This window comes from Triticum aestivum, chromosome 7B (genome assembly GCF_018294505.1).
Source record: "Triticum aestivum cultivar Chinese Spring chromosome 7B, IWGSC CS RefSeq v2.1, whole genome shotgun sequence".
Taxonomy (NCBI): Eukaryota; Viridiplantae; Streptophyta; class Magnoliopsida; order Poales; family Poaceae; genus Triticum; species Triticum aestivum.
Window position 1 is genome coordinate 183,045,051 of NC_057813.1, and position 72,089 is coordinate 183,117,139.

The 72,089-nt window shown below is 48.3% G+C and overlaps 2 protein-coding genes across 2 annotated transcripts; both read right to left on the reverse strand.

Annotated features, from left to right (window-relative positions):
• Positions 1–18,342: 18,342 nt before the first annotated feature.
• LOC123161532 (pre-mRNA-splicing factor CWC25 homolog) lies at positions 18,343–21,522 on the reverse strand. The gene is made up of 4 exons (XM_044579345.1): positions 21,166–21,522; positions 20,663–20,807; positions 20,132–20,293; positions 18,343–19,998 (listed from the first exon to the last, which is right to left on the reverse strand). Exons 1-4 carry the CDS (start codon positions 21,351–21,353, stop codon positions 18,805–18,807), a joined length of 1,689 nt encoding a protein of 562 aa, XP_044435280.1. The 5' UTR covers positions 21,354–21,522; the 3' UTR covers positions 18,343–18,804.
• Positions 21,523–23,592: 2,070 nt separating this feature from the next.
• LOC123161534 (probable protein phosphatase 2C 66) lies at positions 23,593–27,953 on the reverse strand. The gene is made up of 5 exons (XM_044579346.1): positions 27,545–27,953; positions 25,396–25,776; positions 25,156–25,273; positions 24,735–24,958; positions 23,593–24,596 (listed from the first exon to the last, which is right to left on the reverse strand). The coding sequence occupies exons 1-5, from the start codon at positions 27,833–27,835 to the stop codon at positions 24,036–24,038; spliced, it is 1,575 nt and encodes a 524-aa protein (XP_044435281.1). The 5' UTR covers positions 27,836–27,953; the 3' UTR covers positions 23,593–24,035.
• Positions 27,954–72,089: the final 44,136 nt, after the last annotated feature.

The window sequence follows — 72,089 nt, forward strand, 5'->3', positions numbered from 1 at the left end:
GTGGACGGCTTCCGGCTTACAAAGGTACTCATGGACAGTGGCAGCGGATTGAACCTCATCTATGAGGAAACCCTGCGTAAAATGGAAATAGACTGGAGCCGCATTGAGCGAAGCAACACAACCTTTAGAGGAATAATCCCCAGCCGGGTGTTGGAAATATGCCCTAGAGGCAATAATAAATTGATTATTATTATATTTCCTTGTTCATGATAATCGTTTATTATCCATGCTAGAATTGTATTGATAGGAAACTCAGATACATGTGTGGATACATAGACAACACCATGTCCCTAGTAAGCCTCTAGTTGACTAGCTCGTTAATCAATAGATGGTTAAGGTTTCCTGACCATGGACATTGGATGTCGTTGATAACGGGATCACATCATTAGGAGAATGATGTGATGGACAAGACCCAATCCTAAGCCTAGCACAAGATCATGTAGTTCGTATGCTAAAGCTTTTCTAATGTCAAGTATCATTTCCTTAGACCATGAGATTGTGCAACTCCCGGATACCGTAGGAGTGCTTTGGGTGTGCCAAACGTCACAACGTAACTGGGTGGCTATAAAGGTACACTACGGGTATCTCTGAAAGTGTCTGTTGGGTTGGCACGAATCGAGATTGGGATTTGTCACTCCGTGTAAACGGAGAGGTATCTCTGGGCCCACTCGGTAGGACATCATCATAATGTGCACAATGTGACCAAGGGGTTGATCACGGGATGATGTGTTACGGAACGAGTAAAGAGACTTGCCGGTAACGAGATTGAACAAGGTATCGGTATACCGACGATCGAATCTCGGGCAAGTACCATACCGCTAGACAAAGGGAATTGTATACGGGATCGATTGAGTCCTTGACATCGTGGTTCATCCGATGAGATCATCGTGGAACATGTGGGAGCCAACATGGGTATCCAGATCCCGCTGTTGGTTATTGACCGGAGAACGTCTCGGTCATGTCTGCATGTCTCCCGAACCCGTAGGGTCTACACACTTAAGGTTCGATGACGCTAGGGTTATAAAGGAAGCTTGTATGTGGTTACCGAATGTTGTTCGGAGTCCCGGATGAGATCCCGGACGTCACGAGGAGTTCCGGAATGGTCCGGAGGTAAAGATTTATATATAGGAAGTCCTGTTTCGGCCATCGGGACAAGTTTCGGGGTCATCGGTATTGTACCGGGACCACCGGAAGGGTCCCGGGGGCCCACCGGGTGGGGCCACCTGCCCCGGGGGGCCACATGGGCTGTAGGGGGTGCGCCTTGGCCTACATGGGCCAAGGGCACCAGCCCCTAGAGGCCCATGCGCCAAGATATAGGAAAAAGGGGAGAGTCCTAAAGGGGGAAGGCACCTCCGAGGTGCCTTGGGGAGGATGGACTCCTCCCCCCCTCTTAGCCGCACCCCTTCCTTGGAGGAAGGGGCAAGGCTGCGCCTCCCCCCTCTCCCCTGCCCCTATATATAGTGGAGGGGAGGGAGGGCATCCATACCTGAGCCCTTGGCGCCTCCCTCCCTCCCGTGACACCTCCTCCTCTCCCGTAGGTGCTTGGCGAAGCCCTGCAGGATTGCCACGCTCCTCCATCACCACCACGCCGTTGTGCTGCTGCTGGATGGAGTCTTCCTCAACCTCTCCCTCTCTCCTTGCTGGATCAAGGCGTGGGAGACATCGTCGAGCTGTACGTGTGTTGAACGCGGAGGTGCCGTCCGTTCGGCACTAGGATCATCGGTGATCTGAATCACGACGAGTACGACTCCATCAACCCCGTTCACTTGAACGCTTCCGCTTAGCGATCTACAAGGGTATGTAGATGCACTCTCCTTTCTACTCGTTGCTGGTCTCTCCATAGATAGATCTTGGTGATACGTAGGAAAATTTTGAATTTCTGCTACGTTCCCCAACAGTGGCATCATGAGCTAGGTCTATTGCGTAGATTCTTTGCACGAGTAGAACACAAAGTAGTTGTGGGCGTCGATATTGTTCAATATGCTTGCCGTTACTAGTCTTATCTTGATTCGGCGGCATCGTGGGATGAAGCGGCCCGGACCAACCTTACACGTACGCTTACGTGAGACCGGTTCCACCGACAAACATGCACTAGTTGCATAAGGTGGCTGGCGGGTGTCTGTCTCTCCCACTTTAGTCGGATCGGATTCGATGAAAAGGGTCCTTATGAAGGGTAAATAGCAATTGGCATATCACGTTGTGGTTCATGCGTAGGTAAGAAACGTTCTTGCTAGAAACCCATAGCAGCCACGTAAAACATGCAAACAACAATTAGAGGACGTCTAACTTGTTTTTGCAGGGTATGCTATGTGATGTGATATGGCCAAAAAGGATGTGATGAATGATATATGTGATGTATGAGATTGATCATGTTCTTGTAATAGGAATCACGACTTGCATGTCGATGAGTATGACAACCGGCAGGAGCCATAGGAGTTGTCTTTATTTATTTGTGACCTGCGTGTCAACTTAAACGTCATGTAATTACTTTACTTTATTGCTAACCGTTAGCCATAGTAGTAGAAGTAATAGTTGGCGAGGCAACTTCATGAAGACACGATGATGGAGATCATGATGATGGAGATCATGGTGTCATGCCGGTGACGATGATGATCATGGAGCCCCGAAGATGGAGATCAAAAGGAGCAAAGTGATGATGGCCATATCATGTCACTATTTGATTGCATGTGATGTTTATCATGTTTATACATCTTATTTGCTTAGAACGACGGTAGTAAATAAGATGATCCCTTACAACAATTTCAAGAAGTGTTCTCCCCTAACTGTGCACCGTTGCGACAGTTCGCTGTTTCAAAACATCACGTGATGATCGGGTGTTTTATTCAGACGTTCAAATACAACGGGTGTTGACGAGCCTAGCATGTACAGACATGGCCTCGGAACACACGCGAAACACTTAGGGTTAACTTGACGAGCCTAGCATGTACAGACATGGCCTCGGAACACGGAGACCGAAAGGTCGAACATGAGTCGTATAGAAGATACGATCAACATGAAGATGTTCACCGATGATGACTAGTCCGTCTCACGTGATGATCGGACACGGCCTAGTTTGACTCGGATCATGTAATCACTTAGATGACTAGAGGGATGTCTATCTGAGTGGGAGTTCATAAGATGAACTTAATTATCCTGAACATAGTCAAAAGGATTTTGCAAATTATGTCGTAGCTCACGCTATAGTTCTACTGTTTAGATATGTTCCTAGAGAAAAATTAGTTGAAAGTTGATAGTAGCAATTATGCGGACTAGGTCCGTAAACTGAGGATTGTCCTCATTGCTTCATAGAAGGCTTATGTCCTTAATGCACCGCTCAGTGTGCTGAACCTCGAACGTTGTCTGTGGTTGTTGCGAACATCTGACATACACGTTTTGATAACTACGTGATAGTTCAGTTAAACGGTTTAGAGTTGAGGCACCAAAGACGTTTTTGAAACATCGCGAAACATATGAGATGTTTTGAGGGCTGAAATTGGGATTTCAGGCTCGTGCCCATGTCAAGAGGTATAAGACCTCCGATGACTTTCTTAACCTGCAAACTAAGGAGAAAAGCTCAATTGTTGAGCTTGTGCTCAGATTGTCTGAGTACAACAATCATTTGAATCGAGTGGGAGTTGATCTTCCAGATAAGACAGTGATGGTTCTCCAAAGTCATTGCCACCAAGCTGTTAGAGCTTCGTGATGAACTATAACATATCAGGGATAGATATGATGATCCTTGAGGTATTCGCGATGTTTGACACCGCGAAAGTAGAAATCAAGAAGGAGCATCAATTGTTGATGGTTGGTGAAACCACTAGTTTCAAGAAGGGCAAGGGCAAGAAGGGATACTTCATGAAACGGCAAATCAGCTGCTGCTCTAGTGAAGAAACCCAAGGTAAAACCCAAACCCGAGACTAAGTGCTTCTGTAATAAGGGGAACAACCACTAGAGCAGAATTACCCTAGATACTTGGTAGATAAGAAGGCTGGCAAGGTCGATAGAAGTATATTGGATATACATTGTGTTAATGTGTACTTTGCTAGTACTCCTAGTAGCACCAGGGTATTAGATACCGGTTCGGTTGCTAAGTGTTAGTAACTCGAAATAAAAGCTACGGAATAAACGGAGACTAGCTAAAGGTGAGCTGACGATATATGTTGGAAGTGTTTCCAAGTTTGATGTAATCAACCATCGCACGTTCCCTCTACCATCAAGATTAGTATTAAACCTGAAGTGGTTTATTGAATCTCGATCGTAGTGATACACATTTTCATGCCAAAAGATAGTAATGATAGTACCACTTACTGGTGGCACTGCCATGTAAGTCATATCGGTATAAAACGCATGAAGAAGCTCCATATTGATGGATCTTTGGGCTCACTCGTTTTTGAAAAGTTTGAGACATGCGAACCATGTCTATTGGTGTATATGCATGAAGAAAATCCATGCAAATGGACCGTTTTGACTCACTTGATTTTGAATCACTTGGGACATGCAAATCATACCACATGGGCAAGATGACTGAAAAGCCTCGTTTTCAGTAAGATGGAAAAGGAAAGCAACTTGTTGGAAGTAACACATTTTGATGTGCGCAGTCCAATGAGTGCTGAGGCATGCAGTGAATATCGTTATGTTCTTACTTCACAGATAATTTAAGTGGATGTTGAGTACATTTACTTGATGAATCATGAGTCTGAATTATTGAAAGGTTCAAGTAATTTCAGGGTGAAGTTGAAAGATCGTCGTGACAAGAGGATAAAATATCTATGATATGATCATAGAGATGAATATCTGAATTACGAGTTTGGCACAGAATTAAGACATTGTGGAAATAGTTTCACAACTAATACAGCCTGGAACACCATAGTGTGATGGTGTGTCCGAACATCATAACTGCACCCTATTGGATATGATGCATACCATGATGTCTCTTATCAAAGTACCACTATAGTTTATGGGTTAGGCATTAGAGACAACCACATTCACTTTAAGTAGGGCACCACGTAATTCCGTTGAGATGACACCGTATGAATTATGGTTTAGAGAAACCTAAGCTGTCATTTCTTAAAAGTTTGGGGCTGCGACGCTTATGTGAGAAAGTTTCAGGCTGATAAGCTCAAACCCAAAGCGGATAAATGCATCTTCATAGGACACCCAAAACATTTGGGTATACCTCCTGTCTTAGATCCGAAAGCAATAAGGGATTGTTTCGAGAATCAGGTCCTTTCTCGAGGAAAAGTTTCTCTCGAAAGAATTGAGTGGGAGGATGGTGGAGACTTGATGAGGTTATTGAACCATCACTTCAACAAGTGTGTAGCAGGGCACAGGAAGTTGTTCCTGTGGCACCTACACCAATTGAAGTGGAAGCTTATGATAGTGATCATGAAGTTTCGGATCAAGTCACTACCGAACCTCGTAGGGTGACAAGGATACGTACTACTTCAGAGTGGTACAGTAATCCTGTCTTGGAAGTCATGTTGCTAGACAACAATGAACCTACGAGCTATGGAGAAGCGATGGTGGGCCCGGATTCCGATAAATGGCTCAAGGCCATAAAACCCGAGAGAGGATCCATGTATGAAAACAAAGTGTAGACTTTGGAAGAACTACTTGATGGTCGTAAGGCTGTTAGGTACATATGGATTTTGAAAGGAAGACAGACAATGATGGTAAGTGTCACCATTGAGAAAGCTCGACTTGTCGTTAAGATGTTTTTCGACAAGTTCAAGGAGTTGACTACGATGAGACTTTCTCACTCGTAGCGATGCTAAGAGTCTGTTGGAATTATATTAGCAATTACTGCATTATTTATGAAATCTTGCAGATAGGATGTCAAAACATTGTTTCCTCGACGATTCTTGAGGAAAGGTTGTATGTGATACAACCGGAAGGTTTTGTCTATCCTGAAATATGCTAATAAGTATGCAAAGCTCCAGCAATCCTTCTGAGGACTGGAGTGAGCATCTCGGAGTTGGAATGTATGCTTTGATGATGATCAAAGATTTTGGGTGTATACAAAGTTTATGAGAAACTTGTATTTCCAAAGAAGTGAGTGGGAGCACTATAGAATTTCTGATGAGTATATGTTGTTGACATATTAATGATCAGAAATGACGTAGAATTTCTGGAAAGCATATAGGGTTATTTGGAAAGTGTTTTCAATGGAAAACCTGGATTAAGCTACTTGAACATTGAGCATCAAGATCTATAAGGATAGATCAAAACGCTTAATAGTACTTTCAAATGAGCACATGCCTTGACGTGATCTTGAAGGTGTTCAAGATGGATCAGTCAAAGAAGGAGTTCTTGCCTGAGTTGTAAGGTATGAAGTTAAGACTTAAAGCTCGACCATGGCAGAATAGAGAGAAAGGAACGAAGGTCGTCCCCTATGCTTAAGACATAGGCTCTACAGTATGCTATGCTGTGTACCGCACCTGAAGTGTGCTTTACCATGAGTCAGTCAAGGGGTACAAGAGTGATCCAAGAATGGATCACAGGACAGCGGTCAAAGTTATCCTTAGTAACTAGTGGACTAAGGAATTTTCTCAATTATGGAGGTGGTAAAAGAGTTCGTCGTAAAGGGTTACGTCGATGCAAGCTTAACACCTATCCGGATAGCTCTGAGTAGAGATACCGGATACGTATAATGGAGCAACAATTTAGAATAGCTCCAAGTAGAACAGTTATTTGGAATAGCTCCAAATAGAACGTGGTAGCTGCATCTAGGAGATGACATAGAGATTTGTAAAGCACACACGGATCTGAAAGGTTCAGACCCGTTGACTATAACCTCTCTCACAAGCATAACATGATCAAACCCAGAACTCATCGAGTGTTAATCACATGGTAAATGTGAACTAGATTATTGACTCTAGTAAACTCTTTGGGTGTTAGTCACATGGGGATGTGACCTTGAGTGTTAATCACATATCGATGTGAACTAGATTATTGACTCTAGTGCAAGTGGGAGACTGTTGGAAATATGCCCTAGAGGCAATAATAAATTGATTATTATTATATTTCCTTGTTCATGATAATCGTTTATTATCCATGCTAGAATTGTATTGATAGGAAACTCAGATACATGTGTGGATACATAGACAACACCATGTCCCTAGTAAGCCTCTAGTTGACTAGCTCGTTAATCAATAGATGGTTACGGTTTCCTGACCATGGACATTGGATGTCGTTGATAACGGGATCACATCATTAGGAGAATGATGTGATGGACAAGACCCAATCCTAAGCCTAGCACAAGATCATGTAGTTCGTATGCTAAAGCTTTTCTAATGTCAAGTATCATTTCCTTAGACCATGAGATTGTGCAACTCCCGGATACCGTAGGAGTGCTTTGGGTGTGCCAAACGTCACAACGTAACTGGGTGGCTATAAAGGTACACTACGGGTATCTCTGAAAGTGTCTGTTGGGTTGGCACGAATCGAGATTGGGATTTGTCACTCCGTGTAAACGGAGAGGTATCTCTGGGCCCACTCGGTAGGACATCATCATAATGTGCACAATGTGACCAAGGGGTTGATCACGGGATGATGTGTTACGGAACGAGTAAAGAGACTTGCCGGTAACGAGATTGAACAAGGTATCGGTATACCGACGATCGAATCTCGGGCAAGTACCATACCGCTAGACAAAGGGAATTGTATACGGGATCGATTGAGTCCTTGACATCGTGGTTCATCCGATGAGATCATCGTGGAACATGTGGGAGCCAACATGGGTATCCAGATCCCGCTGTTGGTTATTGACCGGAGAACATCTCGGTCATGTCTGCATGTCTCCCGAACCCGTAGGGTCTACACACTTAAGGTTCGATGACGCTAGGGTTATAAAGGAAGCTTGTATGTGGTTACCGAATGTTGTTCGGAGTCCCGGATGAGATCCCGGACGTCACGAGGAGTTCCGGAATGGTCCGGAGGTAAAGATTTATATATAGGAAGTCCTGTTTCGGCCATCGGGACAAGTTTCGGGGTCATCGGTATTGTACCGGGACCACCGGAAGGGTCCCGGGGGCCCACCGGGTGGGGCCACCTGCCCCGGGGGGCCACATGGGCTGTAGGGGGTGCGCCTTGGCCTACATGGGCCAAGGGCACCAGCCCCTAGAGGCCCATGCGCCAAGATATAGGAAAAAGGGGAGAGTCCTAAAGGGGGAAGGCACCTCCGAGGTGCCTTGGGGAGGATGGACTCCTCCCCCCCTCTTAGCCGCACCCCTTCCTTGGAGGAAGGGGCAAGGCTGCGCCTCCCCCCTCTCCCCTGCCCCTATATATAGTGGAGGGGAGGGAGGGCATCCATACCTGAGCCCTTGGCGCCTCCCTCCCTCCCGTGACACCTCCTCCTCTCCCGTAGGTGCTTGGCGAAGCCCTGCAGGATTGCCACGCTCCTCCATCACCACCACGCCGTTGTGCTGCTGCTGGATGGAGTCTTCCTCAACCTCTCCCTCTCTCCTTGCTGGATCAAGGCGTGGGAGACATCGTCGAGCTGTACGTGTGTTGAACGCGGAGGTGCCGTCCGTTCGGCACTAGGATCATCGGTGATCTGAATCACGACGAGTACGACTCCATCAACCCCGTTCACTTGAACGCTTCCGCTTAGCGATCTACAAGGGTATGTAGATGCACTCTCCTTTCTACTCGTTGCTGGTCTCTCCATAGATAGATCTTGGTGATACGTAGGAAATTTTTTGAATTTCTGCTACGTTCCCCAACACCGGGAAGCGTGCTATTCAGGGAAAATCACACTGGATGTGGTGTTCGGCACGCCGGATAATTACAGATCCGAGGAGGTCACATTTCAAGTGGCCCCGTTTAGCAGCGGATATCACGCTCTGTTAGGGCGAGAAGCATTCACAATTTTTCAAGCTATACCCCATTACGGGTACATGAAGCTCAAAATGCCCGGACCCAACGGAATCATCACTCTTGCTAGTGATACGGACACAGCGCTCCGCGCCGAAAATAAGACAGCTGCACTGGCCCTCGAGGCATTATTCGAAGCCCTGGCGGCCGAGGAACTAACTGTGTTGCCCTCCACGGTGGACAGGGACGACGTGATACTCGACAAAAGATCCAAGTCCACCTCCTTCAAGCCGGCAGACGAAATAGTCAAGTTCCAAGTCCATCCAACGGACACTACAAAAACGGCCTCCATCGGGGCACAACTAAGCCCTGATGTAGACGCCGCACTCAGAGAATTCCTACGAGAAAATTGGGACATTTTTGCCTGGCACCCTTCAGACATGCCAGGAATCCCACGCAGGCTGGCCGAGCACAGCCTGAACATCCTAAAAGGATTCAAGCCCGTTAAGCAGACTCTTTGGCATTTCTCCGAACCTAAGAGACAAGCCATGGGAGAGGAGCTAGCCAAACTACTGGAAGCCGGACATCAGAGATATAAAACATCCGGACTGGCTAGCAAACCTGGTAATGGTACCAAAGAAGGACAAATCCTGGCGCCTATGCATCGATTTCAAAGACCTAAATAAGGCCTGCCCGAAGGATCCATTCCCCCTCCCCCGCATTGATCAAATCATCGATGCCACTGCAGGACACGATTCACTGTGTTTCCTCGATGCATACTCTGGCTACCACCAAATCAAGATGGCAGAGTCAGACCAAGCCGCAACAGCATTCATCACCCCATACGTCCCATTCTGCTTCGACACAATGCCCTTCGGGCTCAAAAACGCCGGCGCAACATATCAGCGCATGATTCAGACATGTCTGGGCAACCAGATCGGCAAAACGGTTGAAGCGTACGTGGATGACGTGGTCGTCAAAACCAAACACGTCGAAACTCTAATAGACGACTTGAGGCTCACGTTCGATAACCTCTGAACATATGACATTAGGCTTAACCCGGAAAAATGCGTCTTCGGCGTACCAGCCAGAAAGCTCTTGGGCTTCATCGTATCCGGTAGAGGAATTGAAGCAAACCCAGCCAAGATCCGAGCTCTGTGACAATTGGATATTCCAAAAGATCTCAAGCAAATACAAAAATTGACTGGATGCGTGGCGGCTCTAATCCGCTTCATCTCCCGCTTGGGGGAAAAGGCATTACCCCTTTACCGCCTCCTTCGGCGCACCGAACACTTCGAGTGGACGGATGCCGCCATGGCCGGACTCGAAGAAATAAAAGCCATACTGGCAACAAACCCTGTCCTGGTCGCGCCTAGCATCAGCTAACCAATGTTGTTATACATCGCGGCAACTCACCAAGTTGTAAGCGCAGTCCTCGTCGTCGAATGAGAAACGGAGGGACACAAATTCCCTGTCCAGAAACCAGTGTACTACGTGTCCACTGTCCTCACTCCATGCAAGTCCCGGTACCCGCATTACCAAAAAATAGCATACGCAGTGTTCATGGCATCCCGGAAGCTACGACACTACTTTCAAGAGTGTTCGATAACAGTAGCCTCCGAAGTACCTCTTAACGATATCATAAACAACCGCGATGCAACGGGCCGGATTGCCAAATGGGCCATTGAGCTCCTCCCGTTCGACATAACATATAAGCCATGGCGAGCCATCAAGTCGCAAACCATGGCCGACTTTGTCGCTGAATGGACTGAAGCCGAACTCCTTAAAGAGTACGGCACATATTCCAACTGGACCATGCACTTTGACGGCTCCAAAATGCTGGCGGGTCTGGGGCCTGGCGTCGTCTTGACATCCCCAACAGGAGATACAGTTCAATATGTACTCCAGATAATGTATACGGACTCCAACAATGCAGCCGAATACGAGGCCCTGCTACATGGCCTCCGGATGGCAGTCTCCTTGGGCATTCAACGCCTAGAGGTGCAGGGGGATTCGAACCTCGCGATATCCCAAATAAACGGGGACTTTGATGCCAAAGATCCGAAAATGGCAGCTTATCGCAACGCCGTCCTAAATATGTCAGCTTGGTTTGAAGGGCTGGAATTCCACCATATAGCCCGGGAAAATAATCAGGCAGCAGACGTCCTGGCACGCATCGGCGCAAAGCGCGATGCAATCCCCCCCCCCCCCAACATTTTCCTGGAAATGCTATTCAAGCCATCCGTACAGTGGGAAGGGGAATCCGGAAATCACAACCCGGACCTGGCCGCATCACCTGACCCCGACCACCCTGACACAACTGAAGACTCCGTCAATGAAGTCACACCCTCAGCCCATGTAATAATGGCAGTAATTGCCCCGTGGACAGAACCATTCTTAGCCTACTTAACTAGGCAGGAACTTCCCGAGGACCAAAATGAGGCACGCTGCATAGTGCGGTGATCTAAAGCCTATAAAGTCCACGAAGGAGAGCTTTATAAGAAAAGCACCACCGGAGTCCTTCAAAGATGTATCTCCAAAGAGGAAGGGTAGAACCTTCTGGCTGAAATTCACGCCGGACTCGGCGGGCACCACGCTGCAGCCCGAGCCCTTGTGAGCAAGGCCTTCCGTACCGGATTTTATTGGCCGACGGCCCGGGCAGACGCTCAGGACTTAGTCCAGCGATGCGTCGGTTGCCAATTATTCGCTAATCAAAGCCACATGCCGCCTACCGCCCTACAAACCATACCCATTACCTGGCCTTTTGCGGTCTAGGGGCTTGACATGGTTGGACCCCTTAAAGGAGGAACCCACAAGCAAAAATATCTACTGGTCATGGTGGACAAATTCACCAAATGGATAGAGGCCAAGCCTGTTAAGACGGCCGAATCCGGACCGGTGATAGACTTCATATCCGGGGTTGTACACCGTTACGGTGTCCCCCACAGCATCATCACTGACAACGGCACAAACTTTACGGCCGACGAAGTTAAACTCTGGTGCAAAAACATGGGCATTAAGCTCGACTACGCTTCAGTCTACCGCCCACAAACTAACGGTCAAGTCGAGCGAGCCAACGGTCTCATCATGAGCGGCATCAAACCCAGACTAGTGCGATCCCTCAAGGAATCTAACACGCACTGGGTAGAGGAGCTTGACTCCGTACTCTGGGGGCTGCGGACCACGCCGAATCGCACTACTGGATTCACACCATTTTTTATGGTATACGGTGCAGAGGCAGTCCTGCCCTGCGACATAATTCATGACTCACCTCGCATGCACATGTACAAAGAAAGAGAAGCCGATCTTGATCAGCAGGACAGCTTGGACACATTGGAGGAGGAGCGCGACGTGGCAAAAGCCCGTTCCGCATTCTATCAACAGCAGGCTCGAAGATATCACAACAAAGAAGTACGGGCCAAAACTTATAACGTTGGCGAACTAGTTCTACGCCTGCCGGACAAGAAAAAGGACAAACTAAAGCCCAAATGGGAGGGTCCCTTCATAATTGATCAAGTCCTGACTGGTGGAGCGTACCGTCTGCGAAACGCATCGGACAACCGACTCGAGCTGAACCCATGGAACGCAGCACGCCTACGAAGATTCTACGCCTAGCGCCGGACTCTGTGTTCGTCTCCTTCCTCTGTCCGTTTTTTTATTACTTATTTCAAATTAGCTGCCTGGTATTTCTCTCCTTCTCCCTCCCTTTTTCTCCCAAGCCTTTGGGGGCTTGCCTGCGCGTTGTTCGCACATACTTGACGCGCCACCCGCGCTCATTATACCTGGGGGCTTCTTTATCAGAAGCTTATATAAACGGGCCTCATGCCCAAAACATGTGTGACACTTCCGCATGAACCTTTTATGCACCATTATATGTATCGATATGACTTAAGTTTTGGCCAAGCTGGGTTGCCTGGCTCCTGTGCTTACCCTACGTTCCCGTTTGTTCGGCTAGGTGGTAAAGGGAGCACCTCTGTGATTGTTACTGCCGGGTCAGCCGAATGTGTACCTCAGACTAGGTGAAGCCGAAAGCTAGCGTTCTTAAGGGAATATTCGGTCGGTGAACTAAAAGATGATTTTTCATTTGTCTATTTATCTGCCCCCAGATGCTTTTCTGCTTTCTTTTCGCAGTCCGGACATGCACTTTAGGGCATGCCTCCCAGGGAAAGGAACCCCTAACGGAACTATTCTCCCTGGAAGATGTTTCTTACTAACCATGTAATATAACATAACTAGTTGGGCACTTGTCTGCTAAAGCACTTATGACCCCTACGCCTGGTCTCCATGCATGCCCCGGTTCTTACATAACCGAGAGGGTATTCGGACACACTCCGGACTATCGGGTCCAGAGGTTGAAGCGAAAAGGTCCGCAATGACAAACGATCTACAATCCGGCTAGAAGGCATTTTACATGTCATTTTAAATTACATAGTCAATTTGACTAGGTATATTCTTCTTCAATACCATCCAACAGGCTGTCTAATTTACAGTCCTGTTGGGAATACTTGGCAGCCAGCTCTACCTGGCCATACACTAAACTGACAGGGATCTCCTTTCCGTCAGGCCCCACAGGGCTGACCTCGGCCATGTGGTTCGGGTCAGCCTTCGTGTACCGAGTCTTCACCATGGCCCAGGCCTCCCTGGCACCTTGACGGCAGGCCGATATCTTTCATAACCGGAAGCGCTGCCGCACTCCCTTCAGCTTCTCTGCAAGCTCTTCAAGGCCTTCGGGCATGGAGAGGGATGGCCACATAGCCTGGACGACGCCTTGCATTCCCTGCCGAACTCGTTCGTGCAGTTGCAACAGCTCGGGAAGAAGGTCCCCCACTGAACCGGGCATTTCCTCCGCAGGACGACCTGTCAGCATATCTGCAGACATAGCTCTGTCAATCGATTTCCTCACCGAACTCTTTTTTTGAAGATTCGTTTAAGAACTTACTAAAAATGCCGCGTCGAAGTCACCGATTCTCCTTTACGGAATCAGACAGCTGAGCACGAACATCCTTTAGTTCCTCGCCCAGCTGGGTATTGGTGTCTTGAAGCTTGTTCTTCTCTTGCCTCACCCTCGTCAGCACGCTCTCGCCGGCCTTTAACTGGCGCAGGAGTTGTTGCTTGTCCGGATTCACTCCGGCCCCATCTGCACTGTTATTGTCAGAATTGCACACACGCACTTCACAACAGAATTATCTTTCGAAGCATATATTACCTGAGGGGGTCCCCTTGGCATTCTCTGAAGCGGCCAGTGCAGCCTCGAGTTGGGCCTTGCACTCTTCCAGCTCCTGGGACAGTTGCTTATTCTTTTTTGTAAGATCCTGCATAACATATGATCCTTAAATCAGTTATCTTAACTGTTTCAAGTCTCGGGGGCTACTGACATATATAACCATCAGATTTACTCACCCGTATGTCTTTCACATACTGCTCTGTGGCTCTGGCTAGACCATTTTGAGCGGCACGGAGGTACGCATCTCCCATATTAAAGGCGTCCAACGCCTCTTGGGAAAAACATGCGTCACGAAGAACAGTCCGGCGACGCCTGTGGTTCATGGCACTCTCCACCTCTAAATGGGTGGCAGATAGCCCGCCCGCGTCCTTTGTCAGAGGAACGTCCGGTGCGCGCCCCGTGTTCGCCTCCGCTTCCGGACCCGGCCTTGCAGCCTGGCCGGTGGATGTAGTCCGGCGGGCGCTCTTCTTCCTGAGGAGAGCATGAGCGTTAGTATGACTTAAGGGCATAAACCCTAGGCGTTAAAGTTGTGCGCCGTACCGTTGTGCCGGAGTCTCGATCCAGTCCGCACTCCTTTTTAGCCCACCTGGCTTCAATGGCCCTTGTTGGCTACGCATCGCGGGCTCGGCCTTCCGCCTCAAGGATTTCCCCTGCAAAACGAAACATTATTGGTTTACGACAATTAAAATAAAGCATGGATGTATCCTCTTGAAAGTACTGGGACTTTGGTCTCGGTTACCTTTGAGGCTGGAAGTAGTCCGGGATAGTCGGCCGTAATGGCCACTAAGGTATTGTCCTTACTCAATTGGTGAAACACCCCATCAATTAGCTCCACACATAAGTCTGGGTCCTCTTGGGAGTCCGGGTCGAGGGACCGTTCCGGGTCCTCGGGTTGTGGAGGAGGGCTGTTTATCTCCTTCACAGTCTCACGCAGCTCCTGCGTTAAAATTGCTAGACTAAGTACTCAATTATGGGAATTTGAAAACAGGTAGGCAGGTGAAAATGTTCGCTCACCCAGCTTGGAGGATTGTACATGGAGAATCCGCCCCGTGGGTTGACACGGAGGAATTCCTCTTCTTCTCCCTTGTACAAAGCGGATAAGATCTTCGTTAGAGTGGTAGCAGAATCCAGCCCCTTGCGACCGCATCGGGTGGCGTCGTCCTCCCCGTTGAAATCCCACATGGGGTGGCCTCTGTACTGAAGCGGTTGCACCCCCGCGTAATGCATGTGGCCATGACCTTGATCATGGTCAGTCCGGAATGAGCCAACAACCTTATCCGGCTCATCAGGTAAAGGACGTCCCTGTCAGTTTCCCTCTGAGGGTTCCGTGGGCGCCAGCTCAGGCGTTTCTTCAACGGAGCGTTATTGAACTCAGGGAGGCCGATCCGTACAGGGTCCGGCAGGGGGACGTCGTCCATATAAAACCATTCCGAAGGCCAGTCCTCGGACGCCTTCTTTGGGGTTCCGGATAGATATCCGGTCCCGGCGATGCGCTATGGTTCGGCTCCACCCACCTGATAAATTGACCCCTCCTGAGAGCGGGGCACAAGGCAGAACAACCTCTTCCACAGCGCGAAATGGGCCTCGATGCCCAGAAACAGCTCGCAGAGGGCCAAAAGCCCGCAATATGCAGTACGGAGGCAGGCGTGAGGTTGTGTAGCTGGAGGCCGTAAAACTCCAGTAGCCCTCGGAGGAACGAATGAATTGGAAATCCGAGTCCTCTTGTTAAATAAGGGACTAGGCATACCCACTCTCCTTGAGAGGGATTGGGGATGCTCTCCGCCTACTCTCCGCCGCTATAGGTGGCAATCCCGGCTCGAACTAGGACCATATATGCTGGGGGGAGGAGCCCCTTGGATTGAAGCACTACTAGCTTGCTATGCGGGACGGAACACCGCTCCCAATCTCCGGGCCGAGGGCTGGAGAGGCGAGAGAAGGAGCTGCTTCGACCGGCCATGGTGGAATGGATCTCTGTCGAAAGCGCTCTGATGAATACTCGCGGAGGGAAGGTGGTGTGAATTGGATCTAAATCCTCATCTCTTTTATGGGCGGCTCATTTACGCGGCCGGGGGGGGGGGGTAAATGAAAAAAACTCCCTGGCTTTTCGCATTCGTTTGACACGTGGAAGATGGTCATTATTGGGCACAGAAGCTGAGGAGAGCAGCATGCGCTAGAAGCCGGACACTATTTGACAGGTACGTGGAATTTGGAGAAGAACCGCCTTGCAATGCCGAAGACAAACTTGCGCGCCGGACTTATCATCATTGAAGCCTGGTTCAGGGGCTACTCAGGGAGTCCCGGATTAGGGGGTGTCCGGATGGCCGGACTATGACCTTTGGCCGGACTCCCGGACTATGAAGATACAAGATTGAAGACTTCGTCCCGTGTCCGGATAGGACTTTCCTTGGCGTGGAAGGCAAGCTTGGCGATTCGATATGAAGATCTCCTCCCATTGTAACCGACTCTGTGTAACCCTAGCCCTCTCTGGTGTCTATATAAACCGGAGAGTTTTAGTCCGTAGGACGAACAACAATCATACCATATGCTAGCTTCTAGGGTTTAGCCTCTCTGATCTCGTGGTAGATCAACTCTTGTACTACCCATATCATCAATATTAATCAAGTAGGAGTAGGGTTTTACCTCCATCGAGAGGGCCCGAACCTGGGTAAAAACATCATGTCCCTTGTCTTCTGTTACCATCCGCCTAGACGCACAGTTCGGGACCCCCTACCCGAGATCCGCCGGTTTTGACACCGACACCCGCCGCCCGTTCCCGTCGGTCGAGATGTTCGCCATGACCCCCGCGGAAGCTCGGGACGCCACCGCCCAAAGTCGCCGATCTCGGTGGTTCTCCCGCCCCGCCACTGCCCGATATGCTCATCGCCGCCCGTCGGGGTCAATTAGCGGTCGTGCGACCACCACGCGGCCCACGCAGTCATCGTCGAGCTGTGGCTTTGTGCCGAGTTCTCGGCACTCGGGCAGCGTAGCGCTGCCGGAGTTGGCCTCATCCCCGGCACCCCTAAGGCCTCTGCCCCCCCCCCACACACACACCTGACGCCTTTCCTAGACGGCCGGCCGTCTCGCCCCGATGAGCTACTTCGATCGAAACTGGGCTTAGTGCCCACGCAAACTAAGCTAGGCAACAAAATAATTAGCGGAAAAGGAAAGTGCGGGAAAAATCACAAGTGAGTTGATGACACACACTTTATCACGAGGTTCACACTTTCTTATGGAAGTGCTAACCTCTGTTGGAGCGGTGTCGAAGCCAAAGCTCCGGAATACCACGGAAGGCTCATCGTATCCCCCTTGAGTCACCCACAACACGGATCGCCTCGTTGGGGAAGGATCTAAAGCTTTTGTTTATTGGCGCCATCATCACCACTGCCGAAGCCAAGAAGATGAACAGTCCAAACCCTCAGCTACTAATGCCAAAAATAATCCACACGCGTAGATCCGCCGACCCCCTTCACCACCGACGACCGAGGTCATTAGCATAGGGGAGCCATCGGAGGACGGTTGCGGAAGGAGGCCCTCTGGTGGTGGCGGCGGAGGCTAGACCACTTTTCTTTCTTTCCTTGAAAGAAAGAAAATGATGCCCGACCTTCTTTCTTACTTTCCAGATACGACTTTCCATGGTCACAAATGGTGTACCTATTCTACCTCTTCATATGTTATGTGTCATTAGTTTTATTGCTATTCTGACTATTTGGGTCATTCTGATCTCCGGACGGAGCCTACATACATTACATGATGTCTTGAAGTATGTTATCATAATGTATAATCATATTTGTTCTCATGAAAACAATATATGGCCAATTTTAGTATTCTAATGTGACTGAAGAAAATAGGAGAGGGAAAGGGAGAGGGAGGGAGTGAGGTCTCCTTTGGTTCATATGATAGAAAGATTATAGGAATAGGGATTTAATAGGAAGTGAGATGACATGACATGCATCTCAATTCCTATAAAGAAAGATGTCATTCCATGCATAGAATAAGAATTTTTTTCATCGAATCTAGGCTAATGTTTTTTTTCTTCGAGATGTGAAGAATTGGATCCTACTCTACATAGGAATAGGAGTTTATTCCTACAAACCAAAGGGCTCCATGAAAATATTTTTTTTCAAATCATGTCCTATGAAATTCCTACGAACCAAAGGAGCCCGAGAGAAGAGAGAGATGTGCTATTGGCAGGACAGAGCAAAATTTAATGGTGAAACAGTCCGATGATGCCACTTGATGTGAACAAGGCGATGTCGGACCACTAAAATACTCCCTCCCTTCAAAAAAGTTTGTCCTAGCACCAGTTAGTGTTAGATACATCTATTTAAAGAATAAGCTTTTTCAGACGGAGAGAGTATGTATGCCCCGTAGCAACGGGCAATTAACTAGTTTCAATACAAGTTTCTGAGATTCCAAATAATGAGGCCCATGTATTGTACTCCCTCGTCCCATAATATAAGATTAATATAAAATGTTGTTTGACACTACACTATGTCAAGAAACGTCTTACATTATGGGATGAGGGAGTACTACTCCCTCCGTTCGGAATTACTAGCCAAGAAATGAATGTATCTAGATGTATTTTAATTGTAGATACATCCATTTTTATTCATTTTTGTGACAAGTAATTCCGAACGGAGGAAGTACATAACAAGAAAATTCCTTCCAAGTATCGTACATCATACAAACATGAGACTGGAAAAGGAAGAACAGAGACAAAGCTGCAAACAGAAATATATGAAGCCTGTGCTCCCGCTCGAGGGATTTCACCGCCTGAACGCATTGGCCTCGTGGGCATCACCGCCACCCTGAGAATAATAGGCGCGGCGGCGGATGCTCTCTTCGATGGTGGCGCTGCCGCCCTTGTCAGCACCAAATATACTCTTCTTTTCGTCCTCCAAGAAGTTCTTCCCTCTGAACTGGTTTGCAGCCACCGTGGACGCCTCTTTGGCATCATCATCTGCAGCCTTCTTGATCCTCTTCCACCTCTGCTCTTCGTGGACCTCAGCGTCAGCCTGCATTTGCCGCAGACGAGCTTCCCTGTCCTCTTCTGACATATGGTGCACGCCCCCTCGACGGCGGTTAGTTGTGGGCCCATTGTTCCTGCCCTGCTGGCTTTCTTGTCTTCCACGGCCTTCTGAACCTAGTTCCCTGCCCTGCCGGCTCTCTTGTCTTCGTTGATCTCCTGAACCGACTTCAGAGTGGGAGCGGTGTTCAAAAGTGGAATTGCCATTGTTCCGGCCATTTCCAATACCTCTCTGCTTCGAGTCTGAGCTGTCATGCTTTGGATAAGCATGGAGGCGGTCTGACCCTGAATTGTGTCTCCTCCTATCCTCAGCATCCGGCCGATCCCGACGTGGATGCTCATCATGCTTAGACATCTCCGGCCGTCTTCTCCTTGGTTCATCATCTTCTGGCATATCCGGTCGCCTTCTCATTGGTTCATCATCCTCTGGCATATCCCGCCGTCTTCTCCTTGGTTCATCACCTTCTGGTGTATCTCGCCGTCTTCTCCTTGGTTCATCATCTTCTGGCGTATCCCGCCGTCTTCTCCTTGGTTCATCATCTTCTGGCGTATCCTGCCGTCTTCTCCTTGGTTCATCATCTTGTGACATCTCCCGCCGTCTTCTCCGTTCAGCATCTTCTGACTTGTCTTGTCGTCCTCTTTTTGGTTGATCATCTTCTGAAATCTCCTGCCTTCTTTTCCTTGGCGCATCATCTTCTGTATCCGAGGATCCTTGTCTACTTTCTTTCTTATGACGCCTTGACCTTTTCACTTCCCTCTTGTGCTCTGGAGCAGAAGGAACTTTCTTCCTCCCTTCGTCCTTGCCATCACTTACGTCATCCGAATCAGAATTTTCAGCTGAGTGATGCCTCTTACTCTTCGACTTATGATGACGATGTTTTTTGTGCTTTCTCTTCTCTTTCTTTTCTTCCTTCTGCATTTTTTCTGCTTCCATCTACAGAAATAAGATTGTATCAGAGAGTGTAGTTCAGATGAAATCATTGGAAACCATCAATAGGCTGCTATGTGTGGATGAGTTCACAAGCTAGTTCTAATTCAGATGCACGGAATCAATTCTGAGAACTTACTGATTTCTTTATCTCGGCCATCTTGATTGGATTATTTTTAATCCTTGCAATAGCATCCTGCTCCCGCTGCCTTATTAGGAGTAGAGGATCAGAGTGAAGTTTTCTCCAAGTGTCATTAGCAGATTGAGGCTTCTCCTCAAGTAGAGCTCCCAGTGAAGTATCCTGAAACATCGTGACAGAACAAAATAAGCGCTGCAACTGCAAAATCAATCAAGCCGTATATAGTGATGCGATGATAGATGATAGGTATCTTCATAAACCCTTAAAAAACAAAGTTTGTCTTTTCTATAAACCAAACATACCATGGTTATTATCGGTTCAACTATTAATAAGAGAACATATAGTATAATTCAATATGAAACCACCAAACAGGTATCTGATCTCTATTCAGAAGTAAAGAAGAAAACATACAGTTTACATAAGTAACATCGATGTTTCTTTGACAATTGTATGGGACATTACGTGCAAATCTGAAATCCACGAAGAACAATGGACTAGAATCACCAGAGAGATAAGGAACAACTGAGATACCTTGGAAGAGCCAGCAGCCGTTGGAGCAGAAGAGGAGGCGGGAGCTGCCGCTGGGCCAGGTTGCTGCAGTGCTTGGAATCCATCCGAGCTCCCCTTGCCGACGCCCAACCCTGACTCGTAGAGGAATTCCAACCTCTCCTGCCTCCTGCAAACAACGAAACCACATACACATAAGCAAGTGACAGCAAAATTCCCCCAAAGGAATTCGGAATTTCCCAGCAGTTTGCGTGACAAATCGAAATGAACAGATCCTACGAAAAGCTTAGCCCGTGGAACAGGTAACCTCTAGCAGTAATCTTACACAAGATCGCACAGGAATTTACTTCAGATCCTGCAGATTTGGCCCTAAATCCCATGTGACTCGACTGCCAAATCGAAGCAGCCTCTAAACCACCGAATCGAATTGAATCTCACGAGCGCGTCAATTAATCTCTCCGCACCCGAAACCCTAGTTTAGCTAGCTAAAACAGCGAATAGACTGGGACGGGATGCGGGATGCTTACGGCTTGAATCCGGCCTGCTCCTGGATGGCGCGGAACTCGGCCTTCTCCCTCTCCTCCTTGAGCTGCTTCTTGTACTCCTCGATCTTGTGCTGCTCTTCCTTCTCCTTCTGCTCCGCCACCCACACCTTCTCCACGTTCCGGAGGCTCCCCGTGTGCCACCCCTTCTTGTTCAGAAATTTCATCCCCATGGCGGGCAACCTCCTCCTCGCCCTCCCCCTCCCCCTCCTCCCTTGCCCGAGGCGCTAGACCTGGCGGCGGCGTAGCCTGCCTGCCGGCTTCTCCGCCTCTTCGCGACTTGGCCTCCTCCGCGTCGGCTTCGAAACGAAACGAGATGGGGGAGAGAGAGAAACAGAGATCGGGAGGTAACCAAAGCGCAATCCGCCGCCTCAGCCACCAGCAACTACTAGACGGTAAGCAAATAGCCCCGTTTTGCGCACGGGAAAGCGTATTTTGTGTAGAAACGAGACCGGCCCGTTGTGCCCAACGAGATTATATTATTTGGGCCGAGCCTGCAAGTCGGGCCTAACATCCTGTGAACAATGTCCACAACTTCTCAATTAATTCTGTGGGTGTTCTAAAAAAATGTTTTTTTGAGGAATATCCTAAACAAATTGATTTTGTGGAATATCCATAAAAATTGATTTTGTGGAAAACTTATACTAGTGTGAATAGCAGCCATCTTGATCGATCTTCCTCCGCGGTACTCCAGCAACTTTGAGAGCGTCATACCCAGCCGGCACTAGGGTTTCTTCTGCCTCCTGTCGGCGCCAACGCCGGTCTGCATCGTTTCCTGTGGCCTTAGGGCCATGGAGGCGTGATAGATCCCGGCCTTTGCCGACGGTAAGGCTTCATTTTTTGATGCTTTTATGAGTTTTTTTAGGGTTTGTGACCTGCTTAAAGAGACGAGGCGGTGGCGGCTCTCTGAAGATGAAATAAGGTTCTCCTCGCCTAGCCCCCGTCCTGATAGTGCTTCTAGCGCCATCAGTGGACGTGTGGAGATTTTTCTCCGGCGGATCTCGCGGGATTCGGTCGGCGTTTGTCTTCAGTGGGTCCACGTGGATCCGATATTTGTTCGTTTGTGTTCGTGTGTCTACAGGTTGATCCTTGATCTAAATTTCTCTTCAACGACGGTGGTTTTGTCTGGTTGCGTTGGTCTTATAGGGCTTTAGCACCAGTGCACCACGAATTCTTGACTGTCTACTATAAGTTTTACCAGGCCTTAGTGAGGGAGGGGCGACGACGGCGGCGCGCCTTCGGCTCGCTTCAGTGCTCGTAGCCGTCGCTAGGTGGTCTACCGATCTGAATGTAATTTCTTAATATTTCTAGTATCCATTGTATTATCAGAATTGATGATGAATAGATTAAAAAAATATCGAAAGAAAAGACACTTTGAGAGCGGGTTGCCCCTCTCGATCGATCTTCCTCCGCGGTACTCCAACAACTTTGAGAGTGGGTTGTCCATAGGCTTTCAAAACCTCCAAGTCAGATTATTACTGTAAATAAAGTTTGATGTCATGACACCAATCAAATCCATCTCTTCCGCAAAAAAGAAACATGTGTAAGACCTGACTGAAAAAAGCTATAAAAGGTCAAAATGAAAGCTACGAAAAAACACTGTTTTAAGGCCTTGATTGTATTTTCTTCACAAGAATACCACATATGTCATTCCTTCACGCAACTTCACACGTGAGTTGAACAGCCAACAAGTTTGATACCCAATTTTTTTTAAAATGACAAAGTTATACTAAAGCAGGACAAGTAGTAGTATGGATCTGAGTAATTATGTTTTTCAATTTTACTATTGATGTGGATGCGTGTGGAACTTTTTTTCCGAGAGTACGCCTAGGCAATACCATAGCTTTATAGAAGATAGAATTATAAGTACAAGAACACTATCACTCGTTGTAAACAACGAGTGTAGCACGAACTTTTACTATTCATGTGGATGCGTGTGGAACTTTTTTTTTTCAAGAGTACGCCTAGGCATACTGTAGCTTTATAGAGGGCAGAATTATAAGTATAAGAACATTATCACTCGCTGCGAACAACAATCGTAGCACGAACACCACACCCAGGCAAGTCCGAAGACAACCACCAACGACCAAACAAACTACAAAGCCCGCTTGTCAACCAACGCCAGACACCTCCAAAGAGAGGAGGTGGCAAGTGGATGACGGGACTTGATCAGCTTCGAGGAACACACTGTCCTGGACACACTGGCGACAACCATACATTATGGATGCGTGTGGAACTATGTTTACCTTTGGTATTTTCATAAGAACTATTATGTTTAAACATATGACTTTATAGCGACTATGTAGAAATATCAGTGTGTTTACATATCAGCACCAAATCTCTTGACATCCTATATTTGATAAGAAGCCATTGCTTTCCCTAAATTCCTGCCAAATTCAAGGCTTATGCAAAGGGCAAGAAAGTGATAATCTTGAGAAGAGCCGGTACAAATTAAAGAAGCTTACACTCTTGAGGCGAAAATTCATATGGCCTACTACACATAGAGAATTGAGTTATTGTTCTAGGACAGCTACAACCGAACATCCCGACATTAAAGAGGAGGTCTTACATGATTTACAGAAAAGCTTCTCACAGAACAAAAACTTTCATATGCACATACAAGTAAAGAAGCCCAAGCATGGAACGCCTCCTGACAAATACCACAAGGAAGAAGAGAAAACAATCTTCTTAAATGTACACACCTGCCAGCCAGCCTGAAACAATCTAGGGCAGGGACCTAAAATCGGCTGAAGAATTTGCACGCGCTCGGCTGAAAAATGCCGGCTGTGATGCGCCACTGCAAGCACCCTACCTGACTTTCATCAGAGCAGATGGTTTTTTTTCATAATGTTCGCTCAGCGTCGCTTCTTCCAGCTGGTAGATTTCTTGTCACCTGAGAGTTTTCTTGGAAGGTTCAAGAGGGAATTTACCCGTGTCACGCCTTCGAGCGCAGACCATTCCTCCTCCTCGTTTGTCGATATGCAGTCAGCCAGGCTGCGGGCAGACCCGCACCTTTGAGGTTCCTTTGATACAGGAGGTTCGTCCACCGGCATAATCTCATCAACATTTCTTAGCGTGGATGAGTGTTCCAATGTGGGCTCAGGGTGCTCTTCCCTGGAGATGTGTTCATTCACATCCGCAATGTCTTCATTGATTTTATCACCGGCGTCTGAGATCAAAGCATCCTTGGCAGGTTCTGCCTTTTCATTCTTGGCTTCACTCTCTTCAACCAAGTTAGGTGACTTTTCATGGTCCAAGAACAGGCAGACAGCAGCGCAGTCATCACTCTTGGATGTTGGGAACTTCAATCTCCAAGATCTGACAGCACAATCAACAAGAGCCCTGGAAGCAGTTGCTCGAGATGGAGCTGCAGCTACAATATCAATAGCCTCCTTATTTGAAAGAACGTCCCAAACCTGCAGCAATTGAGTTTTTTTCTGAATATAATAACATATAACAGGACTGAAGCTGGTGAAGGATGTAAAAGCTTATGCCTGAACATATGAAATTTCTAATTTGAAGGACCATTTTTAGTAAAATGCTAAGAAGCATACCCCATCTGTGGCTAGTATTATAAACTCATCCTTTTCAGTAAGACGGCGATATGATATCTGTGGAACAGATATTAAGCCATAATCTTTAAGGCAGAAGTCTCCAAAAGCTCTTGCCATTGCCAATCCAGGAGAATCGTTATTCGGCAACCATACCCTTGAAACTTCTGGCTCGTCTTGAAGAGCAAAAACCCTTCCTCTGCATTGCTGGATCCTCTCAGCTTCCTCTGTAGAAAAAGAAATGAAGAATAATTATTAAAAAAAACAAAACAAAGTGATCAATCTGGATAATTAGCAATAGCCACTATATTAAATGATAGTCGATCAAGGCATTTACAGGGAAAATGGGAAGAGTATGGTAACCACACGAAAATATGAAATCGAAAAAACCAATTAAAATACTAAGGGAGAGAAATGAACATACTGGGAAGGTTAGGCTTCAAATCAACAGTGAGTTGTACAGCAGTTAGATTGTTAGCGGCATCCCGTGTCGCCATTACTGCTCTCGAGTCCCCAAGATTTCCAACTACAAGATCCCATCCCTGGAGAATGAGGCAAGTCCAGTTCATCCACCAATGAAAATTATACTCCAGCACTTGTTTTTAAAAGCTTCAACCAGCAATTTATCTACGAACACTAAGGCATGTTTAGAAGTATCAATCACCTGTTTGACCAATGTGACTGCCGTACTACCACTGCAAAAGCAGTCGATCGTAGGATGCATCTTGAGCTCCTTGTCCATCAATTTGAAAGCCTTCAAATAAGACTGTTTAAGTGGAAGGAATGTCTCAGGAAGCATATCACTCCCTTCAACATCAGCAGACTCACCCCATTCATCATCAACAGCAGATGCTGTTTCTTCGGAGTTCAAACTTCCGGAAATGCTTCCATTTAGATGAGGACTAGTGCCCACATTAGCACTAGTTTTCCATTGTGCGAGTAACTTAACGGGAAGAGAATCTCTAACTTTTTTGGCGACAAAATGGCCATATGGACCATGACCATCAAACACGCCACAGAAGACACTATCACTTGAATTGAAACTCTGCAGTGAAAGCAAGGGGGTGTTACGTAGCTGTCAAGTAAATACAATTTACTGCAATATAAGTGTCTGTTTTTCCCTCAGTATCAAGTGATCTGATCAGCTAGTAGGGACTATTGTTCATTTCTAACAAGTAACTGCAGCCATACCCTTGCTATTCCACAAAAGGTATCAAAGAGATGGGCGAAGCTACAATAAACTGCATTATTGGACTATTACACGTCCATTATGCTCATATTTTCACCACGAAATATTAAGAATATGGTAGAGTGAGTAACTTCACTGGCGTAAAGCATTTTGAGGAGACAAAATGTAGGAAATTTACCTACGGGATGGAATCAGATAATCATACTTCAAATAGTACCTAAGAAACCAGGGTAAAACTCGGTAGCTAGTCAAGGTTAACTCATGGGGCAAATTACCATGTGACTAAATAAATTCAGCAGGCTTGTTTTGTAACCACTGGAATGACAATCAATTTCTGAGAATAGTACTACATTAAGAAAGTTCTATTACTCACAATGAAATGTGGAAACACGATAAAAATTTGGCTGCCAGTATAATCTCAAAGAAAGGATGGATATGAGAAAAGACTGTCAAGGAGAAGGAATAAAAAGCCGGTGGATAGAACTAAAGGCTGATTCAATTCAATTCCAATAGAAACACTACAAATTTGTCAAGGAAGTACCTCCCACTCCAATAAAGTAGGTAGTACCTTTTTGCTTTGAATATTAGCAATCAAAAGCACTATTCTGAGAATCTACAGGCATAAACTCTCTTTGCTGTCATCTTAAGTACATGACTCTTCATGCATCTTAGAAATGATTCTTAGATACCTACATGCATTTTAGCTAGTCCTAGTTCTCAAGAAATGAAAAATAATATTCCATATTGCACCTCTCTTCAGTTAAACTCCAGATGTTTTTGAGGAATATTTTCTTTCTGAGGAATTAATAAAAAAAAATGAGGAATGTTGAACTCCAGTTGTTATCACATCCTACTGCTTAAGGAACCAACATAGCAGTTAAGCTGGACTGATTAATTGAAGGGGATGGACCCAAGATAGAGCAAGCCAGCTATCAATCGCCACAGCCAATCACTTGACCCCTCAATCACATCCATGTGAAGAAAGGAACAAGAACATAACGTTCTTTACATCGAAGAAGAGAACAAAACAAAGAAAGGTACAAACATCTGCGAAGGATCTTACTTGCACCATGCACAAAGTCTCGAATCAAGCCAAGGGCAAGAACAGTGGTTCAATACCACAACCAACTCATGTCCCATATACTACCAGAGAACACTTTACAGAAATTATCAGAAAACCGTTAGGAGCACACACGAAAACTTAGCAGACTGCTCGTTTTCACAATAATCGATCCAGAAGAGCAAAAATGGTTCATCCTCTGGAACCAAATTAAACAATGACCCAACTCCAACCCCACTAGAAATCCAAACTAATCACTATTGTGAAGTAAAATCCCTCTCATTTCGAATCAAACACTCCGCTGGGCAAAGACGCATCTCCGCTTGATTCAAACAACATTGGAATCCAAATCCACCAGTAATCCAGGCACAAACCAAGTGATTAGCACGAAGCGCTTAAGGAAGACTTCCGAGAGTAAACGCGAGCAGTTGACTTAGAAAGGCATCGGTTTGAACCAAGAATCGGCCGTGGACCGAGCGCCGCCGCCGATCGGGACTCCAAATCCGCCGGAACAAACCACCAAGCAAGGAAAAATATAGCGGTTGCTAGCCGCTGGCAGCTTACCTCCCAGACGACCATGGCGTCCTGGTTGGTGCCCTTCCGCCCCTGCTGCGTGTGGAGGCACGCCGCGGCGCTCGCGCCGTTCGCGCACGTCCTTCCGGCGACCCGCGCGAGCTCCTCCTCGGTCATCTCGCCCTCGCCGGGGAGCTTCTTGCCGCCTCCACCCCCGCCGCCGCCGCCGGAGAAGAAGGCGCCGCCGGCAGCCGCGCCCTCCCGCTCGCCATGGGGCCTCTTGCGCCACCGCAGCGGCCATGCCGGCTCGTCGCCGGGCTGGGTGGAGAGGCAGGAGCCCATGGCGGCCAATGGGAGCGGGGCAACACGGCGGAGCACAGAGTTGGGGGCGGCAGTAACTGCTGCGCGGCGCTGTGCTAATGCTATGGTGGTTGTAGGGTTTTGATGTTTGATGTTTCCTCGTCTTGTAGACTTGAGCTTTCCTTTTTGCATCATTTGGTTTGTATGGCCTTCTTACTGCTTGGAGATTTGGGCTAAAAAAATGTTAACAATGTTATTTTTTTATAAGTGGGGTTAGGTTGGGAGTAGTACAAGGATTATGTTTAGCATGTAGGAGCCATGGTGTTCCAACTTTTAGGTGAAGGAATCCTAGGAAAATTTTACTCTAAGATAAAATCATCTCCAAGTTATGTTAAAATACTTTGTCTAGGCATCTATAGTGATGTATCTTTGTGAGAATGAATATAGATTAAAATGGACATATATGTCAATGAAAGATTGTTGTGGTAATTTTGTGCATTCTTGTGGGCTTTTTAAAAAAATAGCAAAGGAAATTTTATTAGCTTAAATGCAGGATTAAAGGATACAAACACAATGAGGACACATAACGTCTGTATAGGTTAGATGCACATAGCCAACACCTACACTCACAAAAATCACACCGGCAACTAGCAAAGTCTAACAATACCGAAGCTACGCCTTGGTGGAGTAAAACAAAAACTCTGAAACGGTCAATACAATGGTAAAAAGACGACAACAATAACCATATCCGCACCAATCATCTCTTAACATTATTCGATACAAGAAGAAAAAATTCTCCAACAGCGACGCCTTTAGTAAGGGAACAACAATCAAGCGTCATCGCTGTCAGATACAACCACCGAAGGCTAGATCTTGGGTTTTCACCTTGGAGCTCAAAACCGATGCTTGAGAAGCACCATCAAATCAAAGTCATCTTGTGATGTTGTCACCATTTTCCATGATCTCAACAGTTACATGCGCACCACGGTCTTGACGCGAGGTGCTATGCAAGTGAAGACCATGCTCGCATGAGAAGGTAGTCGTGTCGCGACTAGAACCAGTCGCCACCAACAGCTCCGAAGAACAAAGGACACCGACTCGAGTTATACCATGGAATGTAGTTATATTTTTCTATCGAAGCAAATATATTAATATCATCCCGATACCAATATACCTTAGAAAACATACATTGTTTTCGCACTCAAGGAAATACATTTGTTCATAATTTCCTCATTTTCTAAGTTTGAATTGGATGTATGGTGGTAAGTGAAAACGAGGAAATTATGAAGAGCAAATCCAAGTACCAGCACTAGTGTTGGCATCGCGGTAAGGTAGAGCGAATCCAAGTACTGCTGCTGGTATTGGCACACCCCACCATGGATCCAAGCGAGGGCACACCAAGAAGCATGTGGGTCTGTCTTCTCCGCACATTGATGGGCACAACGGTACAAAAAGCGTATATATTGTCTATTTGCAAGTGCCAAAAGAATCTTAAAATCCGATGTGCTATACATATAAACATAAACTGTTTTAATGGGCAGATCCATTCGACAGCGCTTGCTTCCAACACCCCACATGATATACGTGTCCTTTCTGCAGACCAGCGATGTGTATTAGTATGTTCTTGGTGGATCAGAAGGAAGACCGTTTGTCAAATTTGATTTTTGATGGTTTACATTGAGCCGCTGACCACCGGAGATGGCAAAGCATCGGTGAAATCCGGTCGTCGTTTCAGACTTCTTTTTCAGCCGGCCAGTCGCTCCTTCCAAACGAAAAGCGAAGTGTTTTTCATGTCTTTTCTTGGGTTTCTGGATCGTGATGATCTTCCTCCGACTATGTGCGTTGGGACTCCTCTTTTGGCATGGGCCTTTTTGTCTGCACTGGAAAGAGGAGAGATTAGGCTGCTCTTTGTCCTGATTAGCGCAGGCAAAGGGAACTGGATCAGCCTGAGTGTCCCTGTCGCTGAGCTATGCTTACTTGCACAGTGATGCAAGATGGCAACCACAGTTGGGTTGATGGTGACACAGCTGTGTATATCCATGGGTATTCCGACTCCTTTCTCTATTTTATTATGTGAAGGGAATTATTTTGTATTTTTTTATTGTATTTGCTCTCCTGATTGAGAGGTTGAACCGATGCCAAGTCAATGGGGGGCAGCAGCAAAGTATACTGCTACTAATCTTGGTCAGAAAAGCGATGTGTGGAAGGAAGCTGTGGGCGCGTCCAGGTCCAACGTTCAGATAAGCTCCCATTTCAGACTTGGGCGGTCAAGCAGAGGGATTAAGTAGTAATTTGTGGGTTGAGTTGTCAATGCACCACTAGTGATGATTTTTAATATAGCATCCACTATAGAATTGTACAGTATGATAGTGGTAGCAATCAACCGTACAGAAATCAGATATTTTACTGTTGGCCAAGAAAGATAGAAGAGGATACTCTCATCCTCACGGAGCTTAACTACTAACTAAATAGCTGATGTGTGGTTCGGAGAAGCGAGCAGAGGAAAAGGTAGTTGGAGCTTGGAGGCAAACACGTATGCAGATTGCAGAGGCAGAAGCTCGCCTGGAAATGGAGAGCCCAACCCTGGGTGATCTGCTAATACATATACGCTTCCGCGCTTCGGTAGACCCACTATAAACACAAGGACGGCCGAGATTGCCCAATACCCCTTCATAACAGAGGGCAGGATGGGCATATTTTGAAAAAGCTTCCCCAGCCGGTCCGACCGCCCGCAAAAAAAATAAAAACAGGCGGAGCAATACGTATATGAATACAGCCTGTCCGCCCGGGAGGGAAAAGAATTAAACCGACCGGCCGCACGCGTCTGGTGACGTGGCAGGCATGCAGACGTGCCCGCCCGCGATCACGGCGGCAGTCCCCGCAGTCAACGCGTCGTCTTCCGCGCCGTGCCGCACCCGTCGCCCCCCCCCCCCGTCTCCCGACCCCACGCCAGCCCGCACCCGTCCGCCAATCACGGCGCCCGAGGCGCGCATGCACGCAGGCGGTTGCACGCGCGTGCCGCCTGCCGGACGCCACCGTTGCCGCCACTGTCGTCTCCTCGCGTGACGCGCCTCCGCTGCCGCCTGCCGCCACGCCTGTCGGACGCCACCGCTGCCTCCTCGCCTGCCGCGCGACCCCTGTCGCCTGCCGCCTGCCGTCGCTGTCGGCTCCTCGCCTGCCGCGCCGCCGCTGCAGCTATGCCTGGCCTGCCACCCGACCGCCCTGCCGCCTGGCCTGTCCCCTCCGGACGCGCCGTTCGCGGCGCCCGACGGTCAAAGCGTCGCCTCGCCTGCCGCGCGGTCGCCTCGCCTGCCGCGCGGTCATTAACGCGCCGGCATTAATAGCCGCGCTGCCGCCTGCCCGCCTCCTTCCCCGCCCCGCCCCGCCCCGCTATAAAACGGTGACGCCCCGCCCACACCCGTCCCACCGACGCCCGTCGCCGCCTGCCCGCCACCTCCCCGCGACCTCCCCGCACCCGATGGCGTTCTTCTGCGGCAGCAGCAGCACCGGTGGCGGCGGCGCCGCCGCCGACGTCCCCGGCGCATGGCCGACGAGCATCGGTGTGCCGGAGACGCAGGAGCTCCACTGCTACTGCCTCCCCGTGCCGCCGGGCTGCCGTCTTCCACGCAACTGGAAGATCGACGCGGACGACTACGTGACGCCGGGTCCTGGCGCGACGGAGGAGGAGCTCCGCAACCACAGCGGCGGCCGGCACAATATCGAAGGCCGAAAGCGGTTTTTGTGTGGGAAGGACTATTGGGAGGTCATGGCCGCCTTCCGCCTTGCGGCGGCCGGCGAGACCCCCGACCTGACGGGCCGCAGCGGCCGTCTTCACGCACCGCCTCCACCGCACGATCGCCGCAGACGTGGCGGCGGCCATGGTGTGCACCCGGCACCGGCGCCCGAGCCCGGCCGCCCCTCCCTCGCCGCCGGGGATAGACTTATCGCCGGAGCAGGTCATCCTCCGCGAGGACGGCGATCCAGATGACACGTCGGCGTACCATGTCACCGTACGGGCGTCGGAGGCTGCAGCGGCGGTGGCGGAGGCGATGGAGGCCGCCGAGATTGCGGCCGCAATCCAGGCGGCCGAGGCGGCGCAGCAGGCGGCGATGGCGGCACTGGAGTGGCAGCAGGTGCCGCCGGAGTGGCAGCAGGAGTGGGAGCAGGCGCCGGCGGAGTGGCAGCAGGCGCCGGCGGAGGAGGAGGATTCCGACGACGATCCGGTGGACTGGGACGACCTCGCGAACCGGTCCAGCAGCGACGATGACGGCGGCGACGGCCCGGTCGTGATTGACCGCATTGATAGCGACAATTAGTAGTTTTTTACTGTGTTTTTTATTTAATTTGGTTATGTCGTTGTAAGCCTAAGTAGTAGACTTTATGTATGAACTTGTAATCATCGAGTTCGCTCGACTATGTAAAATATTTTATCTATGTTGAATGAAATTTAAGTGAAATTTCTTTTGTCCATTTCATTCGAGAGTTTTGATTTGATGATGAATTTGTACACGAATATATGCTAAAACATAATAAAATAGTAAGAACGCTAAAGTACGTGATTGCATGCATGTAACAGAACAAAATTTTGCGAGTGTGTGTGCATCCCGAATGTAGTCCTACACACACGGTATGAACGAAATTAGAAAGGAAACACACGTCGCTCAGTGTGTGTCCGGACAGCGGTGTAGGGTACTTTAGCTTAGGAAACCCTAGAAAATGCGTCGAGGGTTAAAAAATTGCGAAAATTAGCGTGGGTGCTGTGGATGGTGATGCCAACGTTTGGAAAAAGTGTCGTGACGTTTGACGGAGTAGAAAAAAACCCGTAGTTGGGACCCCCTCGCCGGCAGACCGAGAAGTAGCTGGTTGCACTGGGGCTACGTGATCGCATGCATGCAATCGCACCAAAGTGTGTGTACATGTGGGCACGGGCAACGTAGGCCCCCACGCAAGGTTGGAACGAAAACGGACACAAAACGGACGTTGCGTCACGTCCGTGCAGTGCTTTTGCGATTTTCGACCTGGAAAACCCTAGAAAATGCGTTGAGCATCGGAAAAATACGCGAATTGGCGTGGGTGCTGTGGATGGTGATGCCAACGTGTGGAAAAAGTGTCGTGACGTTTGACGGAGTAGAAAAAAAACCCGTAATTGGGAAACCCCCTCCCCGGCAGACCGAGAAGTAGCTGGTTGCACTGGGGCTACGTGATCGCATGCATGCAATCGCACCAAAGTGTGCGTACATGTGGGCACGGCCAACGTAGGCCCCCACGCAAGGTTGGAACGAAAACGGACACAAAACGGATGTTGCGTCACGTCCGTGCAGTGTTTTTGCGATTTTCGACCTGGAAAACCCTAGAAAATGCGTCGAGCGTCGGAAAAATACGCGAATTGGCGTGGTGCTGTGGATGGTGATGGCAACGTGTGGAAAAAGTGTCGTGACGTTTGACGGAGTAGAAAAAAAACCGTAGTTGGGAACCCCCTCCCCGGCAGACCGAGAAGTAGCTGGTTGCACTGGGGCTACGTGATCGAATGCATGCAATCGCACCAAAGTGTGCCTACATGTGGGCACGGCAAACGTAGGCCCCCACGCATGGTTGGAACAAAAATGGACACAAAACGGACGTTGCGTCACGTCCGGACAGTGTTTTTGCGATTTTCGACCTAGAAAACCCTAGAAAATGCGTCGAGCGTCGGAAAAATACGCGAATTGGCATGGGTGCTGTGGATGGTGATGCCAATGTGTGGAAAAAGTGTCGTGACGTTTGACGGAGTAGAAAAAAACCCGTAGTTGGGAACCCCCTCCCCGGCAGACCGAGAAGTAGCTGGTTGCACTGGGCTACGTGATCGCATGCATGCAATTGCACCAAAGTGTGCGTACATGTGGGCATGGCCAACGTAGGCCCCCACGCAAGGTTGGAACGAAAACGGACACAAAATGGACGTTGCGTCACGTCTGGGCAGTGTTTTTGCGATTTTCGACCTGGAAAACCCTAGAAAATGCGTCGAGCGTCGGAAAAATATGCGAATTGGCGTGGGTGCTGTGGATGGTGATGCCAACGTGTGGAAAAAGTGTCGTGACGTTTGACGGAGTAGACAAAAATTTGTAGTTGGGAACCATATTTAAAAAATAATTGTTTTCCGTTTGAAGTTAAAAAATTAAAGAAAATGACAAAATAAACATATTTAATACTGTGATGTGACTTTACCTAACTGCCGGGCAGTTCACTGCCAGACAGTGTACTACCTGTCAGTTATGTAGAGCCATATCACAATATAAGATATGACCATGCATGGACTACCGGAGGAGGCTATATAAACTGGTCGGGACATCCTTCGGCGGCCGAGGTGGGACTAAATTAGAAGGGCAGCTGAAGGAAATATGCCCTAGAGGCAATAATAAAGTTATTATTTATTTCCTCATATCATGATAAATGTTTATTATTCATGCTAGAATTGTATTAACCAGAAACATGATACATGTGTGAATACATAGACAGACATATAGTCACTAGTATGCCTCTACTTGACTAGCTCATTAATCAAAGATGGTTATGTTTCCTAACCATAGACATGTGTTGTCATTTGATTAATGGGATCACATCATTAGGAGAATGATGTGATTGACATGACCCATTCCGTTAGCCTAGCACTTGATCGTTTAGTATATTGCTATTGCTTTCTTCATGACTTATACATGTTCCTGTAACTATGAGAATTATGCAACTCCCGTTTACCGGAGGAACACTTTGGGTACTACCAAACGTCACAACGTAACTGGGTGATTATAAAGGAGTACTACAGGTGTCTCCGAAGGTACATGTTGAGTTGGCGTATTTCGAGATTAGGTTTTGTCACTCCGATTGTCGAAGAGGTATCTCTGGGCCCTCTCGGTAATGCACCTCATTATAAGCCTTGCAAGCAATGTGACCAAATGAGTTGGTTACGGGATAATGCATTACGGAACGAGTAAAGAGACTTGCCGGTAACGAGATTGAACTAGGTATTGGATACCGACGATCAAATCTCGGGCAAGTAACATACCGATGACAAAGGGAACAACGTATGTTGTTATGCGGTTTGACCGATAAAGATCTTCGTAGAATATGTAGGAACCAGTATGAGCATCCCGGTCCCTCTATTGGTTATTGACCGAGAATGGTTCTAGGTCATGTCTACATAGTTCTCGAACCCGTAGGGTCCGCACGCTTAACGTTACGATGACAGTTTTATTATGAGTTTATAAGTTTTGATGTACCGAAGTTTGTTGGGAGTCCCGGATGTGATCACGGACATGACGAGGAGTCTCGAAATGGTCGAGACATAAAGATTGATATATTGGACGACTATATTCGGACACCGGAAGTGTTCCGGGTGATTTCGGAGAAAACCGGAGTGCCGGAGGGTTACCGGACCCCCCCGGAGAGTTAATGGGCCACACGGGCCTTGGTGGGAAGAGAGAGGGGCGGCCAGGAAGGGCCGCGCGCCCCCTCTACCTCTGGTCCGAATTGGACTAGGAGGGGGAGGGGGGGCGGCGCCCCCCTCTTTCCTTCCCCTCCTCTCCCCCTTCCTTCCCCTCCTAGTAGGAGTAGGAAAGGAGGAGTCCTACTCCTACTAGGAGGAGGACTCCTCCTCCTGGCGCGCCCAACAAGGGCCGGCCGGCCTCCCCCTCCCTCCTTTATATACGGGGGCAGGGGGCACCCCATAGACACACAAGTTGATCTACGGATTGTTCCTTAGCCGTGTGCGGTGCCCCCCTCCACCATATTCCACCTCGGTCATATCGTCGCGGAGTTTAGGCGAAGCCCTGCGCCGGTAGAGCATCATCATCGTCACCACGCCGTCGTGCTGACGGAACTCATCCCTGAAGCTTTGTCGGATCGGAGCCCGGGGATCGTCATCGAGCTGAACGTGTGCTGAACTCGGAGGTGTCGTACGTTCGGTACTTGGATCGGTCGGATCGTGAAGACGTACGACTACATCAACCGCGTTGTGTTAACGCTTCTGTTTGCGGTCTATGAGGGTACGTGGACATCACTCTCCCCTCTCGTTGCTATGTCATCACCATGATCTTGCGTGTGCGTAGGAAAATTTTGAAATTACTACGTTCCCCAACAGTGGCATCCGAGCCTAGGTTTTATGCGTTGATGTTATATGCACGAGTAGAACACAAGTGAGTTGTGAGCGATATAAGTCATACTGCTTACCAGCATGTCATACTTTGGTTCAGCGGCATTGTGAGATGAAGCGGCCCGGACCGACATTACGCGTACGCTTACGCGAGACTGGTTTCACCGCTGTGAGCACTCGTTGCTTAAAGGTGACCGGTGGGTGTCTGTCTCTCTCACTTTAGTTGAACCGAGTGTGGCTACGCCCGGTCCTTGCAAAGGTTAAAACATCACCAACTTGACAAACTATCATTGTGGTTTTGATGCGTAGGTAAGAACGGTTCTTGCTAAAGCCCGTAGCAGCCACGTAAAATTTGCAACAACAAAGTAGAGGATGTCTAACTTGTTTTTGCAGGGCATGTTGTGATGTGATATGGTCAAGACGTGATGCTATATTTTATTGTATGAGATGATCATGTTTTGTAACCGAAGTTATCAGCAACTGGCAGGAGCCATATGGTTGTCGCTTTATTGTATGAAATGCAAACGCCCTGTAATTGCTTTACTTTATCACTAAGCGGTAGCGATAGTCGTAGAAGCAATAGATGGCGTAACGACAACGATGCTACGATGGAGATCAAGGTGTCGCGCCGGTGACGATGGTGATCACGACGGTGCTTCGAAGATGGAGATCACAAGCACAAGATGATGATGGCCATATCATATCACTTATATTGATTGCATGTGATGTTTATCCTTTATGCATCTTATCTTGCTTTGATTGACGGTAGCATTTTAAGATGATCTCTCACTTAATAATCAAGAAGTGTTCTCCCTGAGTATGCACCGTTGCGAAAGTTCTTCGTGCTGAGACACCACGTGATGATCGGGTGTGATAGGCTCTACGTTCAAATACAACGGGTGCAAAACAGTTGCACACGCGGAATACTCAGGTCATACTTGACGAGCCTAGCATATACAGATATGGCCTCGGAACACGGAGACCGAAAGGTCGAACGTGAATCATATAGTAGATATGATCAACATAGTGATGTTCACCATTGAAACTACTCCATCTCACGTGATGATCGGACATGGTTTAGTTGATTTGGATCACGTGATCACTTAGATGACTAGAGAGATGTCTGTCTAAGTGGGAGTTCTTAAGTAATATGATTAATTGAACTTAAATTTATCATGAACTTAGTACCTGATAGTATCTTGCTTGTCTATGTTTGTTTGTAGATAGATGGCTCGTGCTGTTGTTCCGTTAAATTTTAATGCGTTCCTTGAGAAAGCAAAGTTGAAAGATGATGGTAGCAATTACACGGACTGGGTCCGTAACCTGAGGATTATCCTCATTGCTGCACAGAAAAGTTACGTCCTGGAAGCACCGCTGGGTGCCAGGCCTGCTGCTGATGCAACTGACGACGTTAAGAACGTCTGGCAGAGCAAAGCTGATGACTACTCGATAGTTCAGTGTGCCATGCTTTACGGCTTAGAACCGGGTCTTCAACGACGTTTTGAACGTCATGGAGCATATGAGATGTTTCAGGAGTTGAAGTTAATATTTCAAGCAAATGCCCGGATTGAGAGATATGAAGTCTCCAATAAGTTCTATAGCTGCAAGATGGAGGAGAATAGTTCTGTCAGTGAACACATACTCAAAATGTCTGGGTATAATAATCACTTGATTCAACTGGGAGTTAATCTTCCTGATGATAGTGTCATTGACAGAATTCTCCAATCACTGCCACCAAGCTACAAGAGCTTCGTGATGAACTATAATATGCAAGGGATGAACAAGACTATTCCCGAGCTCTTCGCAATGCTAAAGGCTGCGGAGGTAGAAATCAAAAAGGAGCATCAAGTGTTGATGGTTAACAAGACCATCAGTTTCAAGAAAAAGCGCAAAGGGAAAAAGAAGGGGAACTTTAAAAAGAACAGCAAGCAAGTTGCTGCTCAAGAGAAGAAACCCAAGTCTGGACCTAAGCCTGAAACTGAGTGCTTCTACTGCAAGCAGACTGGACACTGGAAGCGGAACTGCCCCAAGTATTTGGCGGATAAGAAGGATGGCAAAGTGAACAAAGGTATATGTGATATACATGTTATTGATGTGTACCTTACTAATGCTCGCAGTAGCACCTGGGTATTTGATACTGGTTTTGTTGCTAATATTTGCAACTCGAAACAGGGACTACGAATTAAGCGAAGATTAGCTAAGGACGAGGTGACGATGCGCGTGGGAAATGGTTCCAAAGTCGATGTGATCGCGGTCGGCACGATACCTCTACATCTACCATCGGGATTAGTTTTAGACCTAAATAATTGTTATTTGGTGCCAGCGTTGAGCATGAACATTATTTCTGGATCTTGTTTGATGCGAGACGGTTATTCATTTAAATCGGAGAATAATGGTTGTTCTATTTATATGAGTAATATCTTTTATGAACATGCACCCTTGAAGAGTGGTCTATTTTTATTGAATCTCTATAGTAGTGATACACATATTCATAGTGTTGAAACCAAAAGATGCAGAGTTGATAACAATAGTGCAACTTATTTGTGGCACTGCCGTTTAGGTCATATCGGTGTAAAGCGCATGAAGAAACTCCATACTGATGGGCTTTTGGAATCACTTGATTATGAATCACTTGGTACTTGCGAACCGTGCCTCATGGGCAAGATGACTAAAACGCCGTTCTCCGAAACTATGGAGCGAGCAACTGATTTGTTGGAGATCATACATACTGATGTTTGTGGTCCAATGAATGTTGAGGCTCGCGGCGGGTATCGTTATTTTCTCACCTTCACAGATGATTTGAGCAGATATGGGTATATCTACTTAATGAAACATAAGTCTGAAACATTTGAAAAGTTCAAAGAATTTCAGAGAGAAGTGGAAAATCATTGTAACAAGAAAATAAAGTTTCTACGATCTGATCGTGGAGGAGAATATTTGAGTTACGAGTTTGGTCTACACTTGAAACAATGCGGAATAGTTTCACAACTCACGCCACCCGGAACACCACAACAAAATGGTGTGTCCGAACGTCGTAATCGTACTTTACTAGATATGGTGCGATCCATGATGTCTCTTACTGATTTACCGCTATTGTTTTGGGGTTATGCTTTAGAGACGGCCGCATTCACGTTAAATAGGGCACCATCAAAATCCGTTAAGACGATGCCTTATGAACTGTGGTTTGGCAAGAAACCAAAGTTGTCATTTCTTAAAGTTTGGGGCTGCGATGCTTATGTGAAGAAACTTCAACCAGATAAGCTCGAACCCAAATCGGAGAAATGTGTCTTCATAGGATACCCAAAAGAGACTATTGGGTACACCTTCTATCACAGATCTGAGGGCAAGATTTTCGTTGCTAAAATCGGATCCTTTCTAGAGAAGGAGTTTCTCTCGAAAGAAGTGAATGGGAGGAAAGTAGAAATTGATGAGATAATTGTATCTACTCCCTCGTTGGAAAGTAGTTCATCACAAGAACCAGTTCCTGTGACAACTACACCAACTAGTGAGGAAGCTGATGATATTGATCATGAAACTTCAGATCAAGTTTCTACTGAACCTCGTAGGTCTACCAGAGTAAGATCCACACCAGAGTGGTACGGTAATCCTATTCTGGAAGTCATGTTACTTGACCATGATGAACCTACGAACTATGAGGAAGCGATGATGAGCCCAGATTCCGCAAAATGGCTAGAGGCCATGAAATCTGAGATGGGATCCATGTATGAAAACAAAGTATGGACTTTGGTTGACTTGCCCGATGATCGGCAAGCCATTGAGAATAAATGGATCTTTAAGAAGAAGACTGACGCTGATGGTAATGTAACTGTCTATAAAGCTCGACTTGTTGCGAAAGGTTTTCGACAAGTTCAAGGGGTTGACTACGATGAGACTTTCTCACCCGTAGCGATGCTTAAGTCTGTCCGAATCATGTTAGCTATTGCTGCATTTCATGATTATGAAATTTGGCAAATGGATGTCAAAACTGCATTCTTGAATGGATTTCTGGAAGAAGAGTTGTATATGATGCAACCAGAAGGTTTTGTTGATCCAAAAGGTGCTAACAAAGTGTGCAAGCTCCAGCGATCCATTTATGGACTGGTGCAAGCATCTCGGAGTTGGAATAAACGTTTTGATAGTGTGATCAAAGCATATGGTTTTATACAGACTTTTGGAGAAGCCTGTATTTACAAGAAAGTGAGTGGGAGCTCTGTAGCATTTCTGATTTTATATGTAGATGACATATTATTAATTGGAAATGATATAGAATTTCTGGATAGCATAAAGGGATACTTGAATAAAAGTTTTTCAATGAAAGACCTCGGTGAAGCTGCTTACATATTGGGCATCAAGATCTATAGAGATAGATCAAGACGCTTAATAGGACTTTCACAAAGCACATACCTTGACAAAATTTTGAAAAAGTTCAAAATGGATCAGGCAAAGAAAGGTTTCTTGCCTGTGCTACAAGGTGTGAAGTTGAGTCAAACTCAATGCCCGACCACAGCAGAAGATAGAGAGAAAATGAAAGATGTTCCCTATGCTTCAGCCATAGGCTCTATCATGTATGCAATGCTGTGTACCAGACCTGACGTATGCTTAGCAATAAGTTTGGCAGGAAGGTACCAAAGTAATCCAGGAGTGGATCACTGGACAGCGGTCAAGAACATCCTGAAATACCTGAAAAGGACTAAGGATATGTTTCTCGTATATGGAGGTGACAAAGAGCTAGTCGTAAATGGTTACGTTGATGCAAGCTTTGACACTGATCCGGACGATTCTAAATCGCAAACCGGATACGTGTTTTTATTAAACGGTGGAGCTGTAAGTTGGTGCAGTTCTAAACAAAGCGTCGTGGCGGGATCTACATGTGAAGCGGAGTACATAGCTGCTTCTGAAGCAGCAAATGAAGGAGTCTGGATGAAGGAGTTCATTACCGATCTAGGTGTCATACCTAGTGCATCGGGACCAATGAAGATCTTCTGTGACAATACTGGTGCAATTGCTTTGGCAAAGGAATCCAGATTTCACAAGAGGACCAAGCACATCAAGAGACGCTTCAATTCCATTCGGGACCAAGTCCAAGTGGGAGACATAGAGATTTGCAAAATACATACGGATCTGAATGTTGCAGACCCGTTGACTAAGCCTCTCTCACGAGCAAAACATGATCAACACCAAGACTCCATGGGTGTTAGAATCATTACTATGTAATCTAGATTATTGACTCTAGTGCAAGTGGGAGACTGAAGGAAATATGCCCTAGAGGCAATAATAAAGTTATTATTTATTTCCTCATATCATGATAAATGTTTATTATTCATGCTAGAATTGTATTAACCGGAAACATGATACATGTGTGAATACATAGACAAACATATAGTCACTAGTATGCCTCTACTTGACTAGCTCATTAATCAAAGATGGTTATGTTTCCTAACCATAGACATGTGTTGTCATTTGATTAATGGGATCACATCATTAGGAGAATGATGTGATTGACATGACCCATTCCGTTAGCCTAGCATTTGATTGTTTAGTATATTGCTATTGCTTTATTCATGACTTATACATGTTCCTGTAACTATGAGAATTATGCAACTCCCGTTTACCGGAGGAACACTTTGGGTACTACCAAACGTCACAACGTAACTGGGTGATTATAAAGGAGTACTACAGGTGTCTCCGAAGGTACATGTTGAGTTGGCGTATTTCGAGATTAGGTTTTGTCACTCCGATTGTCGAAGAGGTATCTCTGGGCCCTCTCGGTAATGCACATCATTATAAGCCTTGCAAGCAATGTGACCAAATGAGTTGGTTACAGGATAATGCATTACGGAACGAGTAAAGAGACTTGCCGGTAACGAGATTGAACTAGGTATTGGATACCGACGATCAAATCTCGGGCAAGTAACATACCTATGACAAAGGGAACAACGTATGTTGTTATGCGGTTTGACCGATAAAGATCTTCGTAGAATATGTAGGAACCAGTATGGGCATCCAGGTCCCGCTATTGGTTATTGACCGAGAATGGTTCTAGGTCATGTCTACATAGTTCTCGAACCCGTAGGGTCCGCACGCTTAACGTTACGATGACAGTTTTATTATGAGTTTATAAGTTTTGATGTACCAAAGTTTGTTCGGAGTCCCGGATGTGATCACGGACATGACGAGGAGTCTCGAAATGGTCGAGACATAAAGATTGATATATTGGACGACTATATTCGGACACCGGAAGTGTTCCGGGTGATTTCGGAGAAAACCGGAGTGTCGGAGGGTTACCGGAACCCCCCCGGAGAGTTAATGGGCCACATGGGCCTTGGTGGGAAGAGAGAGGGGCGGCCAGGAAGGGCCGTGCGCCCCCTCTCCCTCTGGTCCGAATTGGACTAGGAGGGGGGGCGGCGGCGCCCCCCTCTTTCCTTCCCCTCCTCTCCCCCTTCCTTCCCCTCCTAGTAGGAGTAGGAAAGGAGGAGTCCTACTCCTACTAGGAGGAGGACTCCTCCTCCTGGCGCGCCCAACAAGGGCCGGCCGGCCTCCCCCTCCCTCCTTTATATACGGGGCAGGGGGCACCCCATAGACACACAAGTTGATCTAGGGATCGTTCCTTAGCCGTGTGCGGTGCCCCCCTCCACCATATTCCACCTTGGTCATATCGTCGCGGAGTTTAGGCGAAGCCCTGCGCCGGTAGAGCATCATCGTCGTCACCACGCCGTCGTGCTGACGGAACTCATCCCCGAAGCTTTGCTGGATCGGAGCCCGGGGATCGTCATCGAGATGAACGTGTGCTGAACTCGGAGGTGCCGTACGTTCGGTACTTGGATCGGTCGGATCGTGAAGACGTACGACTACATCAACCGCGTTGTGTTAACGCTTCCGTTTGCGGTCTACGAGGGTACGTGGACATCACTCTCCCCTCTCGTTATGTCATCACCATGATCTTGCGTGTGCATAGGAAAATTTTGAAATTACTACGTTCCCCAACAGCAGCACGCCGACGCTAATCCACCCGTGTCGTCTAGGGCCCGACCCAATCATTGCAGACGGCAGTGGAGACAGAGGCGACGCGGGCCCGACCGAATCTATCATGATTAGCACCTGGCACGCCCGCCGCCATATGCCCTCGTCACCCACGACGCCCTGCCCCAAGCCCTAACCCACGTCGCCATCTTCCCCCGATCCCCTGACACCCCTCACCCTGTCCTCTTCAGCACACCGCCGTCCATCCACCCCTCTGGCCCCGTGACGCCGCTCCGTCGTCCGTCCGCCGCCGTTGGAGAACACCTCATCCGTCGTCCGCGATCGACAGCACGCCATCCAACGTCACGGCCCCCTGCAGTTTCTGACGTAGGCGGCCGCGGTTCCACACAGCACATAGTCAGTGTCGTCATCGCCACCAACACCCCCCCCCCGCGGCCACCGACGGCCGTACTGGTGGGAGGTAATTTTAATGTTTTTTCAATGGTGCATTCATCATGTTCATCATCTAGACATGAAAAGTAGCTAATATATTATTTGCTCCTATTCATAGCGATGGAGGAGTACGGAGAGATTTTCGGTTCTGTTGAGAAGTGGTGTCTCCTCGTCAGCAAACTGACCTCTAGGCAAAAAAAAACGATTTGCAAGCACTAGACTAGGACAAATGTTGATGATTCCTAGTGTGCTCATGCGCAAGTGTCTGCTAAAGTTTATTATTAAATCATACGCATTGGACACAAAAAGGTTCATTATGCCATCAAGAAACGGTGCGATATCATTGCGCGCCGAAGATGTGTTTGATATTTTTAGCCTAGTGAACAAGGGCAGAGATGCCATGAAAGCTTTAGGTAAAGGGGGGCTAAAGGCGAAAGTGAAGGTGCCGAGTCGTTTCATAGATTCGAGTATGAATGAAATAATGATAGACCAGCTTATACAGGACATCACTACTAGTGGATTGTATGATGATGATTTCCTGCGTCGAATTGTGTTGGTTCTTCTAGGCACAGTTCTTGCACCACACTCCACGGTAGAAGTTCCTAATGCTTTTTACAAGCTAGTGGAGGATGTGGAGAGCATTAAATCATTTAACTGGAACGCATTTACTTTACGCGTTTGCGTCGATGGCATCACGAAGACTGTATCGGATCTTACGAAATTTACATGGCCGGTGCGAAACCTTGCTCTCATACAGGTAAATTGTATGTTATATATTTTATTTCGAACTATAGGCTGGACTATTAAGATTGCTAATATATTTTATGTTCATGCAGTACTTGTTTTGGGAGAAAGTGCAGCCACTTGATGACGAGCCATTTGATCCACTGACGCATGAGTATCCGCTGATGCTTAACTGGCCAGAAGTCGAGGATATGAAGCGTGATGCGTATGACACATCATATGGCCGCGGGAATGGGAGGGTAAGTATTTATGGTTTGCATGCATGGAGTTATGGAATGTTTTTCATGGTGAGTAATTTAACATGATTTAACATGGCACAGGTTGATGACATAATAAGTGAGAAGCACAGACAGATGATAATCGCTCAAGAGGGGAAATTTGTGGAGGAAGAATCTGAGCCAGTTAATAGAACAGGTCGTTCACGGAAAAGGAAGGATAATAGAGACGAGGCTTCATCGAGCAAGGACACGACCTTAGATCAAATTATGAAAAGCATCAAAGATATGCAGAAAGAAATTCGCCTTGTCTCTAAAAAATGTGCTGAGGTAATTAGTGATGTGTTCTTCAAATTACATGAGATTATTCATATTCTTTGCATGTACTTAATGCTTCCCATGTGTTATTGCAGATAGTACTGGAGGAGCTGGAGAACAAAGGTCTTGTCTTCAAGACAAATAGAGTGTTTACTGATGTTGAGTTTGTGGAGCACAGTGAGAACTGGATGAGGAGGTATGGTCCGTCAAAATATTTTCCAGATGTAAAATCAACTCCTGCAAAGGACGATATGGACAACGGGGTGGAGGCATCCTTCACCAATGGGAATGGGAAGAAGTCCGCACGTGAGAAAGGTATGCATCTCAACACACCCGGTACAGGAGATGAAGGGGACCCCTTCGTTATTGACGAGAATGGTAATTCAACCGACCCATCTTTTGCAACGGTAGACACGAATGACTTTCCAGCAGTTACTTCAACCCCCAAGAATATAAATGTAGTGTCAGACGGGTCTAGCACCGATAAATCTGAAGAGATTAGTATGGATAGTCTGAACACACGCATAAAAATGCGAAAGAAAGTGGCACTGAGGAGAATGATGGGAAACGCAAGAGAAAAAAGTTAAAGTACATTCTTTCACCCTTTCAGCAGATCGGTGGACGTGGAAAAGTAAGTGTTATGTACTTTGTTTTGAAGATATTTCAGTCCTTCCATGCACAATTTATTTACTCATTGTTTGATTATATTTTAGGTTTGTTTGGTATAAGAGACATTCTGATTAATACCATTACATTACTGAGGATCACATAGAGGCCGCGAAGGTTTATATCCAGACACTATCAGACTCGGAGAAGCTTAGTAGGAAAACTGTCATGCACATGACAGGAATTGCTGGGGAAACATGTACACCTGATATGCTTCAAGCCATCATTGCGAAAAAATGGTTGCATGGCGGTGTAAGTATTACAACAATTATATGAAGTTGTACATGTCATATTTAATTTGTTTCTAAGAGGAGTATTGTTGTTATGTTATTTTTAGGTCATCAATAGTTATTGCAACCATATGCAGACCCATAATCCTCGTGCTGACCGTCACATTTTATCATCTTGGGTGTCACACTGGCTTATTCTTCGTGCTGAAGGAAAGGTTAAGAACTCTAAGCACCATTTTCTGGAGCATTTCACAAACCAATCTAAAATGGTGTCTAGAGTTAATGATGAGTATTTCATTACAGATAAGGTACTTCACTTTTGTATGATCCTTCGTAGTACATGACTATTTATGTGTCCAAGAACTTGAATAAACTTTGTTGTAGGCAAACTTTCCTTTTCATGTGGAAGAAAATCACTGGATAACAATTCTCATGCACAACAAGAAAAAAGAGTTTCAAGTTTTAAATTCTACTGGTAAATGCAGCAAGGGAGTTCTTAAAAAAATAAGGCAACTGGTAAGCTTCTTTCTTTACATGAAACAATATAGATAGTAGTAATTAGTTATGTACTTCATATGAACTTCACATTTTTATTTCAAAGGGCAGAAATAGCTAAAGATACGTTGGAGGTGAACTCCCTTGTACAAATGGAACATCCAGACGTATCTTCCTGGCCAATAAATGAGTATTGTCGTGGATTTGTCACGGCAGATGTCCTAGCGAAAGGACTTAGTCGTGGAGCCATCGCTACGAGTTTACTTGAAGGGGTTAAAGCGGACACAAAGACACGAGGGGTTTATACTAGTTCGGCCCCTTCGATGAAGGTAAAAGCCTACGTCTAGTTGTGATGGAATTGATGTGGTCTCGATGGCTAGGGAGCAAACAAGCTTCGCCTAGACTCGAGTTGTTGTTGTTGTCTCCCTTGAACCGCTGCCGGGTCATCCCCTTATATACACGGGTGACGCCCGTCGGTCCATAGAGTCCCAACCGGTTCATATTCGTATCCCGGTTGGTATCTCTCTTTTCCTAACTTACAATACAAGTTATACATCAGGTCGGTTTACGGCTACAGATTCTAAACCGACTATAAGCCTTGGGCCTTCACCTGCTTATACCATTATGAAGTTAACCCGGCCCAAGTAGGCCGGTTTACGCCTAGTGGCAATATCCCCAACATTAGGCCCCAGATTGATTTGAACTGGTTCATGTCAATCCTTCACAAAATCTTGTATCTTGGACATCTTCTGGTAATTGGTAAACCGCCATGTTGTCATCATTTCTGGTTGTTGTAAACCGGCATGACGTCATCATGAAATTTGTCATTTATAACGCCCTCTTTTAACGGCAGCTCCTGGATCCGCGCGCTTGACCTAACTCTGTTGCCTTTATAAATAAGACCGAAGGGTCATTTCTTTCCTTTCTCCTTCGTCTCTTCTTCTTCTTCTTCCTCACGTCGCCGGCTTTGGAGCTCCGCCACCGCCGTCGACCTCTGCCTCGCCTCAGGCCGCTGCATCAACCTGAACGTACCAGAGTATTGCGGCACCTTCCCGCATCTTCTCCGTTCCCGGTAAGCTTTCTCCTCTTCTTAACCTAGATCCGTTCTTAGGGTTCCGTGTTCGTGCTGTGTTCATCACGCGCTCATATCTGTTCTCTGATCTTGAATGAATCCGCGAACTCTTGCTGTGTTCAGTAGCGATCCCTAAGCATCCGCTTGCAACTTCTCATCTAATCCCATAGATCTCCCGCACATATCCGCTCAATGGTTCACTTCTGTTTCCGCCTTACTCTTCGAAATATTTCCTGTTTTGTGAGCTTGCTGTAGATCCGCGGCTGTAACTCGATTTTGTGAAACTTGTTTCTGCATACACAATTATCCATAGCTTCAATTGCTTCCGACGCCTAGATCAGGCGGTTTAACTTTACCATAGAAAAAACTGCTAAACCGGTATCTATCATTAGTCCCCTGGTTGAACCGCCAGAATCCATTTGACGCCGCATTGTAGAAAACCGGTTTATAGGTACGGCCGCCGGTTTATCGTAGTTAGATTAACACCTTTTTTATCCGGCATGTCCTTGAACTGGATTACCTATTTCTTGTAGATCTCGTCATGGCAAAACAAGTGTATGAGTGCAACTGGGTTCCCTCTCGCGTCACAGAATCACAGTTGGACGATCTAGTCCTGATCGGCGCTTTGGATAGTAAAGATACGATCCACTGGAGGGTTCCTGGAGATGAATGTCCTCCTACGCCCCAGGAAGGAGAGGTCGTGGTCTTCGCAGATCATATGGCCCGGGGCTTCAAACCGCCCGGCTCTAAATTTTATCGGGATGTGTTAGCCAACTTTCAACTCCGTCCACAGGATATTGGCCCCAACTCCGTCACCAATCTATGTCACTTTCAAGTACTTTCTGAGGCATACCTTCAAGAGGAGCCTTCAGTCGAGTTATTTAGAGATCTCTTTCATCTGAACCGCCGTACTGAATTCACTGACGGCCCTAATACCGAACTGGGCGGTATGGCCATTCAGAAAAGGAAAGAAATCACCTATCCCCACGTCAAACTCCATACTCACCCCAAGGAGTGGAACGCAACTTGGTTTTATTGCAAGGATACCTCCCCTGACAATGAAAATCCCTTGCCTGGCTTCCGTCCGGAACGGCTCAGCAACACTCACCCTTTTCCACAAAGGCTAAGCGCCAAGGAGAGAATTAAATATGCTCCTCAACTGTCCAAGCTCCGGGCCTTCATGGCCAATGGTTTAACAGGAATAGACCTTGCACGCTGCTGGATATCATGGAGCATTTTGCCTCTAAGCCGGCGCCCCAATTTGATGTGCAAGTATACTGATAGTGTCGATGACCCACTCCGACACACTAAAATCCAACTCCCTGATGACGAAGTCACAGAATCTGTGAAAAAGATGCTGAATGAACCGGAGCACCTCTGTGCTCAAACCGGTCTGCCTCCTTACTGCACCACCAACAAACCGCCAGCGGTAATATTTTAATTGCTCTATTGTTGAACCTGGTTACTGCTTTATATGTTTAACATTTAATTACTGCTGATCCAGGGCGATAATCCGTTTTGGAGCAAGAAACTTCCTCAAGACAAAACGGAGAAGGCAGGACGGCCAACCCGGCCCAAGACCAAGGTTATCAAGAAACCAGCTCATAAGAGAAAAACCACCGCTTCATCTGACCCAGCCATTGATGATGATGTGGGTAATCCGGATCTTGAGGTAGAACTTGATTCACTTGGCTTGCTTTTTACACGCCTTATTGATGATGATGCTTGTCAGGATGACGCTGAAGCCAGCAATGCGGGTTTCGTTGAGGTAACCATTCTCTCTTCCGATTCAGAAATCTTGCCTTTGCCAAAATTTCGCCGGGCAAACCGGAAAGTTAAATTTTCTCATCCTCTTGCTTATCTGGATTCCCAATTTCTTATGAAGACCCAGCAACACGAAGCTCGCCGCACAACCCGGCACAGTGGCCAGGTAGTTACCTCTGCCGGTTTACCAAACAGTCCGGTTCGAAAACGCCGCTCCGAGGTCTCCGACCTTTTTATTGATTTAAATCGTAAAGCGGGTTTCTTCCGTCAACCTCTTAATCCATCCGACTCCGATTATCAGGTCACTTCTCATTCATCGTCTGGTGAATCGTCAGCCACTCAGCTACCACCTTTGAAAACAGTTGCTGGGTAAGTTAAACTGAACATATGCTTCCAGTATACCGCATAATGGCTTATGCTTTTCCTTGACTTTTTGTTTTTCTTTCAGGGCTAAACCGAAACCAAGCAAGAAGGCCCGCCTGGATAAAGCGGCTGAAGAAGATGTGGCCCCAGAACATGACCAAGCGCCGGATCGTGAAATGTTTACTTCTGAAGATATCCCCAATGATCCTCCTTTGCAAGACGACGTTATTCCCGAAGAAGGGCTTGTTAATACTCCAGCCTCTGCCGATCCGCCTGCCAGCTCCATCCAGATTGAGAAATCCCACACTCCTGCTGACCAAACGGCCGCACCAACACAAACTGGCGAGTCCAAAGATGATGATGTTGTGATTACCGGTGTGGGCCGCTCTGAACCCGGGAATCCTGTCACCCTTACCAAGCATACCATCAAAGAGGATTTTTCCGCTTTGAACAAAGGAAAATGGGATGTTGAACTAGAGACATATGCTGCTCTGAGTGCCCAAGATCTTCACTCCGGCTATTTAAACCGGCTTTACACTAGCCGTGACTGTGAAGCTGGCCTGGTCAAAATGATGAGGGATAAATTTGAGGTAACTTACTTCTTTCCTTGCTGCCATTACCTCCATCCTTCTAGCCCCCAAGGGCCGGTTTGTAACGTTGGTCAAACCGGGACTTGATCCTGAACATTCTTGAAACCGATCGGTATAGCCCGCAAGAACCGGTCTAACTTAGCATAAGTAAACCGGGGCTCCAATAGAGAACTGTCCTTAGAACATAACTTGATCAAATAGCCATTAGCCCCCAAGTGCCAAGTTGAATACTTGTATTGAGCTTGGGACTTTGTGATCGAGTAATATATAAAAATTGAAGGTGCATTAGCCCCCAAGTGTCAGGCATATAACTTTGTTATGTGGTTGATACTTCAACTCCTTGGATCGCCTGTGCAAAGCTTAAACGCTGTCTGTGTGCAGGCTGAGGTGAAAATCAAGGAGGACCGAGTTGCCGATTTGCAGGAGGCCTTGAAAACCCAGCAGGCTGAAACAGATAAGGCAAAGCAAGAATTAACCAGCGCTTTGAGCACTGCTGAACGGCTGAAAGAAGGCTTCAAGAAAGAGCGGGCTGACTGGGCCACTGAGAAGGCCGGTTTAACCAAAAGAGCGGAAAATGCTGAAGCTGCCCTTAAACCGGTGGTGGATGAACTGACGGCCGTACAGCGGCAAATACACTCCATGACTGCTGCAATCTTTGGTAAGCTCCTTGTAACTTCTGTGATAATTTGAACCTGCTGTAGCGTAAATCCGGTTTGAGACCATTCCAATCTTGTTGTAGGCACACGTATTGGGCACTTAGGAAATGATGTGCGGAAGAAATTGAAAGCTGCCTACACCTTGGTGGAACAATTATATACCGGAGCCCAACGGATCATCACCACAGCTTCTCACAACAACCCGGCACCCTCTTTAATCCAGGACACTCTTAGCAAGTTGTCAATGCTTCCAGCCCGGATTGAGGAGCTGAAAAAATCCGCTGCCCGAACCGGAGCCATCAATGCCTTAATCCGGGCAAAGGCATGGGTGCCAGATTTTGATCCTGTGGAAGCAGCTCAAGGCTATCCCAGCCTGAAAGAAGATGGCTCTGAATTCAACGAAGAGGATTTAAGGGCAATAAACCGTGCAGTGCGCCCTCTGGCTTGCCAGCTAGCTGAAGAGGCAGATTTGACGCATTATCAAGCGCAATATAACGAGCAAAACAAGCGAGTGCCTGCCCCAACTGTTGAAGCGGAGAATCTGATCCCTCCAATCCGTAAGCACACTTATGCCCCTGATATTGAACCGTCTTCCCTGATCCATGAAGAGGCTGTTTTCCAAGCTTTAATGGGAATCGACTGGACCACTGTTGATTTCCAGCCAATGGGTAGAGACGAGGAAGCTGAAGCGGCGGAGGATGAGGAGCAGGCTTGAACCAGAAGCCGGTTTGGAGAGCTGTTTGTAATACCTTCCGAAAAGAACAATGATCTTATTTGGGTACCGTGCTGCCCTGTAATAGGATAGTTAATGCTTCTAACTGGAATATGCCTTCGTGCATAAGTACTGAAGCTTTCGTTTGAAGAACTCCAATTCATATTTCCTGCAATCAGAAAAATTTGAACTTCGGTGGCGGTTATACCGCCAGCCGGTTTATGATCCTGATATGTGTATCAGTAATATAACAAATATATGATACATAAATACCTGCCATGTTTGGGTATGAAGCTGGCTTAGCCAAGCCTGAAGCGGCGGTTTTATAAACCATTACCGTCGAAAGAAAAAAGGTGGGAGAAAATAGCTCCCGTATAAATCGTACTGAATCAATACGAGCCCCCTTGTTACTCCATGATGTTAACAGGAAAAAGGTAAACCGGGCATACTCCTCCGGATTAAAGGGGAATCAAATCCATCGGCTGAATCGGAAAAAAGGTGTTTGTCGACATAAAAGAAATCCGACAAAAGCAAAGAAAAAACAAACCATGAAAATAACATGGAAGCAAAGGCAATGATAAAAAACCATTTGCAAAAATATGCTATACTGAGCTGATCAGATGGTATTACCATGGTCGGACAGGATCAAGGCCCCCAATAGGAGTGACAATGATTCAAGTCAGCCAGGTCCCCAAATGATTCGTGGCATATATGCCAGATCAAGAGGCGTGGCAATGGTTCGGGTTCGACCATGCCCCCAAGTGATTTTGTGGCCTTAGGCCGACCAAGAGGCGTGACTGGTTCAGACTTGACCATGTCCCCAAATGATCTGGTGGCTGTCGCCTATCAAAGGGTGTCCGTTGGTTCGGACACGACCAAGGCCCCCAGTGATATATAAAAAACAAATGTCAAGGGGTAAACCGGAGGCCGCTTTAAACAGAACCACTCCGTGTAACCTCGCATGATGAGAAAGACAGAGACCCCGCTTTAGCTGAGGCTCCGGTTTGATATATCAAAGATAATATATACATTGTCATGATATGTACATAGATAGAGCCGATGGCTCAAGTATAGTAAGGCCGAAGATGAGCTATATTCCACGGCCTGTTGGTCTCCTCCTCTGATGTACGTGAGTCTTGATGCCCTCGAATATCAATCAGATAGTACGACCCGTTGTGCAAATTCTTGCTGACCACGAAAGGTCCCTCCCAAGGTGGGGATAACTTGTGCATATCCGTTTGATCTTGGATGAGTCGAAGCACCAAATCTCCTTCTTGAAAAGTTCTGGTTCTAACCCGGCGACTGTGATAGCGACGAAGATCTTGCTGGTAAATCGCCGAACGGGCAGCCGCTATATCACGCTCCTCGTCCAATAGGTCCAAAGCGTCTTGCCGTGCTGTCTCATTGTCTGCTTCAACATAAGCTGCCACACGAGGCGAATCGTGCCGGATGTCACTAGGGAGAACTGCCTCTGCTCCATAGACCATGAAAAATGGCGTGTATCCTGTGGACCGGTTTGGCGTAGTATTGATACTCCATAATACAGATGGTAGCTCTTCAACCCAACATCCTGGTGTTCTTTGCAATGGGACCATAAGCCGGGGTTTGATGCCTCGCAAGATTTCCTGATTAGCTCGTTCTGCCTGTCCATTGGACTGGGGGTGTGCCACTGACGACACGTCAAGTCGGATGTGCTCACGTTCACAGAACTCCTTCATAGCGCCCTTGGATAAATTGGTACCATTGTCAGTAATGATACTGTGTGGAAAACCAAACCGGAAAATCACCTTCTTGATGAACTGCACCGCTGTTGCTGCATCACACTTGCTGACAGGCTCCGCTTCAACCCACTTGGTAAATTTGTCAACTGCCACCAAAAGGTGGGTTTTCTTATCCTTGGATCTTTTAAAAGGCCCAACCATATCCAGCCCCCAAGTTGCAAACGGCCATGTTATTGGGATCATCCTCAATTCTTGAGCCGGCACATGAGCACGCCTTGAAAATTTCTGACATCCATCACACCGTTTAACCAAGTCCTCCGCGTCAGCATGCGCTGTCAACCAGTAGAACCCGTGACGAAACGCCTTTGCCACCAGAGACTTTGAACCGGCGTGGTGTCCACAATCCCCTTCATGGATTTCTCTTAAGATTTCACAGCCTTCCTCAGGAGAAACACAACGTTGAAACGCCCCTGATACACTGCAATGATGTAATTCACCATTGACAATCGTCATAGACTTGGATCGCCGGACTATCTGCCTGGCCAGAATCTCATCCTCTGGTAACTCCCCCCGGTTCATGTACGCAAGATAAGGAACTGTCCAATCCGGAATAACATGCAGGGCTGCCACCAATTGAGCCTCCGGATCAGGAATAGCCAAATCCGCCTCACCTGGGAGCTTGACTGACGGGTTGTGCAACACGTCCAAAAAGACGTTAGGCGGGACCGGTTTACGCTGAGAGCCCAACCGGCTTAAAGCATCCGCCGCTTCATTCTTCCGACGGTCCACATGATCCACTTGATAACCCTTGAAACAACCTGCAATATTATCCACTTCCCGACGATATGCAGCCATGAGCGGGTCCTTAGAATCCCAAGTGCCAGACACCTGTTGAGCCACTAGGTCCGAGTCACCAAAGCACTTAACCCGGCTTAAATTCATCTCTTTAGCCATCCGGAGACCATGGAGCAAGGCTTCGTACTCAGCTGCATTATTAGTACAAGGGAACATTAAGCGGAGAACATAACAAAACTTATCACCTCGTGGGGAAGTTAATACGACTCCAGCCCCCGAGCCTTCCAATTGCCTGGATCCGTCAAAATGAATAGTCCAATATGTGTGATCCGGCTTCTCCTCTGGTGCTTGTAACTCCGTCCAGTCATTGATGAAATCAACAAGTGCTTGAGACTTCACTGCCGTCCGAGGCACGTACTTCAGTCCGTGTGGCCCAAGCTCTATAGCCCACTTGGCAATCCGGCCAGTCGCCTCCCGGTTCTGTATAATATCACCCAAGGGAGCTGAACTGACCACTGTGATGGGGTGCCCTTGAAAATACTGCTTCAACTTCCGACTGGCCATAAAAACACCATAGACCAGCTTCTGCCAATGCGGATACCTTTGCTTGGATTCAATAAGCACCTCGCTGATATAATAAACCGGCCGCTGAACCGGATATTCCTTGCCTGCCTCTTTGCGTTCCACCACAATAGCCACGCTAACTGCCCGAGCATTGGCCGCTACGTATAATAATAGTGGCTCCTTGTCGACCGGAGCTGCAAGAACAGGCGGATTGGCTAACTGCCGCTTCAGGTCCTCAAATGCTTCATCAGCAGCCGGACTCCAAATGAAATGGTCTGTCTTCCTCAGCATTTGGTACAAAGGAATGGCCTTCTCTCCGAGGCGGCTGATAAACCGGCTTAGTGCAGCGATCCGGCCCGCCAAACGCTGAACATCGTTGATACATTTTGGTTTAGCTAGGGATGTAATAGCCGTAATCTTCTCCGGGTTAGCCTCGATTCCTCTGTTAGACACCAGGAAACCCAGTAACTTGCCTGCCGGAACACCAAAGACACACTTGGCCGGATTAAGCATCATCTTGTAAACTCGCAAGTTGTCAAAGGTCTCCTTCAAATCATCCACCAGCGTCTCCTTCTGTCTTGACTTCACTACAATATCATCCACATAGGCGTGCACATTGCGGCCGATCTGTTTATGCAGGCAATTCTGTATACACCGTTGATAGGTGGCTTGGGCACTCTTGAGCCCGAAGGGCATAGATACATAGCAGAAGGCTCCAAAGGGAGTAATAAATGCTGTTTTCTCCTGGTCCTTAACCGCCATCTTGATCTGATGATATCCAGAGTATGCATCCAAAAAACTCAAACGCTCACAACCCGCCGTGGCATCAATGATCTGGTCAATACGGGGGAGGGCAAAAGGATCTGCCGGACAGGCTTTGTTAAGATCTGTGTAATCCACACACATACGCCAAGTGCCGTTTTTCTTAAGAACCAGCACCGGATTAGCAAGCCACTCTGGATGGAACACCTCAATAATAAAACCAGCTGCTAAAAGCCTGGCCACTTCCTCTCCAATGGCTTTGCGTCTTTCTTCGTTAAACCGGCGGAGGAACTGTTTCACCGGTTTATACTTAGGATCCACATTAAGAGTGTGCTCAGCGAGTTCCCTCGGTACACCTGGCATGTCAGACGGCTTCCATGCAAAAATGTCCCGATTCTCACGGATGAACTCGATGAGCGCGCTTTCCTATTTGGGATCCAGGTTGGCACTGATAGTGAACTGCTTGGACGAATCGCCGGGCACGAAGTCAACAAGCTTGGTCTCAGCTGCCGATTTGAACTTCAGATCTGAATCATGCTCTGTAGTTGGCTTCTTTAAAGGGGTCATATCCGCCGGATCAACATTGTCCTTATAATACTTCAACTCCTCCGTGGCACAGACTGACTCTGCATAAGCCGCATCACCTTCCTCACATTCCAAAGCGACCCTACGGCTCCCATGAACCGTTATGGTCCCCTTGTAACCCGGCATCTTGAGCTGCAAGTAGATATAACAAGGCCGCGCCATGAACTTGGCGTAAGCCGGCCGGCCAAACAAGGCGTGATACGGGCTCCGGATCTTCACCACCTCAAATGTTAGTTTTTCCGACCGGGAGTCGTGCTCGTCCCCAAAGGCCACATCCAGGGCTATCTTACCAACAGGATATGCAGATTTGCCAGGCACCACACCATGGAACACCGTATTCGACGGTCTGAGATCTTTGTCTGTTAAACCCATGCGGCGGAATGTCTCATAGTACAATATGTTAATACTGCTTCCTCCATCCATGAGTACCTTGGTGAATTTATAACCCCCCACCTGAGGGTCTACCACTAATGCTAGCTGGCCCGGATTATCAACCCGGGGCGGGTGATCCTCTCTGCTCCACACGATAGGCTGCTCCGACCAGCGCAAGTAACGTGGTAAGGCCGGTTCAACAGAATTCACCGCTCGCCTGTGGAGTTTTCGGTCGCGTTTATCCAAACTAGTTGTGAAAACATGATATTGCCCATTGTTCAACTGTTTTGGCTGGCTCTGATAACCCGACTGCTGCTGCTGCTGCTGGCTGTTCTGATTATTCTGGTGATTGTGACCGCCCTGATTGCGACCTGAACCGGAAGCTCCATCGTGATCCGGCCCGTGGAAACCGGATCCTGAACCGCCACCTGATCCGTGATCATACCGGAAAGCATTAGAGTTTTTGAACTCCTGCATGATATAACAATCTTTCCAAAGATGGTTAGCCGGCGCCTCCTTCGTCCCGTGCTTCGGGCAAGGCTGATTCAACAAATAGTTCAAACGGCTTGCGTTAGGATTGGGAGCCCCATTACGATTTGCCGCTTTACCTCTGCGCCGCTGCCCCCTGTCCTGTGCATTAGTGTTGGCCACAAAGTCCATGCTGCCATCCGCCTTGCGCTTGCCTCCGTTTCCATGACCCGCTAGTTTGTACTGCTGCTGTTTGGAGTTGCTATTCTTCTTTCCCTTCCCTGCTTCATCATCATCAGGCTCGGGATCCTTGGTACTGTCCGAATCGGCATACTTCACTAAAGCGGCCATGAGGGTTCCCATGTCATTACAGAACCGCTTCATGCGTCCCAACTTCAATTTTAGAGGCTCAAACCGGCAGTTGCCTTCCAGAGTTAAGATCGCAGAGTCAGCATTAATCCTGTCAGACGAGTGCAAAATTTCCGAAACGCGGCGCACCCAACGGGTCGTTGATTCTCCTTCCTCCTGGACACAAGCCGCCAGGTCTACTATGGACTTGGGCTGCTTACATGTATCCTTAAAATTCTGTATAAACCGGGCCCGCAACTGGGCCCATGAGCTGATAGAATTGGGTGGTAGGCTCTTTAACCAAGTACGAGCCGTGCCCTCAAGCATCATGGTGAAGTATTTTGCACATGCGGCCTCATCCACGTCCAGCATTTCCATGGCCATCTCATAACTCTCTACCCATGCTTCAGGGGGTAAATCAGCGGTGTAATTCGGCACCTTGCGTGGACCCTTGAAATCTTTGGGCAGGCGCACATTACGTAAAGCAGGGATCAAGCAAGGCACTCCCAAAGCGGATGTGACTCCTAGTCCGGCGAAGGTGGTAGAACGAACCGGCGTAAGTTGACCCGCATTATCCTGGGCTGCTAACTCGGCCTCCCTTTGTGCTCGGGCCCGGTCCACCACATCCTGCGCATCGCGGACACCGCCTGCCGGGCTATCGCCACAGGCTGCTTCACGGCCTCGCGCATTGCTCGATACGGCGGGTTCATTCAAGCGCCTGCTATAACTCCGGCTTGGACGGGGTGTAGAGTGGATCCGATCACGGCTGTATGAATATGCTTCCTGCTGAATCAGCGCAGTCCGGAGAAGCTCCTTAACCCGGCGCGTCTCTATCGCTTGCGGAGAATCCCCTTCGACTGGGATGGCCTCTAACCGTGCAGCGGCCGCAACAAGGTTGTCCATAGGATTCGAATAATGACCCGGGGGCGTCTGGACCGGCGGAGGAACCACAATGTTTTGGTGAGGAGGTTCCATCAGGCGAGGTTGGACCGTCGCCCCTGGTCCTGGTGCCTCAATCCGGTTTGTCTCCGGGTACTGCGGCGGATTACTGGGTCCAGCTCCTGGAGTGTGAAAGAGATTTCGGGGGTCAAACCCTAACGGCAGGCGTGATCTGTGCTTCCGCTTCAAAACCTCCTGTGATGCGTTCTGGTCAAGCATGAGTTTATAGGCCTGGGCGTCCAAAGCGGCCCGCTCTGCAGCCATCCGGTCTTTTTCTGCTGCCAGATCCGCTTTGGCTTGCACGATCTGCTCTCTCACCTTCGCAATTTCTGCATTATGGGCCTCCTGATCCGCCGGATTGTCCTCTGCCATAAGCGCGGCTAGTGCATCAAACAGATCAGATAGAACTTGAACCGGCGGGCGCACAAGGCCTCCTGACCCTGCTGCTGCTGCCGCTGCTGATCCGGAGAGCATTGCTGCGGCGGTCGAAGAGTGATTCGCCGCCTGTGTGCCGGCCATGAATATTCCAACCCGGTTGACCTGGCCCGGGGGGTCCGGAATACTGTCGCCATCGGAACAGCCCCTAATCTGGTCGTCTTGCAACTGGTACAGCGATTCGGTCTCTCCGGTCGAGGACTCGTCATCGGAATAGACGACGGTCTCGCTACCGTGTTCTGATTCGTCCTCACGCTCTCCTTCGTGGACGACTCCAACGAAGACACGCTTCACGGCCGGTTTAGCCCAGGTAGATCTCGCACGCTGAGCCGTCTCGATGAGGTCGGTGCAGATGTCCGGCTCAGGCCCAGGCTCACCGATTTTGCCAATGAAAACGTGTATGCCACCAAAGGGGACCCGGTACCCGTACTCGATCGAATCGGCCTCGGGACCCCATCCTGCGTCGTCGATGTAGATCCTGCCCGACGACTCTTGGTCATCCGGCCCACAACATAGCCTTCGAGTCCCTTGAGCTTGCCCTCCAAGATCGTCAAACCATCGTGCGATAGCCCCACGGTGGGCGCCAACTGTCGTGGATTTGTCACGGCAGATGTCCTAGCGAAAGGACTTAGTCGTGGAGCCATCGCTACGAGTTTACTTGAAGGGGTTAAAGCGGACACAAAGACACGAGGGGTTTATACTAGTTCGGCCCCTTCAATGAAGGTAAAAGCCTACGTCTAGTTGTGATGGAATTGATGTGGTCTCGATGGCTAGGGAGCAAACAAGCTTCGCCTAGACTCGAGTTGTTGTCGTTGTCTCCCTGAACCGCCGCCGGGTCGTCCCCTTATATACACGGGTGACGCCCGTCGGTCCATAGAGTCCCAACCGGTTCATATTCGTATCCCGGTTGGTATCTCTCTATTCCTAACTTACAATACAAGTTATACATCAGGTCGGTTTACGGCTACAGATTCTAAACCGACTATAGGCCTTGGGCCTTCACCTGCTTATACCACTTATGAAGTTAACCCGGCCCAAGTAGGCCGGTTTACGCCTAGTGGCAATATCCCCAACAAGTATGATATGCCTTACGAGAATGGGTATGTGTACTGTTTAATATCTAAGACCTACAACAATGCCTGATCGCGTTTTTTTTGCAGAGTTTCTTTGCTCTTTTTGTGTGAATGCATTAATCTTGAACTGAATGGATATTTGACTTGTCAAGCTGAGTGAATGCAAGTTAGCATTCTGCAGATTTTTCAGAGTGCAACAGATGGAAACTGTTAAAGGTCAAGATTTTGAAGATCATACAAGAATTTAGGCGAAGTTTTTGATGCAATAATAAACATGCCGTTACGGCACTAGGAACAATTTCGATATTATGACATTTTTTATTGTAATGGGCATGATTATGCACGTCCGCAACTAAATAAAGGTGTCGTCGTCAGTACTAGCTACAATATTTATTTTCCAACTATGTATGTTCAGCTGCTATGTGCTATATGCTTATGTGATGATGATGCCGCCGTCTGCTGGCTCGTCGAGTTTCATACAAATGGAGGCGGACGGCTGCCAGTATGTGCAATATTATTATTTGATGATAATGCCAGCCGCCGTATGTTGGCTCTTCCATGCACATATAAATGCAGGCGGACGCCTCCTTCTTTGTTACAAAAATTTTGACTAGGAAAAAAAACAGCCCGACCTTGCCTTGTGGACCCAGGGACTGTGAAACCAACCCAAATCTAGCCGACAGGCGACTCGGGCGGTCGGTGCGGACCCCACAAGGGCCCACAAGGAGGCCCAACGGGGCTGACAAGGAGCTTGTAAGAGAGGAGTTCGAGAGATACAGCCGACGCGGCTATTTAAGCCGGTCGGTGCGCCATTCTGTTGGCGAGGTGGGACTAAATAAGGCGATGCGGTCGGCGCAATGCTGACGAGCCTCCATTTCTGCAACGTCACCGGCAGCCCATGTCGGCCCAATACGACAGGCCCAGCCTCGCCCCTCCCCGGCCCAGTCACCGTCGCCTCGCGTGCCTGACGAAGGAGTTTAGTCCCACCTCGGAAGCTGACGGGGGTGAGGACCACCTTAAATAAGCCGGCGTGCTACACAGGTCGAACTCCTGTGCTAGTACTGCTTGATATCGACGCCCCGTTGGACCCGGCTACTGGGCCCTTGTTGGGCTTTATATGGACCTCCCGAGTCGCCTCGTCGGCTTGATTTGGGTTGGGAATATATCCCAACTTGCGGTCCAGCAGCTGCCGGTTGTCGTGGTTCTAAGCCTGACAGTAGTGTATGGGGGTACTAAGGAGAGGCAAGATCCTAGCTATGGAGTAGTTGTGCACACAAGTGTTTTACGAGTTCAAGCCCTTCTCGGAAGAAGTAACAACCCTATGTCTCGGAGCCCGGAGGCGGTCGACTGGATTATATGTGTGAGAGTTACAGGGGTGCGAACCCTTCTGCCAGTGGAGGGGGGTGGCTTATATAGAGGATGCCAAGACCCCAGCCAGCCCACGTAGCGGAGGGTTAAAGTACATTAAGGTCTGGCGTTACTGATAACGCCTTACATAAAGCGTCATCATGACCATAAAGACTACTTAATTACAGACTGTTTGGATACAGAGTAGATCTTGAACTCCTGGTGGCCGAGTGAGTCTTCATGGTCGAGTGTCTTCATGTTCGTCGAGTGTCTTCCAGTCTATCGAGTGGAATCTCCCTTGGTCGACGGGAAGACGGTTTCTTCTGTAGATGTCCTTGGGGAGGGTACCTGGGACAGGTTCATGACCCTACCATAGGTACATGACTTCATCATTAGCCCCCGAACGGATCGAGGTTTGAGTGAGGAAGGAGTTGGCAATCTTTCCGACCTGCTTTCTGGTGTTGTAAAGGTGTTTTGCTCTGTATCAATGACTTTCAAGTGAGGATGTCAACTTTCTTTCAGTCGCCTTGATCCATTCTTTATATCTGTCGAGTGAACTTCATGAACTTGGAAATTTCCGAGCGACGGATCGCAGGAGATCTTCCGTCTGACAAGTTGTCTTGCGGTTAGCAGATTTAATGGGATCCGAATTTTGGGAAGCATGCGAAGCGGGGAAGGCCATGATACTCGGATGGGATAAGGCAGAGATGCCTTGATTCCCGCGCCGCCTTTTTCGCCACGTATCGGTCGCACGGCTGTTCTGGGATTTGACAGGATTGCCCGGGCCTACCTGTCAGCAACTCGGAAGCGACTCCATATAAGGGACCGGGCGGAGGTTTTTGAACAGTGCCTCCTCATTTTCCTCTCCCTCATCTCCAGATTCATACGCTGCGCTCGCCAACTGCTCAGCGCCGCTGCTCCGTTCCAGCCTCGTTGGCGACAATGGTAAAGGAGAGGACGATGGCTTTGGAGCGGGCGAAGAAGGCGACGCCGCAGGCGAAGGGGAGAGCGACCAGTCGGGGTGGATTATCGTTGCGGTCCCGCCTGCCACAAGGTTGGATCCAAGGGGACTGGATCCGTTCGACCATCACCCAGAAGGATCTCGACGACTTGGCCAATGAGGGGCTGATCGAGCACAGAGCAGCGAGGCTTCCGAGGACGGAGTGGCAGCCGCAACCTCAGGAGGGTGAGTGTGTCCTCCTAGCGACTCATGTCGATCGTGGGTTTTCTTTGCTGCCGCATCTCTTCTTTCAGGGGTTTCTGAACTTCTTCGGGGCTCAGCTCCATCACTTCACACCCTATTCTATTGCCTATCTCGCTGCTTTCGTGTCTTTGTGCAAAAACTTCTTGGGTTGTCGGCCGCATTGGGGCCTTTTCAAACACATATTCACTTGCCGCTCCTAGACGGTCAAAAAGGCCAATCCGAATGACAAGAGAACCCAAGTAATCCAAATGTGTGGGGGTCTTGGGGTCTAGATAAGGAGTAAGAGTGCCTTTCCAGCCATGACCCTTCCCGAGTCAGTTCGAGGGTGGCAGTCGACCTGGTTCTACTGCCAAGACCAGTCGACGCCAGGACAGTCGACTGGTCTCCCTCCGTTCTCCATGGACCGAGTGAACAAGCCATCTTCTCTGAAGGTGCTCCCGGAGGAAAAGGCTCCGGTTAGGATGCTGATGGAGCGTGTGGTCCAGCTCATTCACGATGGAGTGACAGGCATGGATCTTCTAGAGGTCTTCCTTCGACGGGGCATTCAACCACTTCAGTATCAGGGGCATCCAATGTGGTTGTACTCTGGTCCCGAAGACACTTCTCGAGTCCACCCGGAGGAGGTCGATGATGTCACTCTAGAGAGGTGGATGACCGCCATCACAGGGAATAGGGACAACCCTCGTGGAGCCAGGAGGATCCCGCCACTCGACCAGTCCTGCGAGCCGGATAAGGTTTGACCATATTCTGCCAACCGTGCCTCTTGTTTTCTTCATTCCGTTTTGTTGCAATCTGGTCGACTGAAAATTCATCTGTTGCCTTCCAGATCACTACCGAGATGTACTCGATGCCCAACGGGGTGCAAGAACAGACTGAAGAAGAAGAAGGAAGCGGAGGTGAAAGCCAGGAGGAGTGGGAGTCGGACGGCGACGAGGGTGATGAAGATGCTGGTTCTGAAGAGGAAGAGGAGGAGGCAGTCGAGCCTCCTCGTACTGAAAGACGGTCCAAGCTCGCCCAGGACCCTGCGGTCGAGCGCGGCAAGGGAGTCGTGCCTGCTGGGCAATCGTCAAAATGCCCTCGAACGACTTCTCCGGCGCCGACTGAGAAAGCGTCGAAGCAACCCCGAGCGGCACCGACAAAACCAGCGAAGGCCTTACCGAAGATGAGTATGGAGATTCTGACTGTTTCTGGGTAACAGCATAACTCATGTTTTCCTTTCATCATGGGTATATTCTTGGTCGACCCGATCGTTGACCGACTGGTTTCTGAAATCGCAGTGCTGCTACTTCTGAGACTTCTACCAGGCATGAGGATCAAGAGATGGAGGATGCTGCTACTTCTCATCCTAGTATGATCTGTGCAGTTTCATTTTCGGTCGATTGGATCTTCATTTTTGACTTTGAACCTTTTCTGCAGCTCCACCTAGCGTTATCATCGATCTCCCTGACGATGACGATGAAGCGCCGCTGAGGCCAAGGAGGAGCAGGAAGTCAACTGCTGGCAAGACTGCTCAGGTCGCGTCAGCACCTGAACCATTGGTTCCGGAGGGGAGCAATGTTGCTCGGGCTACTGTGTCCTTTGCGGATCCATTGACAAGTGCCCGTCCTCCGTCGTTGAGTGCTGATCCACCTTCTCTCTTCTCCACATACCACGTCCCGGAGGACCAGGCAGGCACTACCAAGGAAGCCATACACCAAGCAGGGATCATGATGGAGCAGGTGAAGGCAATCCGAGTCGCCAGCCAAGCAGCTTACGACGCGAGTTCATCCCTTCAGATCAATGTCCAGGTTAGTTGAACACCGACTGAAAATCTTAGTGTTTGTCATGTACCCACTGGGTGTGTCAATTGGAATGTCTGTATTAGTAGGGGCACGCTGAGTGCACCCACTGGGTGTAGTCCCCGAGACTACAGTGGACTGCTTGCAGTCGACTGTAGTCTTTATGCCTTGAACTTTCTCATTTTTACTTGTTTCACTCGAACTGGTCGAGTGGAATCATGGAACCAGTGGGGGCACGCTGAGTGCACCCACTGGGTGTAGTCCCCGAGACCATGGTCGACTGCTGGCAGTCGGCTATGGTCTGAATAATTCTTCATTTTTTTTGAGCCTAACTGCTAACAGTTAGTTGCTTTTGGTCGACTGATCGATCCGAGCCGGTAGAACCAGTGGGGGCACGCTGAGTGCATCCAATGGGTGTAGTCCCCAAGACTACAGTTGAATATTTTTGATTCGGCTGTAGTCTTAGGAACACTACGATTTTCTCTTAGTCACTCGGAAGTGCTCTATCTTTGATGTCTGTCGACTGATTTTTCGCAGAAATCTTGCGACCTTGTTTCTCGTTATACCGAGTTGGAGAACAAGCATATCCAGCTTGAACTTGATTTGAAGCTTGTCCAGGAGAACTTTACGAAGGCGAAGGAGGGGGCAAAAGGTATGTTTGGTGAGAATCTTGACGACTGTCTTTGCTTCTTGCCTTTCTCCGAGTCTGATCTTATTGTGATTTTGCAGATAAACTGAGGGATGCTCTGAAGAAGAAGGACCTTGACCTCGCCGAGGTGCAAAAAGCGGCTTCGGACAAGACCAAACTTGCAGAAGAGAAGTTGGCTTCGGTCAACAAACTTGAAGAGGAGAATGCCACTTTGAAAGCTGCTCTCGACGTGGCCAACAAGGAGGTCACCCAACAGAATCATGAGAAGATAGCCCTGAGTGACAAAGTTGGCAAACTGGCGGGAAAGAAGAATGACTTGGAGGTTTATCTGGGAGGACTCGCCAAGAAGCTATTCCTCATGCTCGAAGGTAACCCCTTATATCTGACTGGTAATTACTGACTTGCTGTAGGAACATTAGCTTATCCTTGAATCATGTCCACAGAATTCTGCCAAAACTTTGAAGAAGAGACTAGTCGAGTGGAGACTGGCTTGGACCCCATCAACTCTCCAGTGAAAGATGAAGCCGCTATGAACGTGCTCTGCCTTGAGTCTCGCGTTGCTGCAGTGGTTGACTACCTTGCAAGACTGAAGGCTGCAACATCGCGCATCGATACATCACTCTGGCCAGAAAAAACACTTCAGAACGACCTCGAGTCTCTGATGACTCGACTGAACGAAGTTCCAAGTCGAGTGCAAGAATGGAAGAAGTCTTCTGCCAGGTGTGGTGCCGACGTTGCTCTGTCCTTAGTCCGCGTCCACTGCAAGGAAGCGAGAGAAGACAAGCTGGTGTCTCTCAAGGTGGCCAGTACCAGGAAGCATGACTTCCGTTCTTTCATGGAGACCTTCATTGCTGCTGCCACTCGGATCACAGACGGGATCGATCTGGACGAGTTTGTTGCGCCTTCCAGCCCTCCGCAGGAGGGGTAAAAAACTGCTATGCTTGATGCTTTGAATTTGCCTCGGAATGCCGAGTGATTTTTGTAACCGATAAACTTTAACAGGCTTGATGCCTGAGCACTTCTGTATCCGTAGGACGTTATCCAAACTTGGTTTGCTATTGAAATATGTTTGCTTGTGCTTTCGAACAACCATCTTTCTTGGGTTGGAATATATACTAGTGTCTGTGATGCTCTTTTGCAGGTAGGGACGAAGCACAAATTGCAATCGACTTGTACTCGTCATGTTTAGGCGAGTGATGGGCTGCAGCTAAGCCTCCGAGTGGGAGATTTGTTCTCCACTCGACAGGATTTTCGAAACTTAGGCGAGCACTGGGCTGCAGCTAAGCCCCCGAGTGGGAGTTTGCTCCTCACTCGGTAGGATTTTAGAAACTTAGGCGAGCACTGGGCTGCAGCTAAGCCCCCGAGTGGGAGGTTTTCTCTCCACTCGGTAGGATTTTAGAAACTTAGGTGAGCACTGGGCTGCAGCTAAGCCCCTGAGTGGGAGGTTTGCTCTCCACTCGGTAGGATTTTTAGAAACTTAGGCGAGCACTGGGCTGCAACTAAGCCCCCGAGTGGGAGGTTTGCTCTCCACCCGGTAGGATTTTTAGAAACTTAGGCGAGCACTGGGCTGCAGCTAAGCCCCCGAGTGGGAGGTTTGCTCTCCACTCGGTAGGATTTTAGAAACTTAGGCGAGCACTGGGCTGCAGCTAAGCCCCCGAGTGGAAGGCTGGCTTACCACTCGGTAGGGTTTTGTTTTAACTTAGGCGAGTACTTGGACTGCAGCTAAGCCTCCGAGTGGAAGGCTGGCTTACCACTCGGTAGGATTTTGTTTAACTTAGGCGAGCACTGGGCTGCAGCTAAGCCCCCGAGTGGAAGGCTGGCTTACCACTCGGTAGGATTTTTAGAAACCTAGGCGAGCACTGGGCTGCAGCTAAGCCCCCTAGTGGGAGGTTTGCTCTCCACTCGGTAGGATTTTAGAAACTTAGGCGAGCACTGGGCTGCAGCTAAGCCCCCGAGTGGGAGGTTTGCTCTCCACTCGGTAGGTTTTTAGAAACTTAGGCGAGCACTGGGCTGCAGCTAAGCCCCCGAGTGGAAGGCTGGCTTACCACTCGGTAGGGTTTTGTTTTAACTTAGGCGAGTACTTGGACTGCAGCTAAGCCTCCGACTGGAAGGCTGGCTTACCACTCGGTAGGATTTTGTTTAACTTAGGCGAAACGGATTCACAGCTAAGCCTCCAAGTGGAAGGCTGGCTTACCACTCGGTAGGATTTTGTTTAAACTTAGGCGAAACGGATTCGCGGCTAAGCCTCCGAGTGGAAGGCTAGCTTACCACTCGGTAGGATTTTTTTACAAACTTAGGCAAAACGGGTTCGCAGCTAAGCCACCCACTGGGGGACTGATTTATGAGAACAAAAGCAATAACAATCACTGAGAAAATTATGAAACTCTTGTCTTTGATGAATACACTATAGAAGTACTTTTATTACAACTCATCCGAGTGAAAACTTAAGTATAAAAGGGGCGGAGCAGATCCGCATTCCAAGCTCGTGGCTCGTTGATCTGGCGGTCGATGTTGTAAAGACGGTATGCTCCATTGTGGAGAACTTTGGTAACAATGAAGGGGCCTTCCCAAGTAGGGGCGAGTTTGTGCGGCTTCTGTTGGTCGACTCGGAGGACCAAGTCTCCTTCTTGGAAGGCTCGACTCTTCACGTTTCTGGCGTAGAATCGACACAAGTCTTGCTGATAGATGGCCGATCGGATCATGGCCATCTCTCTTTCCTCTTCTAGGAGGTCGACTACATCCTGCCGGGCTAGTTCTGCTTCGGCTTCAGAGTAGAGCTCGACTCGCGGCACATTATGAAGCAGGTCGCTCGGCAGAACTGCTTCAGCTCCGTAGACCAGAAAGAACGGAGTCCTCCCGGTCGACCGATTTGGAGTAGTCCTCAATCCCCAAAGAACTGATGGAAGTTCGTCGACCCATGCACCTGCTGCGTGCTTAAGGTCGCACATCAACCGAGGTTTCGGTCCTTTGAGAATCAGGCCATTTGCTCTTTCTGCTTGTCCATTCGACTGAGGGTGGGCGACTGAAGCGTAGTCGACTCGAGTGCCTTGGGAAGCGCAGAAAGCTTTGAATTGATCGGAGTTGAAGTTTGACCCATTATCAGTGATGATACTATGCAGAACTCCATATCTGAATATTAATTCTCGGATGAAGCTGATGGCAGTGCCTGCATCAAGATTTTTAATGGGCTTGGCCTCGATCCACTTGGTGAACTTGTCGACTGCCACCAGTACATGGGTGAAGCCGCTCCTGCCAGTTCTCAGCGGTCCAACCATATCTAAACCCCAAACAGCGAAAGGCCAGACGATTGGGATGGTCTTCAAGGCTGAGGAGGGCTTGTGTGACATGTTGGAGTAGAATTGACATCCTTCACACTTGTCGACTATCTCTTTCGCCATTTCATTTGCTCTGGGCCAGTAAAAACCCGCTCGGTATGCTTTAGCCACAATGGTCCGAGAGGACGCATGATGGCCACAGGTCCCCGAGTGGATGTCGTTGAGAATCATTCGACCTTCTTCCGGTGTTATGCATTTCTGGCTGACTCCAGTCGTACTTTCTCTGTACAACTGTCCCCTCATGACAGTAAAGGCTTTGGATCGGCGGACGATCTCCTGAGCCTCTTCTTCATTCTCTGGGAGCTCTTTCCTCAGAATATAGGCGATATAGGGCACTGTCCAGTCGGGAGTGATGACCAGAACTTCCATGATTAAGTCGACCACAGCTAGGACCTCAACTTCAGTCAGATCTATGGCGCTTTTTGGCTGCGGGGCTTCCTCAGTGAAAGGATCTTCTTGAGCCGACGGCATGTGAACATGCTCCAAAAACACGCCACTCGGAATGGCTTCTCTTTTGGAACCTATCTTCGCCAAGTCATCGGCTACTTGATTTTTTAGTCGGGGGACGTGTTGGAGCTCTAATCCCTCAAATTTCTTCTCCAGCTTTCTGACTGCATTGCAGTAACCAGTCATGGCTAGGCTTCTGAAGTCCCACTCCTTCATCACTTGGTTGACCACCAAATCCGAGTCACCATAGACCATGAGGCGACGGACGCCGAGTGAAATGGCCATACGCAACCCGTACAAGAGTGCTTCGTATTCTGCTTCATTGTTGGAGGAATCAAAGTGAATCTGGAGTACATATCTGAGCTTATCTCCTCGGGGGGAAACCAACACTACCCCGGCACCGAAACCATTCAGCATTTTGGAGCCATCGAAGAACATAGTCTAGTGCTCCGAGTGAACTTGAGTCGGTAACTGCTGTTCAGTCCACTCGGCGAGGAAATCTGCTATTGCTTGGGACTTGATAGGTTTCTTTGCCTCAAATCTGATATCTAGGGGGAGGAGTTCAATCGCCCATTTTGCCACTCGACCAGTTGCGTCTCTATTGTGCAGAATCTCTGATAAGGGGGCGTCGTTGACGACTGTGATGATATGGTCAGAGAAGTAGTGAGCAACTTTCTTCATGGTCATATAAATCCCATATACAAGCTTCTGATAATGAGGGTATCATTGCTTGGATGGGGTCAGGACTTCGGAAATGTAATATACTGGGCGCTAAACTTTGAAGGCTTTCCCTTCTTCTCCCTGCTCGGCCGTAAGTATAGTACTGACGGCTTGTCCTGTGGCTGCAATGTAAAGCAGCAAAGGCTCTTTGCTGATCGGGGCAGCAAGCACCGGCTGGGTGGAAAGCAGGGTTTTTAGCTCTGCAAACGCTGCGTCAGCTTCAGGAGTTCACTCGAACTTGTCTGACTTCTTCATCAGTCGGTAAAGAGGCAATGCCTTCTAACCGAGATGAGAGATGAATCGACTTAAAGCGGCCAAGCAACCAGTAAGCTTCTGAATGTCGTGCACACACACAGGTCGTTTCATTTGGAGTATAGTGCCTACTTTCTCTGGGTTTGCATCGATTCCTCGTTCAGAAACGAGAAAACCGAGTAACTTTCCACCAGGAACTCCGAATGTGCACTTGGATGGGTTAAGCTTGATATCGTACCTCCTGAGGTTGGCAAATGTTTCAGCGAGGTCAGTCAGCAGGTCGGAACCTTTCGTGACTTGACCACAATGTCATCCATGTACACTTCCACATTCTGACTGGTTTGAGTGAGCAAACACTTCTGAATCATCCTCATGAACGTGGCTCCGGCATTCTTGAGGTCGAATGGCATGGTGACATAACAGAAGCACCCGAATGGGGTGATGAAAGCTGTTTTGATCTCATCGGGTCCAAACAGACGGATCTGTTGGTACCCGGAATAAGCGTCCAAGAAAGACAGTCGCTCACATCCCGCAGTTGAGTCGACTATTTGATTGATGCGGGGAAGAGGAAAGTGATCTTTCGGGCAGGCCCGATTGATATGCTTAAAATCGATGCACATGCGAAGCGAATTGTCCTTTTTGGGGACCATGACGACATTGGCGAGCCACTCGGAGTGGTAAATCTCTCGGATGAACTCTGTTGTTAGGAGCTGAGCCACTTCTTCGCCAATAGCCTTCCTTTTCTAGATGGCGGACCATCGCAAATGTTCCTTCACAGGTTTTGCCTTTGAATTGACTCGCAGATGATGCTCAGCCAGTCCCCTGGGTACACCCGGCATGTCAGAAGGTTTCCATGCAAAGATGTCCTAGTTCTCACGGAGGAACTGGATGAGCGCTTCTTCCTATTTGGGGTCGAGTGTTGTGGAGATATGAGTCAGAGCAGCGTTGGGGTCGGTCGGGTGGATGTGAACTGGTTTTGTCTCATCGGACGACTGGAACGCTAATTCCGTAGCAGGTTTTTTGGCTCACAACAAATCACTCGGGTCCGCATTCCTCTGGTGTTCCTGCCACTCTTCTGCCACCATCTGAGCATCGGCGATCTTTGAGCCTTTCTGGAAGCACTCTTCCGCCTTCTTGCGGTTACCAGTGACAGTGATCACGCCTTTAGGGCCAGGCATCTTTAGTTTGAGGTACACGTAACATGGTCGGGCCATAAAACGTGCATAAGCTGGCCTGCCCAAAATAGCATGGTAGGCACTCTGGAAATCCACAACCTTAAATGTCAGCTTCTTTTGCGAAAATTCTTTGAATCACCAAAAATCACATCAAGGGCAATCTGGCCAAGTGACGCGGCCTTCTTGCCAGGGATGACTCCATAGAAACTCATGTTGCTGTGCTTAGTCTGGACATTGGAATGCCCATCCCTTTTAGCGTCTCAACGTACAGTATATTCAAACTGTTGCCGCCATCCATCAACACTTTGGTCAGTCGAGTGCCCTCAACGACTGTATCGACCACCAACGCTTGCCTCCCACGGGTGGCTATGTGCGTCGGGTGATCAGATTAGTCGAATGTAATGGCAGTTTGAGACCACTTCAGATAATTGGGTGTTGACGGAGCAGCCATATTCACTTCTCGGTTTATAACTTTCAGTCGGTTTTTTCTCTCCACATCAGCAAAAATCATCAGCGTGGAATTGACCTGTGGATATTCCTCGTCACTGTCCTCCTTGTCCTCAACCTTGTCCGACTCTTTTTCTTTGTCCTTGGACTGCTTCCCTTGGAACTGCTGTATCAGGAGTCGACACTGTCGAGTGGTATGCTTAGGGTAAATGAAGTTACCCTCTTCATCTTTCTTGGTGTGGATGTGACATGGTAAATCCATCACGTCATTTCCTTCTTTATCTTTTACTTTCTTGGGGTTCCAAGGCCCCTTGGGCTTCCCTTTGAACTTTACTTGATTCAGGGCCAAGGCTTCTCCAGGAGCGGCTGGCTCGGCTTTACGCTTTTGCTTCCAACTGGAATTTCCGCCTCCGGTGTCCTGGGCGACTGACTTGTGCTTGCCGCTCCGGAGCCGATCCTCTTCCTCACCATTGGCATATTTGGTGGCTATTTCCATCATTCGACTCAGAGACATGTCTCCGGTTCGACCGAATTTCAGGCTTAGCTCTCTGTATTTTACGCCCTCCTTGAAGGCGCAAACTGGCTGGTGATCAGATACATTCTCTACCGTGTGATGCAGTGTGATCCATCTCTGGATGTAATCCCTCAGAGTCTCATTCGACTTCTGCACACAAGATTGCAGCTCTGTCAGTCCTGCTGGTCGCTTGCACGTTCCTTCGAACGTCCTGACAAACACTCGGGAGAGGTCTTCCCACGTGTAAATGCTGCTGGGTGTCAACTGATTCAGCCATGCTCTGGCTGACCCTTCCAACATAAGAGGCAGATGCTTCATGGCCACCTCGTCATTCCCGCCGCCGATCTGAACAGCCACTCGGTAGTCCTCAAGCCAAGTATCAGGCTTGGACTCACCGTTGAACTTGCTGACTCCAGTCACCAACCTGAAGTTCGGAGGAATCACCGGGGCTCTGATGGCTCTGCTGAAACACTCTGGTCCGGAGACATGCACTCGGCTGCTGGTGGGTACATCTCTGTCATTACCCTCTCTGTGGGCTCTGTTCCGGTCGACCAAACCATGAACGATGATGGATCTCGCATCAAAGCCTGGTTCCCTAGGGTCAACTGGAATCCTTCGCCCGCCACTGTGCTGGCGTCTATCATCCTGCTGTCGAGGCGCATATGATCCACCCCTTGGGGGAGGAGTGGGCACTCGACGTCGGTCGTTGTGATCGAATCGGTGATCATACTGCTCATAGTTCCTGTACTGATCGTGCTGGTCGCCACGCCCTTCACGCCTCGGGGGCGATCTGGGGCTATGAGCCGACTGGACCGTATTCGCCGCCACGGATCTGTTGTGAATCCTGTTCCGTGACTGCGATACAGATGAATTCTGATCCCCTGCTGCCCAGAGCAAATCCCTGATCTGCATCAAGCCTCTGCCAGCCTCTGACTGGGAAGGCTGAATCGACTCTGCTATACGGGCTGCAACTGCTAAATTATGAATCGGAGTTCGATATACC

Bases quoted from the DNA above. Each gene is read 5' to 3' on its own strand.
- LOC123161532 (XM_044579345.1), bottom strand. From the start codon at position 21,353: ATGGGGATGAAATTTCTGAACAAGAAGGGGTGGCACACGGGGAGCCTC. The intron at 20,808-21,165 runs GTAAGCATCCCG...CGTTGTTTGCAG, and splicing joins GAGCAGGCCGGATTCAAGCC to GAGGCAGGAGAGGTTGGAAT. The intron at 19,999-20,131 runs GTAAGTTCTCAG...TTATTTCTGTAG, and splicing joins TGGCCGAGATAAAGAAATCA to ATGGAAGCAGAAAAAATGCA.
- LOC123161534 (XM_044579346.1), bottom strand. From the start codon at position 27,835: ATGGGCTCCTGCCTCTCCACCCAGCCCGGCGACGAGCCGGCATGGCCG. The intron at 24,959-25,155 runs GTATGTTCATTT...CTTTTTCTACAG, and splicing joins TTTGAAGCCTAACCTTCCCA to AGGAAGCTGAGAGGATCCAG. The intron at 24,597-24,734 runs GTATGCTTCTTA...CAATTGCTGCAG, and splicing joins TAATACTAGCCACAGATGGG to GTTTGGGACGTTCTTTCAAA.